General features: G+C 36.0%; 4 protein-coding genes and 1 pseudogene across 4 annotated transcripts in view; 2 read left to right on the top strand and 3 right to left on the bottom strand.

The window, feature by feature from the left end:
• The window catches only part of LOC140827344 (methylthioribose kinase-like), a 5,683-nt gene extending 155 nt beyond the window's left edge, over positions 1-5,528 (bottom strand). The window contains exons 1-6 of the mRNA XM_073189998.1: positions 5,151-5,528; positions 2,229-2,538; positions 1,702-1,876; positions 1,388-1,589; positions 492-706; positions 1-258 (exon numbers count right to left, since the gene is read on the bottom strand). The exon at positions 1-258 is cut by the window's left edge and continues 155 nt beyond it. Of these exons, the coding sequence (XP_073046099.1) occupies positions 84-258; positions 492-706; positions 1,388-1,589; positions 1,702-1,876; positions 2,229-2,538; positions 5,151-5,336 (1,263 nt within the window). The 5' untranslated portion in view covers positions 5,337-5,528 and the 3' untranslated portion in view covers positions 1-83. The remainder of the gene's footprint in view (positions 259-491; positions 707-1,387; positions 1,590-1,701; positions 1,877-2,228; positions 2,539-5,150) is intronic.
• A 14,322-nt stretch (positions 5,529-19,850) lies between these two features.
• Positions 19,851-20,303, bottom strand: LOC140803858 (uncharacterized). The gene has a single exon (XM_073159717.1). The coding sequence runs from the start codon at positions 20,301-20,303 to the stop codon at positions 19,851-19,853; it is 453 nt and encodes a 150-aa protein (XP_073015818.1).
• A 22,695-nt stretch (positions 20,304-42,998) lies between these two features.
• On the top strand, positions 42,999-43,716 carry LOC140811221 (indole-3-acetic acid-induced protein ARG7-like). The gene has a single exon (XM_073169089.1). The coding sequence runs from the start codon at positions 43,256-43,258 to the stop codon at positions 43,529-43,531; it is 276 nt and encodes a 91-aa protein (XP_073025190.1). The 5' UTR covers positions 42,999-43,255; the 3' UTR covers positions 43,532-43,716.
• A 3,505-nt stretch (positions 43,717-47,221) lies between these two features.
• Positions 47,222-47,745, top strand: LOC140811213 (auxin-responsive protein SAUR21-like). The gene has a single exon (XM_073169085.1). It carries the CDS (start codon positions 47,313-47,315, stop codon positions 47,595-47,597), a length of 285 nt encoding a protein of 94 aa, XP_073025186.1. The 5' UTR covers positions 47,222-47,312; the 3' UTR covers positions 47,598-47,745.
• Positions 47,746-70,918: 23,173 nt separating this feature from the next.
• The window catches only part of LOC140803826 (uncharacterized), an 8,189-nt pseudogene continuing 7,018 nt past the window's right edge, over positions 70,919-72,089 (bottom strand).

Raw genomic sequence — 72,089 nt, 5'->3', positions numbered from 1 at the left:
CAGAGCCTACAAGTAAAAAGTACATTAAGAGAATACTGATAAAAAAGAGTGCGTGTAAATCATTAACTATTGGACAAAAGAACTTAGCATATGTCGAGTAGCTCGATAGCTGAAACAACTTCGTTTATATTGTGGAATTGCCTCCTGTCCTTGAGCAGAGTCTTGGCAAAATTTAGAGCTTTGCGTTCACAATCTGCTCTTTTGTTGGCCTCTTTGATCGATTCAAAGTCTTCGACGTGAGCTACACCAACAATCCTCCTGTACATCAACCAGAAGCCTCTCAGGTCATTAGACTCTATAAAACCAGGCATACATAGGAAATTGGCAATAAATATCTGCGCATTCAACTGCTCAAATATTTCCAGATAACTTTAAGACATGTCCCGTTTAACATAGATGTTCTTGTGCTTTTCTGATAGATTAAGAAGTCTGAAAGCTCAAACAAAGAAGAAAAGACTACATTCATGAAAAAGGAATGGTTTTTATCTAACCGGATCATTTTGGCAGCACCGAATCCTAGAGTGTCATGGAAAAGATCGTCCATAGCTTTTTTCTTTATCAGGAGCTGGAGGTCTAGATTATTGTAAATTTCTGGGAGATATGCTTCACCAGGACCATCCTTGTGTTTATCCCAAAGTGCAGTGAACTTCGTGTCGAAGAGGTTCCAGGTCTCTGAGATTGTCTTCAAAATCCACACTTTGTACAGCTGATTTAAATCATGTAGATCAAGTTAACATCTTATTATGCTAGAGAATATGTAATGCGCACGAAATTATTCTGACAAACATCATATTTTGTGAAGGGTGCAATCGCCAAAAACTAAACCCGCATTCAAAAAGTAAACAAAAATTTCTCCGTGCTTCCCTCGCGGAAAGAGTAGTGTTTTTGTGAAGCCTTGTTTTCTGTTGGCAGAAGTGATAAGAAAGAAGTCAATGCCTACATTTTCAACAGAAGCAACCTCGCCTTATTTTAGATCAAAAGTGTGACTTATAAGAAGCAAAGTCATCTTAAAGTTACTTACATTCACTATTTTAATATTAATTACCGGCATAATGCCCATCTTCCATGGATCAGTACCAACCATAGACCAGATGTGACCAACAATACTTGATTGAAAATCATTACTCACAAGATCATCCATCCCAAAAAAGAGTCAAACAATGCTAAACGCCTAAACCCCAGGACGAAAAATGTATTTTCAGGTGTTCAAGAAACAGATGAAGGGAACAGAATAAACGTGCAAACTAATAAACCCCAAAGAATGAGAAAACGACATATGTACACAAAAATACCAAAAAACGACCTAACAGACAATACAAAATTGATATAATATCTAGAAATAAGACTGAAATATTGGTTTTGATAGGACCATAGAGACAGAACATACTTTTCGATCAGCCCCCTCGTTTGCATGTCCATCTTGTGCAAAATAAGCTAAAATCAGGTTACCAATAAATGCTCCTACATCAAACCCCATAGGTCCATAGAAAGAAAACTCGGGATCTATAACTTGAGTTGATTCAGCGGTAACCATGACAGATCCAGTATGTAGATCACCATGTATAAGAGCTTGGGTTCTTTCAGAGAATCTGAATGGGAAAGATGCCAAACAAGAAACAAACATTTTGTATCACGTCAAAAAGCAAAAGGCAGACGAATTACATGAAATACGAAGAAGCGGTATCCAATTACGCATTTTACTTGGATCTTAGCTCAGCGATTTCAAGTTTCAAAATGTTATCCCCCCGAACTGTCTCAGCATCAGCATCAAGATAAGGGGTTGTCCACCAGTTATACTCGGATATTTTGTAGGGGTCAGAAAAAACAACCTGTTCAGTATGTTTACATAACTCCACATTTCCGCAATATTTCGCAACTGTCAATGAAGTGGAAAAAATTGTCACATGATCCAAGCATTTCACCACAGTTAAATTTGTATTCACAGGGCAAATTACAGTTCTATTGAAATAATGACAAAAATCAAATGGATGAATATCAAAGCTATAAGCCATAAGTTCAAAACTCTCAGCATGAAACCTAATATATTTAGTTAAGTTGACCTTATTAGCATAAACTGTTTTTTAATGACCATTATTATGTCAGTCCTTCCATGATTGTCTAAAATAGTCATCAAAAGGAATACTTTCAAACATGGAGTAAGCAATTAAGATGCATGTATAAACATAACCATAAGACAAAATCAATTCCATGGTTGTTCCATTGCTTGCCTGCACTTTTATGATTGGTGGTGGTCAGATAATGTAAGGAAGTATAGAACAATGTTTTGGCCATATATTCAGACATGTGTTCAGCAAGTAACGGGTACTCAATCCCAGCTATCAATCCTTTTCTTAAGACTATATGTGGTGGCTCTAGGTATCGCATTCCGATCAGACACATTGTCTGGTCGAAATGATAAACTTCAGGAACATGATCAGGACACCAACGACCATGTTCTTGCAAAGTTGATGCTTCAAAATAGGCACGCTCCTTCGTCATAGGCCATGACTCCCCTATGCAACGAATATAAGGAAGAGCCTGCAGATATTTTAACCAGCTCAAACAAGATGAAATAGTTCTCAAAAGAGCCACTTGACTATGTTTTCGGTTAAGAAAAATTGATTGATATAATTGACTATGCAAACTTAATCCACACTTTCGCTTAAAAACTACGAAATAAACATTATTCAAAGGTATATACTGGTTCGAAACATGAATTTAATGTTTTGTTTAGATGGTCATGTTAGAGTAGATGCTCTGCAAGCTAACGGTTGGCTAGGAAATTTATTGACTCAAGTGTAATAAACAATCTTTATTTTAATATAATTTACTTTTTAATGGTTTCGTTATACTTTATCTGTATACCCATGCAAGCAGCATAGATAAAGTCCTTGATTATGCTTTAATACAAATGAATCGTAATTCGATGTTGAAACTCATTTGTAAACACTGCATATTCTAAATTCATTCCTAGTCGATTCAGCCGCCTAAAACATGGATAAATGCCGCTTGAGCTCGAGACTAGCATCTGTGATGTTGTGTACTGTGTTTCTTGGTAAGGGCATAGAGATGTCCAAACATACAGATGGGTAGTCATATGATGATTATACCGAACAACCCTCCCTCGGACTTTCCAAGTGGTTATCATTCATCGAGAAGGTAAGTCCGTGGTTATGATTGTACACCATTAGTCCTTACGACTCGGGACAACACTGAGGCTCTATATGCTAGGGTTGTGCTTTGACTCGTTTACCGGCTCCAGGAGAGTCATCAGGTGGCGAGGTTGTGTATAGTTGCGACACATATAGGAGCCAGTGCATTGTAGTCGGGGATTCACCGCTCACCCGCGGGTGTGGATATCCTATGTGATCTAATGTAATAATAGTGCATGGAATCTCTGGCCAGAGTATGAGATGTACGTTGGAGAAGGAGTTCTCCAATAGTACACGCGATGCCACTATTATAGTTATCACATAGTTATCGAATTAATATGCAACCCTCGATGAACCAATGGTTGCAGATTCGATCGGGATATATGAGATGAAGGGACCGTACTGTACGTTAATCATAATCGGCTGGTTCTTGCAGGCACTATCAGTGATACCTAGGGGATCATGGGGCGATGCTATTAGACGCTCTTACCATGATCCGATGGGTGCAATCAGAAATGAGTTCTGACATTTTTGATCAAGGCGTTGATGAAAAGAATGGGGCTAACTAGGGTAAGCCCGAATAAAGGATTATGTCCTGAATCACAAAGAGTTGTGAACCCACGGCTAGCTGTATCCCTGAACCATTGAGGGTCACACAAGCACTGGATCGTTTGTTCCCGTTGAGAGAATAAATTCAAGAAGTTGAATTTATATTATGATATAGTAAATTCAAGGAGTTGAATTTATGATAATTAAATTTTGAGAAAATAAATTCAAGAATTTGAATTTATGAGATAGTAAATTCAAGGAGTTGAATTTATGAATTTATAAAATTTGGAGATAATAAATTCAAAGATTTGAATTTATAAAATTTGATAATTTAATTTATTAAACTCAAATGTTGGGTTTATTAAATATTAAATTTTGGAGGTGATGAAATTCAAAGAATTGAATTTATAATACATTTAATTTATTAAACTCAAAAGTTGAGTTTATTAAAAATTAAATTAAATATGATGGAAAGTATGTTTAATGGGCTTGTAGGAGTACAAGTCCAACATACTAAATAATTAAAGTTCTTAATGGACTTTGATTTATTAATTAAACTAGTTGGACTAGCTCAATTAATTAATCAAGACCATTAATGTTAATTATGATAATCAGGTCATGAAAATTTCTTTTTAAGAAAATTTTGACCTAAAAGATAAAGCCTCCACCAATCTCCAATAGTGATTCACGTGAATGGCATGAAAATATTTTGTAGAATCTTTAATTGAATTAATTATCTAATTAATTTAGTAAATTAAAGATTAGACATAATCATAAGGATTTTGCTCCTTGTTTTACGTGAAGGAGATTACAAAATATTTTAAATAAGTTTTGGGGTCTTCCTATGGTGAGACACGAGACTTTCAAAATCCTCCAAATTTTTGGCCACTCTTTAAGAAAAGAGATCTCTCAAAATATTTTTCTCTACACAAAAGTTCTTCTAAATTTCTAGTACAATTTAGAAGATGAACAATCTATTCAGTCGTGGACCTAATTAGAAGGAAAGAAAGGAATCTCTTGAAGAAAATTCGTAGGGATTCATCAAGAGCCAGATCTGTTATACCGGATCGGTTGATGTCCAGTGATTAATTCACCAAAGGTATAACGATTCTAACACCCTATGTATGTTTTTGTTAAATCATACGAGCGCCCAAAGCAATATATATTTTTGATTGTCAAAATAAATAAAATTTTAAAACTTCCGCTGCGTTTGGGCGCGTAGAAAACCGAGATCCAACATGTCATACTTTATTAATATTTGTTTATGATATTGTTTTGAGATTATATATTTTGTTTATCTTTTATTTTAGAATTTATTATTTATATTATCATGTATATAGATGAAAAAACATATCAATGTTCAGCTTTTCAACGACACCATTTTTTTTTTGTTCGCCTCAAACATAAAAAAAATCTCAGGTCGGCTAGAACATAGCAATCACTTCCTACCTGCTTGATGACAAAAGAACCCGCTGGAGCAATAACGATGTAGACGAAGTTAAGATTTCCATCTCCCACTTCTTTGATTTCCAAATCATCGAACTGGTTGCCCAGCTTCGATGCCAGAGAAGGGGTGGCCTTCAAGTACTCCACCAATATTTTCTCGTCCAGTGGCCGAAACCCGTCGAAAGCCATGGCTTTAACTGCGGCGGCGACACCCGATCAATAACTTCGTAAGATGGCGGAATGGCATATAAAGAGCATTTTGAATGGGGGATAGCGACTTCTGTGGTAAAGCCGCCACAAAGGCGTAAAGGAATGAGATTCTTGGGTCAATCTATCAGTCTCATGCACTGCTGATACATTAAATCTAGTCATTGCTTACTATATAAAAAAAAAAAATCTGGTCATTCTTCTTCTTTAAAGGTAGGATTAAATTAAAATTTACGGACAACAAAAACAATGGTTTGGCGAGCCGTGGACATTTGAGGCCGGCAATCGTAATTGATCGCCCGACACGACATATACACCAAACATCATATGATTGAAGGAAAACTATATTTTGGTTAATTTGGTCACTTTTCGTTTTTCTATTTTAGCACCTTTTGGTTTGTGATAAATGGAATGATACGATTACTAGAGCAGTCAGGCTGCCAACCCACCAATTCTTTGGAAAAATAAAATTTTAATGTTTTTGAATTGTTGCGTAAAGACATTTATTTTTAAACATGTATTTCTAGAAACTTAAAACAAGTATTTGATATGTTTTTATATGTGTTACATTATTATTTTTATAATTAAATTTCTATTTATGTTGTTTATATTATTTGTGGTGAACAATATATCGAACGATAAAGTATAGTAAACTTTCGTAAAAACCAATGAACTAAATGGTGAAGAAAACACAGTAGAGTAAAGCTTAAAGTAAATCAAACCGAGGCCTGTACGAAGTAGAGCGTCTTTAAAACAGATTCGTCCCCTCCTGTATGTGCTTCGAGGATCATCTTGAACGTCTGTTTCCCAGGATACAACGGAACAACCAGAGTGACTTAGCACGAGGCACTACAACGACGAACTGAAAACGTACCTTCACTTTATCACCGAGATTTAACGGAGGCCATGAATTGCAAGAGAATACTTGAAAGAGATAAGATTTCATATATTTGAAATGAGGAAATGAATCCACTATTTATAATCCCCAAAATGCACACCAAGAGTCATGCAAAATTAATTAACTCAATTAATTTTCCTATTAACTCAAGTATATGAAGAGTCAAAAGTCTTCAATTAACTCAAGAATGTGGAAAGTCAAAAGACATTTCTATAAATTTGAGTCACAATTAACTCAAGAATATTGAGAGACGAAAAGACATTCTCAGATTCATGAGACATATTTTTTATTCAAATTCTAAATTTCATTCAATTTCCAACAATTTGGACATGTGATTTTTTAAACAAAATATAATAGTTGGCATCGAAATTTTAAATGATTTGTTTGATTCTGATGTTTATTATTATTATTATATAAAATTGCTAATATTTTTGTTTCAAATATGTAGTATTAGTGTTGCTTTCATATTTTATGAGATAATGCAATATTATTAAATAATATATTATAAAAGATATTAAGCAATTTAGAGAAATATTACGTATATATTTATTTTGAATTAAAATATTACTTTTTTTAGAAGTTGTTTAGCCCAAATTAATTGACCAAGGACCCAACTTGGGTGTGAGCAATTTAATTAGCCAAAATTCATGAAACCCAAGGCACAGCCCAATGGATGAAGCCCAAGTAAGATTGCAGTTGGCCCAATGAAGAAACGTAGTATCAGTTGCTGTCATTGCCCGACGTGGAAGAACGTGGAAGAACGTGGAGTGATGGGGGAAGGGAAAGCTGCTGTGCAGAATGTGACAAAAGTGAATGAAGGAAATCAGAAGGGAGCCCCGACAAAATCAACACAAAAATCTACAGCAAAGCTCTGCAGAATTCCATCAATTCTATGCTCATTTATTTCGATTTCCAACAGCCAAGTATTTGAATTTTTATGTATTCCTCCGACTTTCTTGTAAAAATGTTGATCAAAATTCATAACAGCATATTTAAGTTTGATATTGTCAATGGATTCTCTCTATAATTTCTGTAATTTTCTCAGTTTACACGTTTAGCTTTGAAGCCATTTCGAAGGAATTATAACTAACGATCGAACCGAGAATCGCAACGCTTGATAAACGAAGTCAGATTATTTCACAATTGGCACAAACACGTGCCTGGCACGCCCGCAAATTTCGTGACAAACAGAAGTTAAGGAATAGAAGTGAAGAAAAACACAATTTTTTTTAATTAATTTATACCCGAATTAAAAATTTTCATTAAATTAAACAAAAGACCAAATAATCATATTGAATAATTAAAATATATTGGTCATGAATTGGATACTCTAGCTATAAAACTCAAAATCCAATTCTGTAAACTTGTAATAAAAATATAATAATTTTATTATTTCTTTCACGAACTTGGAACGCTAAAACTACATGTTGGCTCGGTCAGTAGCCGAAGTAACCCGACCGAGTTAACCGATTTAAAAAAGAAGATGAAGAAAGAAAGACTTAAGCCAACAATATAACGGCCAAAACCCATGGCCTAAAAAATATATTATGGATGGTACAAATATTATTTAGGCCTAAATAAAAATTAATATTATTTAGGCCTAAATAAAAAGTAATATTATTTAAAAAAATATCGGTCAACCAATATTTTAAAATAAAAGCCTGAGAACCAAAGTGATTTAACCGATAATTTTTAAAATAAAAAGCCAATTTCCGAATTAAAATGCTTACTCCTAATTACAATATTGGTAACAAAGGTTGCACTTACATATTGCAATTTGGATACGATTTTTGATTTTCTATTATGCTTCTACTAAATAGAATGAGTCCCTTCTTCACCCCACAAGTGTTTGATTACTTTTTTTCATTGATTTTGTTCCACACACGATTTCAATACGTATAGTAAATATTACATTATAGATTTTTATCACTACAATTTACTTAGTTTACACACCACAACTTTTCTTGATTTCTTAATGTGAATTATGAAGAAATAGACCTCTGTGGGCCAAAGTACTTGAATTAAATACATCTGGTACCACAGGCATACTTTAGTGGTTATATTTTCACTTCAGTACTGGTGGGGACTGGGGAAATATGGTTTTTGCATCAGACAATTTCATGTGATTCTTCATGTGTTTGTGCTGACTTTGTAATAAATATATCCACTTGCCAGCTTGGTCTTGATTTCTGGACCAAGATTTCGAAGGATGTGAGAAATTTACGTTTATCTATATATATACCACACTTCCAAGCTTCAAACCAACAAGTCTAGTACTCATCAAGGCTCAAACACTTCTGATTCCAATTTCCATATAACATTTCAGAGTTTCGATCTTGCTGTATTTTCTACTTTTTCTTTGGCTCGGAAATGGCCATTCGACAAGTGCTTAGACGATCTTTATCTAGTGAGAAAAGATCGAATTCGAGAGGATCAGGTGATCATGTGCCGAAGGGACATTGCGCTGTTTATGTAGGGGAGGGTGAATATAAGCAACGGTTCGTCATTCCTGTGTCATATTTGAACCACCATTTGTTTCAAGATTTGCTGTGTCAAGCTGAAGAAGAATATGGATTTTACCATCCGATGGGTGGTCTCACCATTCCTTGCAGCGGAGAACTGTTTGTAGATGTCACCTCTCGCTTGAGCAGAATATGATGTATAATATACCAAATTTTAGAGAAGTGGGATTTTAGGCAGTTTGAGGGAGTCGTGTCTGTCTTTTTTCTACTCATCACAATCAGTATACATGATGTTGGAAAAAGATATGTATCCAGAGAAAATTTTGGAAATTAGTGATCCAATATTTGATTCAAAAGCTTTTATCCTTTTCTTAAATATTGCATAATAATTCTGTTGGAAGATTATGCAAGATCTAAAACAGACAGCCTCGTGTTCGGAAGTATATGTTTTCTTCTGTTTGGGGCTAACCGAAGAAAACCATCAATTCCCTCAAGAAAGTGGTAATTTGTTTCGTGAAAATCATAAGAAAGCAATTAAAATCTCAGAAACAAATTTAAGATGTTATTCATTGAAGAAATAGCTTGTTTAAAATCTTTGCCCTCTCTCATTGTTCTAAAGAAAGTTTAGGAGTACTATACCGCAAATTTTTAATCTAAAAAATGTGTATTATTTAAAGTAATTGCCCTCTCTCATTGTTCTACTGCAGATTTGGATCGAAAACTCCAGAAGATATATGTGAGAATCTGTATATATATCTCGAAGCTCATCTTAATTAATTCAGACATTGGTAGCCTGCAAAGACCTGTAAGCTGAACTCTAGAAAACCAAGAATGGCTTCAAGAAAATTGCCATCATTCTTCTTTAAGTTCATAAGAAAGCAAAGAAAACATCGAATTTAAAGAAAAGTAAACTGCAGCAGTGGACGTAACTACACCGATGCTTTGAAGATTTGAACTATGACAATGGAATCAGACACATCACATGATTTTTCTTTCGCAACTCATATTCATCAATAAGACCACTCAATATTTGACGAAGAGCTAACGGACACCAGAAATCGGGCTGGAGATTTCAAGCCTAAAATCGATAAATGGGGTCCAAGACCTCGTAGGGCCATTCATATATAAACGGTTTAAAAATATGATCCATCTAACATTTAGTAAATGCGGTTGAAGTAACAACAAACAAATGTGCCACCCTTCAATCAATAGAATGTATTATAGCAAGCACAAAATTGTGGTTCCAACATCCTGTTTCTTGATTAGCAGATAACAATGTAAATCTTGGTGTAGGTTTTTGCAACATGAATTATTTGAGTAGAGTCCCACAAAACTTTGTGGCTGAAGGTGGTGATGGGAAGATGATTTGAAATGACAGATGCTTCATAATAATTATGATGATTGGAAGACAAATTCAAAATCTCTCCACTCAAATATAAACTTAAAATTCCTAATTCTAACTTCGTGAACGAAAGAAAATTTTGGGAATTTACTGAGCCGATTTTTTAATTCAAAACATGTATATTGTTTGAATTCATTTCCTTGTCTGTCTCATTGTTCTAACGCAGATTTGGAACGAAAATATATGTGAAACCAAGAAGCATAAGGTGAACCAAATAAAACCAAGAATGACTTCAAGAGAATTGGTAATGATCACTCTAAGTTCATCAGAAAGCAAAGAAGACATCAAAAACAAAAAAATAATTTTTAGTTCAAGAAATAGCTTCTATAGTTGCAGTTGTCATCTCCTTAATTTCTACAAAATCAAATATCGCAGAAGGATGCTCCAAGTTTATGTCCCACTTTGCTTTGAAGATCGGAATTAAGGCACACTGCACATCGCATGACTTTTCTCTCCCAAATCACATTCATAATTTAACTAGACCTCTCAATATCCATGGAAGAGCAAACAAATTGATAAATCGGGCCCAAGACGCCATCATATAAAATCATCTTTGTTCTTAAAATTTGAGCCATTTAACGTTTAGTAAATGCTGTTTAATTAACAGCAAACAAAGGTGACACCCCCTCAAATTATAGAACTTAGACGAAACAGAGTTGTGGTTCACATGAATTTGGACCCACTTACTGTTTTATTGTCTTGATTAACAGAAGGTAAAATGAATTATTTGAGTAGGCTATGATGCTGGTGTCACGTCCCGAGACCGGGGTTAGTCGACACCGGGATTTGAAACTGAAATTAAATTCTTAGAAAAACTAGGAACATAAAATGTCTTTTCCAATTTTGAAATAAAACTACTATCCAATATAAAGCAGCAAGTCACAATAGCTTCCACATGTGAAGATATCTTGTTTCCTGAATAGACGTTCCGCTCATTTCCTAGAGGTTTCCTTAGGTTTTTCATACCCTGCAAGGTATTTGTAACATAGATTGTAGAACCAGAATCAACTCACAATGTGTTATAAATCATATCAACCATATTAGATTCATGACAGACAAATGAAATAGGAATACCTTTCTTTTCAAGTCAATCCTTAAATTTATTGCAATCCTTCTTCATATGTCCCGTCTTTTTATCGAAAAAATACTTGGATTCATTCTTGATGTCAGGTTGGGGTAGAATTATTCATTTCCCCTTTCCCTTGACTTTGGCTTGCTTCTTATACTTTCCTGTGTAGTCATAAAAATATTATCACTCGTTTCCACAAACAACCTTCCTTTCTCTTGAACACACATGGTCATTAATTCATTTATTGACAGCTTATCTTTATTCGTGTTGTAGGAAATTTTGAAGGGTACATATTGTTGTGGAAGAATGCATAAAATGTAATGCACAAGAAAAGTTTCAGACATTTCCACTTCAAGTGTCCTTAGTCGAGCCGTTATGTTCTGTATTTTCATGATGTGCTATCGCACACCTCTCACACTGGTGAGCCTTAATGAAGCCATAATTAGGGTGCTGACAAGTGCTTTATCTGAATACTGAAACTGTTCATCAATAGTCTTCAGTAATTTTTTGACATTTTTATACTGATCGACATAACCATGCATACCAGCAGAGATTTTGGTTTTTATGAACATTACGTAGAGTCGATTAGATCGCTCCCATTTTTCATAAAAATCAACATCATCTGGAATGATGCTTTCAATAATAGAAGATGGTTCGTATTTCCGTACAATATAATCAATATCCATCCATCCCAATTGAAGAAGAATTCTTTCTTTACATATTTTATATTATCGCTCTTCAGTTCGGAAATGTCACATTTCATATTAGAAAAACTCGCAGGTTGCATAACTGCATAAAAATATAATATTTAAAATTTGAGGTAATATCATGTTTTACCAATGTAAATCATATTTAAAAATCCAGTGACATAGAATTTGCACGTGGGTTAAAATTGTAATTCCATAAGATTTTTCTGTAACTTTATAATAAAACTATAAAAATAATTTTTCTTCTAATTCATGTGGGTAAATTAAGAAAAATATAATTTTGATATTTTAACATAATTAGTTATATAAATATAACAAAAATCCATGTGGGGTACAATTTATTATGTTATATAATTAATTACAATTGATGTCTATTATGTGATCTAAATCCACTTAATGCATTATTTTCTATAGTTAAGGATGTTGTGGCTATTTTTAAATTATTTACGGTTCATCACCATCCCCAAAAATATTCTTGTTTGTTATTTTCGATTTGTTCCTCGTTCTTATCTGAGATGAGTATGTAAGACGTGACTATTTGGGGAAATACTCAGTAAATGGGGGTCGATTGTGTATAACAAATATCAAGGTTATATTTATACGAATACATTATCATAATTTCAATAATAATCATGTTGAAACAAATACGAAAAAAATAAAAACATATCACTGAAAATCATCTCATTTTCATGGTTTACTGATCAGTCCCCTATATATTACTCCTCTAAGGGGTGATGCCAAATGAACGGTTATTATCTCTCACCGCATCATGGCCTAAAAAGAACGTAACTAATATCGAAATTCCTTGCCATTTCTAATTCGAATAATTACAGCGCATTTCAAATGTTTCGAACATGCTTTCAATTATTATAACAAATATCAAACAACAATTCAATGATTTTCATAACAAATAGAAACGAATATATTATGCCGATCGAATTTTCAAAGACATACGTATATCATTTTTAAAACAATAATAAACCCACTTAAGAAGAATTATAATTGTGCACATTTTATATTAGAGATAATTATCAAAAGCTCATTTACGAAGAAATATAAGTGTAAAAACATTTTTATCAAAAGTCCACTTAAGAAGAAATATAAGTGTGCCGAAAATATATATAAAAAACCCACCTACCTTTCTCTTTCTTAGATTAAACGTGAGGAACTTGCGGGAGAAACTCTGCTCGAACTCGTACAAGCACTATAACAAAAATGGCTTTCCAAGAAATATTTTAATTGTTGTAAAGTGGTGTGGAGGAAAATGGAAAGGAAGTCTCATATTTATAGATAATTTGCCACTATTAGCGACGGTTATACATTAAACCGTCGTTTGTGGCGATGGTTAAAATAGAACAGTCGCACATAGCGACGGTTTTTTATTAAACCGTCATCGATTTACGGATATTAGCGACCGTTTAAGAAAACCCCGCTAAACGCGACGATGTTTCTATTAAACCGTCGCCGATTTTATTATTGTAAACCGTCGCAATCTTTACATTAGCGACGGTTTGAATTTAAAAATTCGAATCCATTTTCCGCGGCGTGCTAAGAATATGCATGACGTGAATAATACTATTGACGACGTGCGATTAATGTACGTCGTGAATGTTTAAACATGATTTTTTTTAAAAAATGATTTTCTTTTAACAGCGTACATAAACATGCACGCAGTTAATGTCTAAAGACGATTTTTTTTTAAAAATGATTTACTTTTAACAGCGCACATAAACATGCACGCTGTTAATAATACTATTAACGGCGTGCCTTTATTGTGCGCTGTGAAAATTGCATAGGTTATTAACAGCTCACATATACCTGCACGCTATCGTTTATATAATTTATTAACAGCACACATAAATGCGTGATGCGGATATTACTATCCGCAGCGTGATCCGCAGCGTGCTTTTAATGCACGCCGTTAATAATATCAAGTGCAACACTATTAACAGCGCACATATGGGTGCACGCCGTGAAAAGTAGTATTCGCAGCGTGCTTTTAATGCACACTGTTGATGACGTGCTGCGGAAAATCATTTTTCTTGTAGTGAAGACTTGGTTCAAAATCTGTTCGCGACTTGGAGAAGGATCCCTGCTTTAAAAATGGACAATACAAGGCAGAACCTTACTCAAATTGCTTGCTGGAAATCGCACAAAGGTTTCTCCAAAGAATCGAACAAACGGCCGAAGTTTCTGGACAAATTTGACTCGTTTGGTTGCTGCAAATCAAAAGTATGCTGCTGGAATTTCGAACAAGCTGAAGGGACTTCGGATAGTGGTAGCACTTGAGCAGCAATTTCAGCTCAAAATTTGGGGCAAAATATGGGTAGGATGGAGGTAACCGAAGCTCGAGAATAACAGCTAAATGGACAGATTTGTGCTTTTTTTGGTGTGGTTTCTTTCAACTCTTGGGGGGTATTTATAGGTTAGAAGCAGAGAGGATTACACACAATTTTCAGCCATGTTTATGGACTCTTTACTGGCCTTAAGCACCATTAAAAAGGATTGTTACAGGTTGACCATGTGCTGTTCAAATACAGCTTTGAATTCATGGCTTGAATGAGATTTCATTGCTTGGTTGAATCTGTATGTTTATAAAATTTTCAAATTTCATGGCTTGACATAGTAAGTCCTTCATGGATTTGCATAGGCGAGTTCGGGTCTTCACATGTAAACTTTGAAGTAGAAGTTTCGCATGTTCATTTTCCTCAATTTTATAACCCTATAGAAGTGAGTAAGACAAATAGAGTATTTAGTGAAACATCCACTACACGTTTTTCTTAAAAAATATTAATTTTTTTTCCTCCATGTAATTTCGGCCGATTCTATATATATATATATATATATATATATATATATATATATATATATATATATATACATATTTTTAAATTAACTTTGCACTATTTTTAAAATAAAACAACCAACTATATTTGAAAATTTAAAGGAAAGAATTTGAAACATAAAATCATCAACCGTTTTACCAAACCTAAACTTAGCAATATTTAAAAATAAAGCTAACTCTAACAATATCTAAAAAAACCACTCAAAATCGTAATAAAAGTCGTAAAAATCTTTAAAATAAACTTAAATCATAAATCCGGAAAACTAGCGTTGGTCCTCGGGTTATGTGCACCTTCAGTCCAGTTCGATCAACCATTAATTCCCTCAACCTCAATATCATGTTCATCTGCATCGATCACACCTAGTGAGTCTATTGACTCAGCCACCCATAATCATAATAACGAGTAATACGTGTACAATCACATGCAACAATGAAAATACTTTTACAAAACATAACATTGCATGAACATTCATAAACATAAACATTTTCCTTTTTATCATAACCATATTCCATTTCATCATATACATATACGTTTTCCTTTTATTGAATTCAGATCGTTAATTTTGACTTTCATTTCATCATAAGGTCGATGGATCCATCTACATGTAACCACAGTACTGGGCGAAGGGGACATCAGCGACACTCTCACTCGTCAACTGAGCCTTGGCCTATCATCATCATCATATGGAAATACGATCGTCGGGTTCCCTCTGGGGCCTTCTCCCATAAATGTGCTCTCTCTAGGGCCTTCTCCCTCACGATATCCCTGTTCATATCATCTTCACATCATAACAGTCACAATTACTTCACCTCCTCTTGTTTTTATCACTTATAAAAATCATGCATAAAAATATCATTTTCTTTTAAAACCAAGCATGCAACATATATTTTAGCATCAACATTTTATCATAAAATTCTTTAAACATTTAAAATAATCATTTTATCAAATATTACAGCATTCGGGGCACTGCCATGAAGTTTACTATTTTTCAAGTGTAAAATGACCTTTTTACCCCTAAACATAATTTTTTTGATTTTGACGTTTTCTTACTTTCGTTGACACTAGACCATCCCAAATAATTATTTAAGCTTAAATAAATTTTTGATATTTTTATTTAGCTTAAATTCAAGGCTTTTTATTTATTTCGTAATTATTAATTCGTAATGCGTTTTAATCCCAAATTAATTTCAATATTTATTAATAAATTCTCAAATTTTAAACATAGGCTTTTTATACCTAAATTACCCTCGTGAACCATGATTCGACCCCCGTGGAACATGATTTGAACCCTTAGCCGTTAAAACAAAAAATTCAAACCCTAACCCCTTTCCCTTGAACCGTCTCATGTTTCCCATGAGCCGCACCCATGCCACCCCGAGCCAGCCCCTTCCCAGAACACCCATGGACCCTAGTAAACCCACTGGACTAAACCTAACTCGGTGCAGCCCTTTGTACAACGAACCCGAGCCGCGCGAACCTAGTAGCAACAAACTAGGACTCTTCGTAAATCCAGCTAGGACCCTTGGCCCGATCACCACCCGAGCCCTTACCCTCGTGACCCTCACTGGACCACCCTAAAACCTATCCTAGCCTAGCCTGACAACCCTGGCCGAGCCATGATCCCTGCGCACAGCTGCACTCTCGACTTGCATGGGAAGGAGTCCTATCACGCAAGGACTACTTCCTAGCCGTTGTGCACGAGTCCTAGCATGGCTAGGACTCTTCTGTACACCCAACCACGTCTGGCCTCAACCCTGGTCAAGCCCTGCCGAGCCATGAGCCGTGGTTCCCCTTCACCGAGCCCTAGTGCATCAACATGCTTCGATTCGATCAAGCACAGTTCTTGTTATTGTGCAGCCTATAAACCGTGGTCTAGGGACGTTTAAACACCATTAAATCTTCCCTTTTGATGTCCCTATGATGGCAACCCCTTCATGCAATAATACATCAAGTTTTGGAACATAAAATCATACCTTATTCATACATGAATGCATAAAAACGAAAATATTCAATAAGAAATCATGTTTTTAATGCAAACAATAATCAAACACATATTGGGGCGTGATAGATGAGAAAAGAAAGATTTATGGCGTGCCTTTGCGTAATTTACGCTCGAAAAAGAATCGACGATGTGAAGAACGGCTACGAACAACCTTGGCTGAATTTATCTTGCAAAAACCGATGCTTCCCTATGCTTGAAACTCGTCTGTGCACGTGTATGAGGGGAGGAAAAGAGTTTGTGTGGTTAGGGGAAGTGGGGCTTGTGATTAAGGGTTTGGGGTAGGGGTTTACTAGCTTATTTATTGATAATTAAACTTCATTGCAAGTTTAGGCCCATTAACATGGTTAAATAGGCCCAAAAAGCCCATTAGTGCATATATAAAATATTTCATTTAGGAAAATTCGTGAAATTATTAGCCGAGTTGTAAAAAAGTTCATATTTTTTTTGAAAACCGAATACCGATAAAATTACGCTCGGCGTATAAAATAACCTCAAAACTCCTTAATCTTAAAAATATCATAAAGCATCAACCTTTTTATTTGAAATAATAAAAAACAATCATTTAATAAAAATATTTTCTATTTTTCAGCCCTCGGTCTCCGTTCTTCGATCGCATCTGGAATAAATTTTAAAAATAAAGTTTTATGCATTCAAGAAAAAAACAACTTCATAACCATATAAACATGTCAAACATAATTAATTTAAGTAATTAAAATCATGTAATTAGCCATTTTTCATTTTCCCTAGATTTGCGTACAGTTGGATTACGTCGTTTTATTTTTGACCTTGCATTTAGTATGTTGATATGGTCGGTCATCGATGAGGATTTCGCCATCCGAAGAGTATAAAAGCCTTCTCTTTAGAAAAATCTTGTTGTGTAATGATTTGACCTCGTACATCTTTGTCAGAGTATCCAGATAATTTTTTCCATTTTTATCTCAGAGATACTTGACAGTACTTCATCTGCTATAGCCAAATGTAAATTGACAACAACATTATCATTCATCTCATTTAACTTTTTATCGTTCATCATTTCCACTGTCTATCTCCAATAGTCGCCAAGAAATTATCCTTTCTTAAAACTGCTTATATCTTTATTTTCCACAGCATAAAATTGCTTTAATTGAACTTTGTTATCTCGTACCTACCCGCCATTATGTTTACAAAAATTTAGTAGTCTAGAAAAAATAATCCCGCCTTAATAAAATAAATCTTTAATAAACTTTTCTGATGTGGAAGATCAATATAAGCTGCAAATTCGACAGTTTACTTTCATCTGCAATTTCAAGAAAACATGCAAGTCAAGACTTGTTATGCCAAGCTGAAGAAGAAGAATATGGATTTTGCCACCCAATCGCTGGCCTCACCATTCCTTGCAGTGAAGATTTGTTCGTTGATGTTACCTCTGTCAATTAATGTGCCAACTGTTATATTCAAATGCATTATCTTGTAGTTAGTATGAATTCTTGGGCAGCGCTCTGAAAAGTATTACACAGAGATGTGAAAGGAGATTTCATGTTGTTTGTTTAGAAATTTGTAAGCTAGTTTGCTAGTTTGAGGGATTCATGAATTTCTGTCACGCCCCGCGATCGGGGTTAGTCGACATCGGTGTTGTTTATCAATCACACAATCGAAAACAACCAGCCTCGTAGCACAGTATAAACCAAAAACCAGTTTATCTCATAAATCGCAAAAAATACCAATGTCTTTACAACTGAAAAGAATTAAATGCGGAAACGTCTTACAACTGAAATTACGAAAATTCGAAATCCAAATACTACAATTCTCGAATTATATCACAAGCCCCAGAATTGTTCTGATTCTTCTTCCTCAATCTGCTCTTCGGATTTATCTGGGGAGGGGAGTAAGGGGTGAGTATTTGGGAATACTCAGCAAGTGGGGGCCGTTCGAGCACAATATAACAACATGCATAAAATTTCGAAATCACATGACTTAGATAACATCATTCATATCACATGCACAACATTTTACCAGACCCTGAGATTCCTCAACTTTCTATGGTTTACTAATATCAGTCCCTAATTTTAACTTCTCTAAGGGGGCGAGGCCGAATCGGTTATATCCCCACCGTATGAGGGTCATATCATGGTTGGGATTCCCTCCCATATACAGTCGAATCCTCACAGTGTCCAAAACCACATGACAACCAACACAAGAATGGAGTAGAAGAAGAAGATGTACTCGACCGTATTTTCACAAAAATGAAGAAACATGTATAACAAATTTTAATTTTAAAACAAGCCCACTTACCTTAGATCTTGTAGAAAAAAACGTGAGAAAGAGAGGGTTCCTTGCACTGGAATTTTCGAACCCTAGCTTCGGGTTTGGACTGCAGCAGCGCTTCGCTTCTTCGCACACTGAGAGAGCAAGCCCTCGAAAATCCTAAGAAAACTAGGAGAGAAACTCGAAAATTTGAAGTAGAGAATGGTGTGATTTTCGAGTTATAGGGCCCTCCTATTATAGGGTTGGCTGCTATCCTGATCGTGTATCATCCTTGCGTTTGAATTCTGAATCAAATCTGAATCTAAGATACTTATAAATCTTTTATCCCTGATCCAGGAAAATATTTCGAAACCTAGATATCCTTCCCTTGGATAATTTTGAAATATGCCTTGTCCAGCCTGAAAAATTTCCAATTTTTCGTCTAATTTTAAATATTCGGTAGACTTTTTATTTCCCAATTTAATAAAATTGTCTTTCTTAAATCCCAAAAATTTCCCTACCTAAATCCGAAATTTAGTGGTATTTTCCAAAAATAAGATTTTGATTTTTTTCCTAAAATCCTGGTAGTTAAACTTTTAAATTTTTCCCAAGCCTGTATTTTATACCGTGTAGACTCTTCCCTATATCTAACTATTTTCGAAAATCCTATGATATATTCTTCAAGATTTTGAGATCCAAAATTGAGTTATCTTCTTGCTTAAATCTTAATCCAGGTATAATTTTGTATATCTCCAATATTCTGTATATCTCCAACCTTGATAAGAAAATATTTCATCTTAATTAATGGGATGAGCATCCAAGATGGTACAATCCTAGTACAATTTAAATCACTAAAATATGATCACGGTCATATAAAATTATGGGTTTTACATCCCTCGCTCCTTAAGGGAAGTTTCGTCCTCGAAACTCGGGTCGGCTTGGTCTATGAAGAGGTATGGGTACTGGTTCCTCATCCTCTCTTCTAACTCCCACGTGGCTTCTCTTTCAGTGTGGTTAGACCATTGCACCTTGACGTAGGGAATGACTCGTCGCCTTAATACTTGGTCCTTGATATCCACAATTCTGATGGGAACTTCTTCGTACCTCAGTTCTTCTCCCAAGTTACTTTCGGTCATGAGTGGTTTCACTTCCAACACGTGGCTTGGATCTGAGATGTATTTCCGTAGTTGGGACACGTGAAAAACATTATGAATTCTAGACTTGTTTGGCGGTAGTGCCAATCTGTATGCCAGTGTGCCCACTTTTTCCAAAATTTCAAAGGGTCCCACATAACGGAGGTTCAGCTTCCCAGCTTTACTGAACCGAACAACTCCTTTCATAGGCGAGACTTTACGTAGGCCTTATCGCCGACGTCGAACTCCACTGGTCTTCTTTTCAGATCTGCCCAGCTCTTTTGTCTGTCTTGAGCTGCCTTGAGTTTCTCTCGGACAACTGTAACCTTGTCTACTGTTATCTGCACGAGCTCGGGCCCTACTACTGACTTTTCCCCCACTTCATCCCAATATAAGGGTGATCGGCATTTCCTCCCATACAGAGCTTCGTATGGAGCCATCCCAGTACTGCTGTGATAGCTGTTATATAAGCAAACTCGATCAATGGTAGATGATTGCTCCAATTGCTACTGAATTCTAGGGCGCATGCCCGCAGCATTTCTTCCAGGGTTTGAATTGTTCTCTCGGTTTGGCTATCGGTTTGAGGGTGATAGGCCGTGCTAAGAGTAAATTTTGTTCCAATGGCCCCTTGGAAGCTCTTCCAGAAACGTGCGACGAACCTTGGGTCTCTGTCGGACAGGATGCTCACTGGTACTCCATGAAGTCGTACAATATTGTCCATGTACAGTGTAGCCAACTTGTCCAGATTGTAGTTCATACGAACGGGTAGGAAGTGTGCAGATTTTGTAAGTCTATCCACAATTACACATATTCCGTCCTGACCTTGTCTCGACTTCGGCAACCCTACCCAAAAGTCCATGGAGATATGCTCCTATTTCCATTCAGGTATCTCCAAAGGTTGGAACAGTCCTCCAGGTCGCTGGTACTCTGCTTTGACCTGCTGACAAAATTGGCATTTAGCGACAAATTCTGCCACGTCTCTTTTCATTCCGTTCCACCAAAAATTTTCCTTAAGGTCTCGTTACATTTTTGTACTCCCTGGGTGGACTGAAAATTTGGACTTGTGTGCTTCTGATAGTATTTTTTGGCGAAGTTTATCGCTGTCTGGTATCCACAGTCGTCCTTTCATCCATAGGACTCCCTTGTCATCAATTTGTAGATCTTGAGACTTTCCGCTTTCGAATTGCTCCTTAAGTTTCTTTAACTCGGGGTCTCGGTCTGGATTTAACTTGACGGTCTCTTGCAGACATGGCCGAGCGGAGAGTGAAGCTAGAGTGATCTTGCCTCCATTTTTACGACTCAGAGAATCGGCCACCTTGTTCACTTTACCTGGGTGGTAACTTATAGTCAAGTCGTAATCCTTCAGTAGTTTGATCCACCGCCTTTGCCTCATGTTTAGTTCTTTTTGGGTGAACAAGTACTTGAGGCTCTGGTGATCTGTGAAAATTTCACACTTGGTGCCATAGAGATAGTGCCTCCAAATTTTCAAAGCAAAGACAACTGCTGCTAACTCCAGATCATGCGTAGGGTAGTTCTGCTCGTGCGGTTTCAACTGCCTTGTTGCGTAGGCGATCACTCTTCCCTCTTGCATGAGTACGCATCCCAGACCTTCCTTAGAAGCGTCACTGTATATGGTGAATTCCTTATCTTCAGGGTAAGATTAGTACTGGCGTGGATGCGAGCTTTTCTTTTAACGCCTGGAAACTTTTCTCGCAACCTTCGTCCCAGAAGAACTTGGAATTATTCTGAGTGAGTTTAGTCAGTGGTATGGCAATTGAAGAAAAACCCTCGACGAACTTCCTGTAATAACCTGCCAGTCCAAGAAAGCTCCTGATGTCTGTGGCGTTCTTCGGCTTTGGCCATTCTGTAATTGCCTCGATTTTCTTGGGGCCCACTAATACTCCTGCTTTATAGATCACATGTCCTAAAAAGGATACATTCTTCAGCCAGAACTCACATTTCTTGAAATTAGCATAGAGTTCCTTCTCTCTCAGAGTCTGTAGTGTAATGCGGAGATGCTCTTTGTGATTTTTCGCGTGGGAAGAATAGACGAGGATGTCGTTAATAAACACTACTATGTATCGGTCCAGGAATGGTTTGAACACTCTGTTCATAAGGTCCATGAAGGCTGCAGGTGCATTGGTCAGCCCAAAAGGCATCATTGTGAACTCATAATGCCCATATCTTGTTCGAAAAGCTGTTTTGGGGATATCTTCAGCCCTGATCTTCAGTTGGTGGTATCCAGTCCTCAGATCCAGTTTAGAAAAGACCGCAGCTCGCTTAAGTTGATCAAATAGGTCGTCTATCCTCGGGAGAGGGTACCTGTTCCTGATAGTGATCTTGTTCAGTTCTCTATAGTCGATGCACAATCTCATACTCCAATCTTTCTTCTTTACAAAGAGTAGTGGTGCTCCCCATGGGGACACGCTAGGTCGAACTTGCTTTTTTGTCCAGCAATTGATGGAGTTGCTCTTTTAACTCATTGAGTTCAGCTGGCGCCATCCTGTAAGGTGCTTTAGAAATCGGTGCTGCACCAGGAACCAGATTAATTTCGAACTCAACTTCGCGGTCCGGGACTATCCCTGGGAGTTATTCTGAAAAAAAATCCGGGAACTCACATACTATTGGGATTTCTTCAATCTTCAGCTCTGCTTCTCCTTGCACTTCGCTAACCATTGCTAGGTAGATATCTTCTGCGGACTTCATGGCTTTCCATGCTTGGGAAGCGGAAAGGAGTGATTTTCATTTCTTGGATTTACCATGAAACACGACTTCTTCCTGACCTGGGGTTCGGAGTTTGACTCCTTTTCCTTTACAATCTACTATTGCATTGTTTCTTGCTAACCAATCCATCCCTAGGATGATGTCGAAATCGACCATGATCAACTGTATCAAATCGGCGCGAAAATTCTGATTGCTGATACTGATTTTACAATCTCTGTAAATTTCATGGGTTTCAATGGCCCTACTTGTAGGTGTGGCTATTTGAAAGGGCTCATTTAGTTTCTCGGGCTTACATCCTAACTTCTTAGCAAATCTCTTAGACATAATAGAATGCGTAGCACCACAGTCAAATAACACATAAGCAGGTACTTGCTGAATGAATATGGTACCTAACACGACATCGCTTGCATCGTCTGTCTTGTCCTGCGTCATGGCAAACACCCTGGCATTAGGCTTATTCTCCTTTGGTTTGTAGGGGTTAGCTCCCTCATTCGACCCAGTTCCTTTATTGGGCCCGGCTGCTTGATTGGCGACAATAGGACATTCAGAAATTCAGTGCCCTGGTTTCCCACATCCGAAGCACGCGCCACTGGCCCTTCGACATTCCCCGGGGTGTCTGAAACCGCATTTTGGGCACGGTTTGTGTCCTTGGTAGTTAGTGGCTGCTGAGGGTTGCCCTGAAAAAGGTCCTCCTGATTGATTGGGTTTCCTGAACTTCTGACCACTCTGAGAAGAGTGACCGATATGCGGATGCTTGTTCTTATTCGCTCCCTCTCTTCTACGGATATCGGTTTCAGCTTGGATAGCTGCGCCCATAAGATCTGCAAAATTGGCGGGCTGATAAACTGCTAAGGCCGACTGGATTCGGCTGTTCAATCCCTTCTTGAAACGGTGCAGCTTCAAAACTTCGTCCGCCATGATTGCCGGAGCATACGATCAAAGGACATTAAACTGAGATGTGTGCTCCACTACTGACATATCTGGAGCTTGAGTGAGATTTTCAAACTCACTTAACTTCTGCAATCTGACTTCTGCTGGATAGTACTGTTTCAGAAATGTTTCTCGGAAGTTTCGCCATGTGATTGGTCCAGCAGCGGTCATGGCTGGCGAGACTGCTTCCTACCATTTAGCTGCTCTGTCTTCCAGAAAATGCACAATCACATCAACCTTGAGTGCCTCGGAAACTTCCAATAGCCTTAACTGAGTCTCGATACTCTTTAGCCAACTCTAGCCAACTTCAGGATCAGCGTCCCCTCTGAATATCGGACATCCGTTCTTTCGGAGGGACTCATAATGAAATTTGATTCCGTTCGGTGGTGGTGGTGGAGGTGGTTGATTGGCGTTCGGGTTTCCCAACCCTTGCAGTGTTGTGGCCACTATGGTGGTTATGGCCATAAGATCAACTTGGCTTATGCCCACTCTGGGAGGTGGATTTCCGCCAGTATTTGGATCTTCGTTATTGTCGTTGCGGTGGTTGGCGTACCGCGGGTTGCGATTGTTTCGTGGAGATCTTCCGGCCATTTCCTACAAGTGTACAAGTTTCTAAGGGTTTGTCGCATTTATAAGGAAGACATGAGTCATAAATGATGCAGAATCAAGATTGAGATCACTGGATAATAAGCAAATATTTTATTGATACCAAATTTCAAAGTGACCATACAACAACCGAAACGCAGAATCAAAGGTACTGAAAGTAAAGCTGAATCAAATGTCTAGTACGAAAACAAAGTGCAACATATGAAAAAAAATTCCTAGGACTAGATATCATAGGTGTCTATTCTATCTTTCCATTTCCCATGGCCACGTTGGGTGGGGCTTCTTCCTCCTTGGGATCCTCCTCCGGCACCTCCAGGTCTAACAGTCTGTAAGCTGCAGTTGGAGAGTTTGATTATCTGATTTCAACTCAGCAATCTCTTCACGGTGGAACAAAATTTTTCCTATAGCGTCATTCAACTCGTTTCTTGCATGTATACAGTTTGCCTTATTTTTCTCGATGAGCTCTTTCTTCTTCACTTTACCTTTTTCCACCTCCTTGGACAGCCTTTGATTACTCTCGGACAACTGCATAATCATATTCCATGATTCTTCAATTTTTTTGTCCTTTAGTCGTGCTTGACGTGCTTCAGACAACTCCATGGTGCGTCGATCCACTTCTTCCTTAGCCCGCTTGGCTTGCCGAGTGCTATGTCTAAAGAGTCTCGAAGCTCGGAATTATGCTCCTTAGTGAACTCGAACATTTGAAAGATCTCATCAATCCTCTTCTCTGCTGCCTCCAGCTTGGTAGTCAAGTTTTCCGCTTGTTGCCTCCTCTCGAAGTTATTAGCTCTCAGCCTTCGGATAGTCTTATCCTTGTTTCCTAGGGCCAATTCCTTTAAACGTATAGCCGCCTGAGTGCGCGTACGAGGTCGGTGATTGTCCAACTGGATCATCTCCCTATTAGTAATCGAGGATACTTTCTTACGAGCAGTGACACGCATACGAGCCATATCCTGGAAACAATAAAAAGAAAATGCTCAGAATATCATAAATAAGACAAAATAAAAATATCAGGGTCATATAGAGTCAAGTATATAAAAATAATTAAAATTTTCGAAAATTTCCAAAAATGGAAAGTTTTGAGATAGACATATGGATTTGAAGCATATGTCGAGAGGATTCCAGAACAGTTGAAGGAATCGAATTCGGAGTTTCCTACGAAAAATTATAGGGGTTACGAATCTTTCCTAAAACGGCAAAAATGAGGTTTCTGTGGCTTAAATGAATGAATTTCGCGGTTTCGACCCCTACCTCACGATGAAGTGGTGAAAATCACTCGTTGGGCCGTTTCGGAGGGGATAACGTCAGCCTCGTGTTAAAATTCCACCGAATTTTTTTTTCGTCGGTTTTGTTTTTTTTTCGAAAATCGATTTTTCCCACTCGGATTATGAACCTGACGGCTCTGATACCACTTAAATGTCAAGCCCCGCGACCGGGGTTAGTCGACATCGGCGTTGTTTATCAATCACACAATCGAAAACAACCAGCCTCGTAGCACAGTATAAACCGAAAACCAGTTTATCTCATAAATCGCAAAAAAATACCAATGTCTTTACAACTGAAAATAATTAAATGCGGAAACATCTTACAACTGAAATTACGAAAATTCAAAATCCAAATACTACAATTCTCGAATTATATCACCAGCCCCAGATTTGTTCTGATTCTTCTTCCTCAACGTGCTCTTCGGATTTATCTGGGGAGGGGATTAAGGGTTGAGTATTTGGGAATACTCAGCAAGTGGGGGTCGTTCGAGCACAATATAACAACATGCATAAAATTTCGAAATCACATGACTTACATAACATCATTCATATCACATGCACAACATTTACCAGACACTGAGATTCCTCAACTTTCTATGGTTTACTGATATCAGTCCCTAATTTTTACTCCTCTAAGGGGATGAGGCCAAATCGGTTATATCCCCACCGTATGAGGGTCATATCATGGTTGGGATTATCTCCCATATATAGTCGAATCCTCATAGTGTCCAAAACCACATGACAACCAACACAAGAATGGAGTAGAAGAAGAAGGTGTACTCGACCGTATTTTCATAAAAACGAAGAAACATGTATAATGAATTTTAATCTTTAAAACAAGCCCACTAATTACCTTAGATCTTGTAGAAAAAAACGTGAGAAAGAGAGGGTTCCTTGCACTGGAATTTTCGAACCATAGCTTCGGGTTTGGACTGCAGCAGCGCTTCGCTTCTTCGCACACTGAGAGACCAAGCCCTCGAAAATCCTAAGAAATCTAGGAGAGAAACTCGAAAATTTGGAGTAGAGAATGGTGTGATTTTCGATTTATATGGTCCTCCTATTTATAGGGGTTGGCTGCTATCCTGATCGTGTATCATCCTTGCGTTTGAATTCTGAATCAAATCTGAATCTAAGATACTTATAAATCTTTTATCCCTGATCATGGATAATATTTCGAAACCTAGATATCCTTCCCTTGGATAATTTTGAATTATGCCTTGTCCAACCTGAAAAATTTCGAATTTTGTGTCTAATTTTCAATATTCGGTAGACTTTTTATTTCCTAATATAATAAAATTATCTTTCTTAAATCCCAAATAAATTCAGTGGTTTCAAAAATAAGTTTTGATTTTTTTCCTAAAATCCTGATAGTTAAACTTTTAAATTTTTTTAAGTCTGTATTTTATACCGGGCAGACTCTTCCCTATAACTAACTATTTTCGAAAATCCTGTGATATATTCTTCAAGATTTTGAGATCCAAGATTGAGTTATCTTCTTGCTTAAATCTTTATCCAGGCATAATTTTGTATATCTCGAATATTCTGTATATCTCCAACCTTGATAAGAAAATATTTCATCTTAATTAATGGGATGAGCATCCAAGATGGTACAATCCTAGTACAATTTAAATCACTAAAATATGATCACGGTCATATAAAATTATGGGTTACAATTTCTCCTTTTTTTTCTCACTGAAATCTGTGTACCTGGTGTTAGAAAAAAAATGTGTATCCTCCTAAAACGAGGTTACAATGTGAAAATATGAACAGTTATGGCTGCAAGAAAACTTATGGAAATCAGTGGGCTAATACTTGATTCAAAAGCTTTTATCTTGTTCTAATTCGTTGCATGCTAGTTCTGTTGGTAGACTCTGTAAGATCTGCAACACATAGTTTCATTTTCGGAATTGCAATCTATTTCATGTAGATCATCAGAAAGCAAAGAAAATTCCAAGAAAAAATTTAAAATGGTTTTTCATTCAAGAAGTTACTTGTGTAGGTATGCTTAATATTTCTCAACCCAGATTTTAATGTTTTCCTATTCGGTGACAAAGATCTGTAGCCCATAAAGATCTGTATGGCGAACCAAAGAAACCAAAAATGGCTTCAAGAATTTATCTCTTAATTTCATCAGAAAGCAAAAAAAACATAAAATGCATTCAAGAAATTGCTTGTTTAGTTTTAATTGTTATTATTTCCCAACTCTTTACGAACTTAAATATGGCACAAGGCTGTTCCAAGTTTATGGCCAACTCCACTCAAATTCCTTTATCTGCAAATTTCAATGGAGCTACACGGTTTTTCATTCCTAAATCATATTCATTAATTGAGATTTCAAGCCTCAAATTGATTTATGGGGCCCAAAACATCATATGGCCATGCATATATAAACTCCTCTTTGGTTTAAAAATATGAGCCATCTAAAATTTAGTAAATGCTGTTGAATTAGCAGCAAACAAAGGTGCCACACCCTATCAATAGAACTTAATATACCAAGCATCTATGTGTGGTTCCAACTTCCTGTTTCTTGGTTAGCAGATAACACTGTAAATCTTGGTGGGGTGACTTAGAAATATCCAGAGTTCCAAGAAATACCTGAGAGGTGTAGGTTGTTGCAACATATTGGGTCCTACAAAACTTTGTGGCTGAAAGTGGGGGGAAGATGATTTTGAAATGACAGATGTTTCATCATAATTTTGATGATTTGAAGACAAATTCATGTGATTCTTCATGTGCTCATGTTAGCCTTAATTTCCACCAGCTACCCTATTCCCACCAGTTATTTTTCTGGACCACTATCAAGATTTTAAAGCATAATAAATGGCAATGATATTCATCTATATGTATTCCTCAATTCCAAGCTTAATTCAAACAAACAAACTAATTACTCCTCAAACATTTCTGATTCCAGTTTCCAAAAAACCTTCTTGCATTTCCTGCTCTTGCGTCAGCTAAAAAGAGTTTAATACTAGAAATGGCCATTCGACAAATGCTTAAACGATCTCTATCAAGTGAGAAAAGATCGAATTCGATAGGATCTACTAATGTTCCGAAAGGATATTGTGCTGTTTACGTGGGAAAGAGTGAATATAAGCAACGATTCGTCATTCCTGTATCATTTTTGAACCATCATTCATTTCAAGATTTGTTATTCCATGCTGAAGAAGAATACGGATTTTGTCATCCGATGGGTGGCCTCACCATTCCTTGCAGTGAAGAATTGTTTGTTGATGTCACCTCTTTGCTTGAGAAGAACATGATTTATTATTGACTAGATTTTTAGTCCTTTAGCATAGAAAATTATATAATAGTTAGCTAGTTTGATGTTTACAGTATTCTTATCCATTGAAATTGGAAAACTTCGGTATTTAATGTGACAATTATAATTTTATTCAAACGCATTATCTTGTTCCGCAGCATATATTCTTTTTCCAGCTCTCTGTAAGGTTTTACACACACTATCTTAGCTTGAAGTCTTAACCTTAATTTAAGGAACAGATTTAAGTAAACAGATCCGGTTCATTTTGAATATTTTGCTTGAAATGCATGATTTTTAACTACTTTGAATCATGTAGATGCAATCTATAATGTGACATGAGACAATGAGATGCTGAATGAACTTCCTTTTTAAGGGGGAAAAAACTGGACTGTTAGGATAACCCCAATATATATAAATAAAACTTATAGCACAAAGGAGCTCATCTATTAATGAAGGGTGGATTAGAATAGATCTCCCTAATGATTGCATGTACTGATGCAATCTTTTTATCCACATTTGATTTTATTTCAGATTTCATATGTCCGAAACATTAATATATAATTTACAGTTCATCAGACATTATCCATCTTAATGTATATATGGTAGAAAAATAAAGACTTCATAAACTTAGTATCCATCATGTTCTCTTTTCACATGGCGGCCGCCAGAGGGATTAGCAGACAGACAACATCTTTAATAAATGTAGTTTTTGTGTTATTCTAAGATTCGTAGAAGACCAGAATTAGACAGATTATAGGATTTCAAAGAAAGTCAAGCTGATTTCTTTGAGGACCCTTTGGCTGTTTGTTGCTGAAATTGGTAGGGAACACTGTCTCAGACATGGCTTGTGATTCGAGGTAGACAAAATCATGTTCGTCTTCATGTTCTTGTGTTTCTCAAATTTTCTAGCCACAACTGATCTACTCGACTCTCCGCCTCTTGATTCGAACTACTTTCTTAAAATCCACCTATTGTTGGAAATTTGAATAAAAATTATATGTCATGAATGTGGGAGTGCCTTTTGGTTCTCCACATTCTTGAGTTGGTTGTGGCTCATTATTGTGGAGTGTCTTTTGACTTTCCACATTCTTGAGTTACTTGAAAACTTGTGGCTCTTCATATTCTTGAGTTAATGGGAAGATTAATTGAGTTAATTAATCTTGCATGACTCTTGGTATGCTTTTTGGGGGCTTATAAATAGTGTGCTCATTTCCCCATTTCAAGTACATGAAAATCTTTTCTCTCAAGTATTCTCTTGCATTTCATATTGTTAGCTTTTCTTTTGGCCTCCGTTAAATCTCGGTGATAAAGTAAAGGTACGCTTTCAGTTCGTCGTAGTAGTGTCTCGTGCTAAGTCACTGCTGGTTGTTCCGTTGTATCCTGGGAAAGAGACGTCCAAGTTCATCCTCGAAGCACATCCCGGAGGGGACGAATCTGTTTTAAGGACACTGTATGTCACGCCCCGAGACCGGGGTTAGTCGACACCGGCGTTGTTCAACAATCATATAATCGTCAAACAACAAGCCTCGTAGTTCAGTATAAACCAAAACCAGTCTATTTCATAAATAACTCAAAATAATCTTGTCTTACAGTGATAAATTCCAAAACGAAATAAAATGTGCGGAAGCAGTGTACAACTTGAATCGAAACTTAGGAAGAACATAAGCGAGAAATCTTCATATCTCAAGACTTCCTCACCAACTCCAAAGCATGTCTTATTTCATCCTCGTCTACTTGATCTTCATTCTTATCTGGGGAGAAATGTAAGGGGTGAGTGTTTGGGAAACACTCAGCAAGTGGGGGCCGATCGATTACCACAAATACATATAAATATAATTTAAAACCCATATTGCAAACTGATTTTTCAAAACATAGTATCTTATATCAGATCAGAATCGGAATCGAAGTGCGAAACAAAGATTATCAGACAATTCAGAACAGAACGAATCAGAACAAATGAAAATACTGTTATTCATCTCGTTATCCATGGTCAAATTGTCCCCAATATGTTAGTCCTCTAAGGGGTGAGGCCAAAACACAGTTTTATACCCACTGATGGGGGCCGAAACACAGTTTTATACCCACTGATGGGGGCCGGAACACAGTTTTATACCCACTGATGAGGGCCGAAACACAGTTTTATACCCACTGATGGGGGCCATATATAATTTACAATCGTCGTTCCATATCCCACTCGAATCATAACAGTGCACCACAAAATCAGATGTATCAAACAACATTTATCGGAATTTTTGAATGAACTCAGCAGAATCAAAGAACATTGGAAATAGAAGAACATATCGTACATCGATCGAGATTTTATAAAATATATAATAGCATTTTCCGAAGATGATTTGACACACATAGACGCATGTCATGAAATACTTATACAAAGTTTAAGTTACAAAGAAATACATATCAAAAGCCCACTTAACTGATTTCGTTTGGGTTAAGGCGCTAGAAGGACATGCTAAAAGAACTTCGTTCGAACAAGGTTGCGGTAGAGCTTCGACTAGGCTGCTGCAAAATGCTAAATTTCGAATTCTTGAAATTATGGGGAGGGAGTTTGCTTCTTATATAGGCTTGAATAATCAACTATAAAGGTAAACCCGGATCACTCCAAGAATGTCGCTGATTGCTTAATCAACGTGATGATTGCACTTTTCTCTCCCGAATGAACGTGGCCTCTTCTTGATTCAAGATACACACCCGAGATTCATGCTGTAATGGTGAGTGATTTTGGCTCCCTTAAGTGCAAATGGAGAGTGATTTTGGGCTGCATGAATCTCCTCCAAGATTGGTGTCCTTCCATATTGCACGGTCTTCACATTTGATACCACTTAAATGTCATTACTCATGGTCATTAACCTCCTTTTAATAACACCTATTCATGGCCATTAGCATCATATTTAAAATGCCTATTAATGATCATTAACCTCTTCTTAATTATCATTATTTTTCTTTTAATATAGCTAGTTTAATGGTTCATTTGTTGTGGTTTAGTTTAGTCATTAAGAATAGTGATAAAAGGTCAATAATGAGGGAAAAAATGATTATACGAATTTCCAAGATTATGATTGCATGGAACACGAATAATGTTGTGCCAAAAATGAGCTGAAATTTCCTATGACATATATCGATTTTCTCGTTGCAAGATTTCGGGTTTTCACACTGTATTTTCATACAGGCCTCGGTTTGTTTTATTTTAAGCATTGTGCTACTGTTTTGTTCATACTACTAGTTCGTTGGTTTTAGTATACCTTTCTGTTTATTCCATACATTTTGTATAACAATCTTAAAACAGATTACTCATTACGTGTTGTTTCAGATATGGCTACTGAAACCAACGTGCAAAGGGAAACTGGTCATGTTGTCCCTCCTCAAGTTGTCCCTCATGGTACCCCACGTGCTGCAGCGGTTACTGTTCCAGCAAGTCACGGTGAAAAACCTGAGAAGTTTACTGGTGTGGACTTCAAAAGGTGGCAGCAGAAGATGCTGTTTTACTTGACGATGCTGAACCTGGCTAGATTCCTCACGGAGGATGCTCCTAAACTCAACGAGGGTGAGGGAGATGTTGAATCTGTTAGTGCGGTTGAGGCATGGAATCATTCTGATTTCTTGTGCCGAAACTATGTACTAAACGGATTGGCAGATTCGCTCTACAACGTGTTTTGCGAAAAGAAAACGGCTAAAGAGCTGTGGGAATCCCTTGACAGAAAGTACAAAACCGAGGATGCCGGGGCCAAGAAGTTTCTTGTTGGTCGCTTTCTGGACTTTAAAATGGTGGATTCAAAGCCGGTTATCAGCCAAGTTCAAGAACTCCAAGTGATTCTTCACGAGATTCACGGTGAGGGGATGACTTTGAGCGAATCATTCCAAGTGGCTGCTATTGTTGAGAAGCTACCACCAGCTTGGAAGGATTTCAAAAACTACTTGAAGCACAAGCGGAATGAATGAATGTGGAAGAACTCATTGTTCGACTTCGCATCGAGGAAGACAACAAGAGTTCGGAAAGACGATTATTTTCTCCTGTTGCCGCTAAGGCAAATGTTGTCGAGCATGGCCAAAGCTCGAAAAAGAGAACATTTTCCTCCTCCAGCAAAAGGTTGAACATGGGACCAAAGGAGGCGTGTCAAAGAAAAGGTTCTATGGAAAATGCTACAACTGTGATGGTATGGGTCACAAGGCATCTGAATGTAAGAAGCCGAAGAGAAACCGAGAGGCGAATGTGGTAGAGAACATTGCTCATGAGGTTTCGAACATGAATCTCTGTGCTGTAATATCAGAGGTTAATCTGGTGGGTTCAAACACCAGGGAGTGGTGGATCGACACTGGTGCCACTCGCCATGTTTGCTCCGACAAGGAGATGTTTGCTACTCTTGAGGAATCTGAGAATGGGGAAAAGTTATTCATGGGAAATTCCGCCACTTCTGAAATCAAAGGTCAAGGGAAAGTTGTTCTGAAGATGACATCTGGAAAAGAACTGACTCTAAACAATGTGTTGTATGTACCGGACATTCGCAAGAACTTGGTGTCCGGGTCGCTTCTTAACAAGCATGGTTTCCGCATTGTCTTCGAGTCAGATAAGGTGGTTTTGTCAAAGACTGGAATGTTTGTTGGCAAAGGTTATGTTTGTAATGGTTTATTCAAACTAAATGTAATGGCTATTAAGCCCGTGATGAATAAAGTTAACACTTTTGCTTACTTGCTTGAGTCTTCTTGTTTATGGCATGGTAGACTTGGACACGTTAATTATGATACAATTCGTAGATTAATTAACATGAAAAGCATTCCTGCATTTCAAATGGATAAACAACACAAATGTGAAACTTGTGTTGAGGCAAAACTAACGAGATCATCTTTTCGAACTATTGAAAGAAATAGTGAACCACTTGATATAATTCACAGTGATGTATGTGATTTAAAAGGTGTACAAACTCGTGGTGGAAATAAATACTTCATTACTTTTGTTGACGATAGCACAAAATTTTGTTATGTGTATCTCCTCAAAAGTAAGGATGAAGCTATTGACAAATTTGTCCAATATAAGAGAGAAGTTGAAAATCAACTTAGCAAGAAAACTAAGGTGCTAAGAAGTGATCGTGGAGGTGAATATGAATCACCATTTGCTGAGTTTTGTGCTCAACATGGTATCAAACACGAAAGAACTGCACCTTATTCTCCTCAGCAAAATGGCATTGCAGAGAGAAAGAATCGCACTTTAAAAGAAATGATGAATGCGTTGCTATTAAGTTCTGGTTTACCACAGAACATGACCTTTTAAATAAGGTGCCCCGGAAGAAGCTAGATAAAAGCCCATACGAGTTATGGAAAGGTAGAAGTCCTTCTTACCAATACTTGCGAGTGTGGGGGTGTCTTGCCAAGGTAGCAGTACCCACTCCAAAGAAAGTAAAGATAGGACCAAAAACTGTGGATTGCATTTTCATTGGATATGCATAAAACAGTAGTGCGTATCGTTTTCTTGTACATGAATCTCAAATACCTGATATTCACAAGAATACGATAATGGAATCAAGAAATGCTTCGTTCTTTGAACACATGTTTCCATATAAATCTAAGGAAGAACCAAGTTCATCCAAAAGATTGTATGAAACAATTGATGAAGAACAAGAGCTTGATCAAGACATTGAACCTAGACGTAACAAGAGAGCTAGGACTGAGAAATCCTTTGATCCGGATTTCATCACTTTCATGATGGAAAGTGAACCTCAAAGCTTCAAGGAAGCAATTAGTTCATCTGAGGGAGCTCTATGGAAAGAGACTATCAATTCCGAAATGGAATCCATTTTACAAAACCATACGTGGGAATTAGTAAATCTTCCTCCGGGAAGCAAACCACTAGGCTGTAAATGGGTTTTCAAAAGAAAAATGAAATCAGATGGAACCATAGATAAGTATAAAGCCAGATTGGTAATTAAAGGTTACCATCAACGTGAAGGGCTTGATTACTTCGACACATATTCTCCTGTATCGAGAATAACATCTATTCGAGTGATACTTGCGATTGCCGCCTTGCGGAATCTTGAAGTACACCAAATGGACGTAAGGACTGCTTTTCTAAATGGGGATTTAGAAGAGGAAATTTACATGGAACAACCTGAGGGATTTTCTGCGAATGGGCAAGAAAATAAGGTATGTAAACTGGTGAAGTCTCTGTATGGCTTAAAACAAGCACCAAAGCAATGACACGAAAAATTTGATAAAACCATGATGGAAAGTGGATTTAAATTCAGTGAATGTGACAAATGTGTATACATAAAAAACACTGAAAATGGATATATCATTTTATGTCTTTACGTAGATGACATACTTATCATTGGTAGTAATGATAAGATGATCAAATCCACCAATAAGTTATTGAATTCAAGATTTGACATGAAAGATTTGGGCTTAGCCGATGTAATCCTTGGAATTAAAATCCATAGAACATCAGAAGGGATAATCCTAAGTCAATCACATTATGTTGACAAAATACTTGAGAAGTTCAATAATGATGACTCTGCATTGGCTAGAACACCGATAGATACCAGTCAACATCTATCAAAGAATAGAGGTGAAAGTATGTCTCAATTAGAATACTCTCGAGTCATTGGAAGTCTGATGTACTTGATGAGTTGTACAAGACCAGACATAGCCTATGCAGTGAGCAAATTGAGTAGATTCACGAGTAATCCAGGAGTTGAACACTGGAAAGCAATTATCAGATTGCTAAGATACTTAAGGTACACTCGTGATCATGGGCTGCACTATACAAGATATCCTGCTGTTATTGAAGGATACAGTGATGCTAATTGGATATCTGATATGAAAGATTCAAAATCTACAAGTGGATTCGTATTCACTTTAGGAGATGCAGCAATTGCGTGGAAATCTTCTAAACAAACTGTAATAGCCAGATCCACGATGGAATCTGAGTTTATAGCTCTTGACAAGTGTGGTGAAGAGGCTGAATGGCTGCGTCATTTTTTAGAAGATGTTCCAGAATGGGAAAAACCTGTGCCGGCTATATGCATACATTGTGATAGCCAATCTGCGATTGTAAGGGCACAAAATAATATGTATAATGGTAAGTCTAGGCATATACGTCGTAGACATAATACCATTAGACAACTACTCTCAACTGGAGTTATCTCTGTAGACTATGTAAAGTCAAAGGATAATATAGCGGATCCGCTAACCAAAGGGTTAAACAGAGAGTTAGTTGCGAAAATGTCAAGGGGAATGGGGCTCAAGCCTATAGAATAAATTGGTGCGAAGGAAAACCCAACCTACGCTGACTGGAGATCCCAAGAACTAGGTTCAATGGGACAACCTAATCGCATTAATTTGGAGAATCACTGTGGGGGTTATCCCTAGTCCATTCCTATTATGAAACAGTGAATGTTGAGGATAAGCTTACGGCTTTTAATGATTCTGATGAGAAGAATATAGAATCACCTATGTGAGAGAGAAGTGGGGCCGCTTCGAAGGAATTGCAAGGCTCAATTCTAGACCCTCTCGCAGAACCAGGCGTATGTTCATGGCCAAAACGAACACAATCATGAGAACTGAATAGTATCAGGGAGAGTCTTGTGTGAAATATATCTTAATTTACATAAACGGCAGAACAGTTCAAGGACATCATGTCTACTGGTCAGCTAGTAAAGCAAATATATTTCATGAGGGAAGGTTCAAAGGATAACACCTACCTATCCTATGCAGGATTCAACTGTAGAACTTTGTCACCGAGATTTATATCAATTTTCATTCATGTGGGGGATTGTTGGAAATTTGAATAAAAATTATATGTCATGAATGTGGGAGTGCCTTTTGGTTCTCCACATTCTTGAGTTGGTTGTGACTCATTATTGTGGAGTGTCTTTTGACTTTCCACATTCTTGAGTTACTTGAAAACTTGTGGCTCTTCATATTCTTGAGTTAATGGGAAGATTAATTGAGTTAATTAATCTTGCATGACTCTTGGTATGCTTTTTGGGGGCTTATAAATAGTGTGCTCATTTCCCCATTTCAAGTACATGAAAATCTTTTCTCTCAAGTATTCTCTTGCATTTCATATTATTAGCTTTTCTTTTGGCCTCCGTTAAATCTCGGTGATAAAGTAAAGGTACGCTTTCAGTTCGTCGTAGTAGTGTCTCGTGCTAAGTCACTGCTGGTTGTTCCGTTGTATCCTGGGAAAGAGACGTCCAAGTTCATCCTCGAAGCACATCCCGGAGGGGACGAATCTGTTTTAAGGACACCGTATTTTCATACAGGCCTCGGTTTGTTTTATTTTAAGCATTGTGCTACTGTTTTGTTCATACTACTAGTTCGTTGGTTTTAGTATACCTTTCTGTTTATTCCATACATTTTGTATAACACCTATATGTACCAATAGATTCTGAGACCTAAACACATCAACAGATCGATCATAAAAAAACCTCAGCTTTCTCAAATCCAAGAAACTTGCCCTCACTTGCTTTTTCATATCAGTGGCCATTCCAAAAGTCCTTAGGCCAGCTTTAGGGATTCTAGACTGCTTATCCCGTTATCCGTTCAAATCAATGTAAATGTTATTGGAAAATTATTTGCAATTATAAATACACAAGAAATTTTGGTAATTGATGCGCCAACTTTTTATTCAAATGCATCATTATCTTGTTCTAGTTGTTATTATGAATTATTTGTCCAACACTTTCCTAGCTTTCAAACACACATGTGAGAGAAATTTAATGATTGCTTATTTTTCTATTTATAAGGAGAGATTGAAAGAAATTTCTAGTTAATTATATATTCCATGAATTTATAAGGACAATTTTAGAATGAGAACATACTTTTTCTTTGTTAAAAACATCTTTTAATTCCAATGCAGTTCACCTCGTGCTACCTCGATAGACCATGAGAAATATGCAGATTTAATTTCTCCCTGATGAATATACTCAATAATGCAAAATTTTTTTTTTATCTAGATTAAAATTTATTTAAGATTTCATTTAAGTCCAAGAAATAAAATACATTTTAGAGTCCACCAAACGCTATCTATCTTAACATATGGTAGAAAATAAAGACTTAATTAATAATGGAGTAGTTCACTCATTAAATCAAGTCTGTCATGTCCTCATTTCACATGGTCCTGCCTGAGTTCATAAATGACTATAATTAAACCGATAAATTTTAAGCTCCGCAAGTGACAAGAATTAGACAGACCCGAAGAAAATTTAAGTGATTTGTTTGAGGACCCTTTGATTGTTTGTTGCCCAAATTGGTAGGGAACGATGTCTCCAACTTGATTTGGTGATCGATGCAAGACAAAATCATGTTAGGCTTCATGTGCTTGTGTTTCTCAAATTTTTCTGGCCACTACTGATCTATATACCATCCACCGCTCGATTCGAACTAATATCTCGAAAGACAACGCATCTTCACAGACCAAGAACTACGAGAGATGTCTATATATATACAACACTTCACCCACGTTAAACACATCAGCAAATCATCCGAAAACCAACCTTTTCTCAGGTTCAAGAAACTTTCCCTCCCTTCTTGCTCTGTAATAAAAATGGCCATTCTCAAAATCCTTCGACGTTCTTTATCAGCTGAAAGAAGATCCAGTTCCACAAGATCAACTGATGTTCCTAAGGGACATGTTGCTGTCTATGTTGGGGAGACCGAAAACAAGCAGCGATTTGTCATTCCAATATCATACTTGAACGACCATGCATTTCAAGATTTGTTAAATCATGCCAAAGAAGAATTTGGATTCCGTCATCCAATGGGTGGACTGACCATTCCCTGCAGTGAAGATATGTTTACGGAAATCATCTTTTGCTTGGGAAGAGAATGATCGTACATGGTTTTTAATCTTTTAGAGGAAAAGAAATTACACTTGTATACTAGTTAGATAGATAGACACTTCAAAGAGGCGTGAAATTTCCTTAGTGTTCTCAAAAAATTTCAACCAAACTCGCTGTTGAACAGTACTTATTCACATAAGACTCTGCCAGATCTCCAATATAGGCGTGAGAGGATTGCGTGATTGTGGATATTTATGACCGAAAGCATATGCTAACAACCCATGTTTTGGCTGCAAACATGCTTTCAAGAATGAACATATGTAACAAACACAAAATTTTAGATGGCTTGAGAATCCAAAAAACAATTGTACAAAGTATATTTTATTTTAAAAATAAATATCATGAGATGCATCAACAATTCTAACGTGGTCACATGAATCAAAATTCGACTATTACAGACACTTGTTTGTAAATTACTCGATTATAGCACATCTTATCAAAGCAAGCAACAAGCAATAACGAATGTCATGAACGAAGTCACTGTCAAAATGAAATACACAATAAGATGACTACGAATATAAGTAAGATCGTCCAAGGACTAAGGTTCCATACCTCAAACCTGTGAAAGAAATTTTATAAACTAAGGTTGAATAATGAAGAAACGATAATGATGGACGAGTACACATCTAAGCCAGCAAAATCGAATACAGCTGCTTGAAAAAATATTTGAACGTCGTGCATTCCGCAATGCAAGGTGCATAGTCGGTCAGGTTGGTGTGCACCATGTTGCTACTGGTTGAGAAACGTTTGTAATACGGACTTGGCAAAATGGAGTGTACACCCCATTCTTTAATCTTTCGAAATTCTCGACTTTTCAACCATTTTCTGAATATTTCTGAAAAAGTTTAAGCAAATTAATTTAAACAAGGCCTCATAGACTAGGATTTAATTTATGTAAAAATTATTAAAAGCAACATAATAAAACAATCTTAAAACCACTTAAATTAAATATAAACTGATTTTAGCAAATAAATAATCACTTATAAAATTGTTTAGCACTTGCAACGTGTTCTTTACTCACGAAATATACTGAAACGAGGGAATCAACTAGAGACATTATGTAGTTTGTTTGGTCGGTTATACAGAAACGAGCCTTTTCACTCCATAACAATGTCCCGTGTACAATTGGCTAGTGTCACGCCCCGAAACTCGGGATTGACACCGGCGTCGCTTATCCATCACAAAATCGAAAAACGACCAGCCTCGTAGCACAGTATAAACCGAAACCAGTTTATTTCATAAATTCGTAAAAACAACCATTGTCTTTACAACTGAATAAATTGAATAAATTGCGGAAGCGTTTACAATTAAAATAAACCTACTAAAATTCTTAAATCCTTGCAGCATAATTCTCGATGTTTAAATAATTTCACTATCCCCAAAATTGATCCGACTCTTCATGCTCAACTTGTTCCTCTGATTTCTCTTCGGATTTATCTGGGAATGTGTAAGGGGTGAGTATTTGGGGAAATACTCAGCAAGTGGGGGCCGTTCGAGTACACAACAACATGCATAACATTTTCGAAATACATACACACGCACACCATGCATACTTTGACTCGTACCACATTCATATCATTGACCTGACACTGAGATTCCTCTACTTTCAATGGTTTACTGATATCAGTCCCTAATTTTTACTCCTCTAAGGGGACGAGGCCGTATAGCGGTTATCTCCCCCACCGCGTCAGGGTACGTATGGTTGGGATTCCCACCCATATCAAGTTGAATTCTCACAGTGTCAAAACATTTACATCATGCCAAAAACATCGTAACCAGAAGGGTGTAGAAGAAGAATTGTACTCGACCGAAATTTCGAAAATACGAAAATAAATGCACCGAAAATACACAGTTTAAAACAAGCCCACTTACCTTAAACTTCTTGAAGAAAAAACGTGAAAACTCTGGTGGCTGGACTGCGGCAGCGCTTCGCTGTGCTCGAAAATCCTGAGAAACTAGGGGGAATTCTCGAAAATTTGAGAGTAAAATGGTGTGATTTTCGAGACACTGAGCCCTCCTATTTATAGGGGTTGGCTGCTATCCTGATCGTGTACCAAATCGCGTTTGATTCTGAATCAAATCTTTATCTAAAATCGTGATCAAATCTACATTTATTCTCTATCCTAAATTTCGAAATATATATATATATATCCCAAGGTAATTTTCGAAATTATGCCTTGCCCAGTCTGTAAAATTTCGACTTTTTTGTCTAATTCCCAATATTCGGTAGATTTTTGACTTCCTAAAATAATAAAAATTATATTTCTTAAATCCCATAAATTTGCTTACTTAAATCCGAAATTATTGGTATTTTTCCACAAATAAGATTTTGATTATTTTTCCTAAAATCCTGGTAGTTGAACTTTTTTCCCAGTCTGTAATTATCGCGTAGACTTCTAATGATTTTCGAAAATCCCTAATAATCCTTCCAATATTTCGAAAATCCCACGATAAAATCCTCAAGATTTGATTGGGTTATCTTCTTGCTTAAATCTTTATCCAGGTGTATCAAATCTTAGATCTATATCCGGTAAAATTCTGCATATCTCAAAATCTGAAAAATAATATACACGGTATTATTTAAATTCTTGAGAAAAATTTATTGTACACGGTAGAATTATCCAATCTAAAAATTACAACCACTATCACGATAAAATCGAGATCTCGGATTTTACAGCTAGCCACCCAGCTTGACTTTCAAACACTTTATAAAAACTTAGTGATTCCCAAAGTAGTGTGTTCGTCTACATAAAAAGAGTCGCGTACAGCTGAATTTTCATTATCATGGTTAAGAATTTCGTTTCCATCAAAGCTGAGAAATATAATTTCTGTATTAAATTTATTTCCCAAGATCAATTTTTCTTTGTTAATATTATTTTGAATATTTAATTATGATTTTGTCTTTCTAGAATGTGATAATTAATGTGATGATTATGCTAAGATTTTTGTGATATGAAATCTTTGTTTAAAAAGATTTTGTTTCTAACAAAACTCTTACTTACCATATTGTCTAGGTTTCCTTGTTGATAAACCCTAGGCTATAAATAAGAAGATTCATCTAATGCATGATAAGTGATTTACGTAGAAACACATACATATTATTACATCTTTGCACGCCATAAACTTTAGATAAAACAATCTATAAGGTTGCTGCTTATCGAAGAAGTACTGAATCCACATGTTGTCGTGATTGTTGGACACATCTGCAGACAACAACTGTGAAGGAGTTGACCGGAGATTTGTTTTTGTTGTTCTAGTTTTGACATCATGTTTTGCTTCCTTATATATTGTTTTGATGTGGTTCTTAGTTTTAGGAAGCGTTTGATTTTCTCAACGTATTGAGGACATTGGTTTTTGATTAAAATCAATAACGTTAGATTTTGTGTAAACTCGTTGGTTTTCTAGTGATTATTTTTGCTATAATGCACCATGGAAGTATTTATACTTGTGCAAAATTTATTTCATTTCATCGTATTTACTCAAAGTTAATTTGTGTTACAAAATTAAATATTCTGCTGCATGTTGTCTAAAATGTTGTAACATTTAGCATAACACTTAATTCTGAAAAACACAGATTTACGGTCACATTCGATCGTACTTGTTTTGCTGTTAAACAAAATACACCACATACCTTACAAATAAAATCTGCAAAAGAAATCTACACTTCCTTTTGTTCTCTCAATTTCGTTTTTGGGTTTGGAATACCTTTTCACGGCTTTAATATATTTATTATACGATGTTTGAACAAATCACTTAAATTTTCTTTGGATCCCTTTCATCTGTCTAATTCTAGTCACCTAAGAACCTTATATTTATCTCAATTAATAAAAAAAAAACTAGATTTATTAACGATGTTGACTGTCTTCTAATCCCACAGACAGAGGCATGTGAAATGAGAACATGACATATGCTTGAAATGAGTGAACTACTTTATTTTTCTACCATATATTGAAATGGATAATGTTTGCTGAACTGTAAATTGTATTTTATTCTTGCCCACGTTAATGAAATCTAAAATAAATCTTAATTCTTGTTATAAAAAATGCATCAATTAAGCTTAATTGTTCCTTGTATTCGAGTTGTTTCTATCTGAAAGTTTAGTTGATATATGGGATGGGGTTATGTTATTTCAAGCAAATCAATTGAAGCACTCCCAAGAAAAATTTTAATCTGTATCATTGGCTAATTTATTTCGGCAGGGCCCTTCCAGTTCTTGTCGTAAGAGACGGTAGGGAACAATGAGTCCAACATGATTTATGATCATTCATGGAAGACAAAACCATGTTATTCTTCATATGCTTATGTTTCTCAAATTTTGCCAGCCACAACTCATCCACTTGCCTCTCGACCACTCAAATCGAACTATTTTCTCGAAAGATTTGACATTTAAATATTCATCTATCTATCTATATATACAACACATTTCCCAGTTCAAAACCATCAACAATCGTCAAAAAACTAATCTTCCTCAGTTTCCATTTGCTTCATAAAATAAGAGCATTCCTTTCTGTGTGTACAATAACAATGGCTATTAGACAAATCCTTAGACGTTCTTTGTCAAGTGAAAGAAGATCAAATTCGGTTGATGTTCCAAAGGGACATTGTGCTGTTTATGTAGGGGAGACTGAAAATAAGCAACGTTTTGTGATTCCACTATCATATTTGAACAACCCTTTATTTCAAGATTTGTTAAACCAAGCCGAAGAAGAATTCGGGTTCTATCATCCAATGGGCAAACTCACCATTCCTTGCAGCGAGGATTTATTTCTTGATCTCACTTCTAGATTGAGCAGAATATGATAATATGGAGTACTATACTACATTTTAGAGAGTAGAATTTTGTATGCTTCTCTCTTGTCGATTTTCGATCTGTGTATATATACAATTGCAGATGATAAATCCTTGAAACAAAAATACCATATGAAATATTTATTACATCACAATTTTTGCTTATACTCAAAAGCAATATTACTTTTACTTGTATTCTTTGATAGAAGAATGCACGATCTCTGATATAACACCAACTTTTTTCGCAACTTAAGCCAATAAAATCTCAGAATTATCACAATCATGATAATTGGATCTGATTCAATCCTCTTGTAATAAAGAGCTGAAAAAATATCCTAATTTCTAAGATTTAGTTCACTCAATAAACCGAGCATATGCAACCGTTATCCATATGATCCACAAGATAATGAGGAAATTTTTAACGGCCGCAAATTCTGATAAAACCAGAATGGTTGATACCAAAATTTCTCAGAATATGATAATGGTATTAGCAGATATGCAAAAGTTGTGTAATTCCTCCAATTTCAATTATATCTGATAAAAAAGTTCTTGGTTGTTGACATTATCCAGATCTACGCGTTCTTTTTTTTAGAGAATTATTTAGTTTCTCTCCAAAACTATTTCCTTAACGGGAAGAGAATAGTGAAAGTGATAACGCGATATCTGGGGACCATGACCCATATTTATAGATAATATTTATCAATATCTTCTGATATTTCTGTTTTAGTCCATCATAAAAATAGAAATTACATTTATGTCTTTACACATTAAAGGCCCACAACCCATTAGATACATTAAAGCCCAATAACCCGAAACATTAATTGATCACTTTATTTTAGGCTTAACTTAATAAACAACTCATAACACATAATTATTCACATATAAGCACATATAAATAAATGGATCCAACAATTTATCTTGTTTTTTTATACCTCATCCTTTGTGATAAAAGGGATACACATACGATGAATGGGAAAAATTTATGAGCCTATTTTCAATAAACAAAATGTAATGCTTGAGGTTATCGTCTCATCCTTTTGATTATTATGGCAACCAAACATAACCCGAAAGTATATCTATATCAAATACCCTGCTAGAGGGACTAATAGCAGACAACTGCATAATTTTGGTGGGAAAACTTTAGTTTTGCGGATATCAACTTTAGATAAATTTAATTTGAATTTCTGACTAAAATTAAGCAGATTGAAAGAAAATAAAGAAAATTGTAGTTTGTTGCTGAAATTGTAGGGAACAATGTCTCCGACATTGACTAGTGGTGATTAATGGAAGACAAAGTCATGTTGTTCCTCATGTGGCTTTGTTTTATCAAATTTATACAGCAACAACTGATCCACTCGCATCTCGACCACTCCATAAAAACTACTTTCTTGAACTGCATTTAATGGAAGACAAATTCATGTCATTCTTCTCGTGCTCTTCTTTATCTTTGATTTTCGCCACTTCCCGGCTTCTGTGGAGCACAATCAAGTATAAATGGAACTTGAATTTGTCTATATATATATATTGAAGAGTGAATATAAGCAGAGATTTGTCATACCCGTATCATATTTGAAACATCCTTCATTTCAAAATTTGCTATGCCAAGCTGAAGAAGAGTACGGATTTTACCACCCAATAGGTGGCCTCACCATTCCTTGCTGTGAAGATTTGTTTGTTGATGTCATCTTTCCCTTGAGCAGAACATGATGTATTCACTACAAAAAAAGGGGACTAACGACGGTTCAAAAGGCCGCTAAAACCGTCGCTAAAAAGGTGATGCGACGGTTCTAGCGACTGTTTGGCGGTCCGTAACCGGAGGTCGCGTCGCCTTCATATAGACTAGATTTTAGTCCTGTAGAATAGAAACTTGTGTACTATTTAGCTAGTTCCAGGGATATTCTTCCCTTTTTCTCCGACCACATTCAGAGGTCTTGTATTGGGAAAAGATTCAAAATTATAAATACAAGAAAACTTCGGTAATTAGCGTTCCAACTATTTTATTCAAATGCATTGTCTTGTTTTAGTTGGTATAAAAACTTGTGCGGCACTCTGAGAGGTATTATTACGCATAGACGTGAAAGGAGATTACATGACAGTTTGCTACAAATTTAGTTCTGTTGGTAGACTCTGCAAGATCTAAAATACATAGTTTCATATTCGAAATTGCAATCTATTACATGAAGATCATCAGAAAACAAAGAAAATTCCAAAAACAATTTAAAATGTTTTTACATTCAAGAAGTAACTTATGTAGGTGTGTTTAAAATCTCTCAACTAAGTAAAAACTTAAAGCTGTTGTAACTTATACGTCTAATCTCATATGCTCTGTGATTTTACTGTTTTCCTAATCGGTGAGTATGTCAAGATAAAACAGCAACCGGAACAAGTGTGCGGTGTGTCTTCTTGGCTTGTCACATCCCCTATTTATACATGTCAATATCAGCCGTACGAAAGGCCAAAGGGTGGTTGGGGCATACGAAGCACCAAAAGTTGGGGCAGACGAAAGCTCTCAAGAGAATGTAAAATGTCTCAACCAGAAACAAAAAACAAAACAAAAGATGGCATAGACTGGCTAGGCGATTTTTGACTTGATCGGTCCAACATTCGACGCACCCAAATCGCGTTCATATGCAAGTAAAGCATTTTCCAGTTCAAATCGGGCCCATTCTGGCGTACGCAAGAGAACCTCTTGACCAATCATTGTTACACTTGCATAAATTATAGCATAATATAAACTTATCTATACCACTTTATTTTTCCGATGTAGGAAAAATTCATTCTTCCAAATTTTCATACACTCACGTGAAAAGCCCATAAACCTCAAAACCCAATAACTTTAATCCAACAAAAATTTCCCTAAATCTCTGAGATATATATGTGAGAATTGACAATTATATCTGGAGGCTTATCTTAATTCATTCAGACTGTACTGATAGTCCGTAAAGATCTGTACTTTGAACCAAACAATTCAAGGAATGGCTTCACGAAAATTGGTATTAATCTCTTAATTTAATCAGAAAGCAAAAAAAATAAAATAAAATAAAATTCAATTCAAGAAATGGCTTGTTTAGTCTTGGTCGTAATTTCCCTTACTCTCTACGAAAGGAAATATTGCACATGGCTGTTCCAAGTTTATGGCCCACGCTACTCAAATTCCTTTATCTGCAAATTTCAGTGGAGGTACATGATTTTTCTTTCACATTTATCAATCAAGACCTCTAAAAATTCGTTGAAGAGCAAACAAAAAGCAAAAATCACCGTCGAGATTTCGAACTTAAATCGATTTATGGGGCCCAAGACTTCGTATAGAACTTATTAAATCAAGCATATAATTATGGTTCCATCTTCCTGTTTCTTGATTAGCAGACAACAATGTAAATCTTGGCGGTGTAACTTGAAAAATATTCAGAGTTCCAAGAAATACTTGAGAGGTGTAGGTTCTTGCAACATGAATTATTTGAGTGGGGTCGTATAAAACTTTGCAGCTGAAGGTGGGGAAGATGATTTTGAAATGACTCATAATTACGATGATTTGAAGACAAATTCATGTGATTCTTCATGTGCTCATGTTAGCTTTAACTTACGTCAGCTACCGTAATCTCTGGAACATTATCAAGACTTTAAAGGATAATAAATGGTCATGATATTCATCTATATATATATATTCCTCACTTCCAAACTTCAAATCAAGCACTCCTCAAACACTTCAAATTCCAGTTTCCAAAAAAAAAATTCACAGATTCTTCTTGTATTTCCTGCTCTTGCTTCAGCTAAAAGCAATTTAATATAAGAAATGGGCATTAGACAAATGCTTAAACGATCTTTATCAAGTGAGAAAAGATCGAATTCAACAGGATCATTTGATGTTCCGAAAGGACATTGTGCTGTTTATGTTGGGGAGAGTGAATATAAGCAACGATTCATCGTTCCTGTATCGTATTTGAATCATCCTTCATTTCAAGATTTTTTATGCCAAGCAGAAGAAGAATTCGGGTTTTGCCATCCAATGGGTGGACTCACCATTCCTTGCAGGGAAGATTTGTTCGTCGATGTCACCTCTCGCTTGAGAAGAACATGATGTACTTTCAATTAAGTTTTAGTCTTTTAGAGTAGAAACTTTATATCAGTGTTGGTTTGAGGGAAGCTAATCTTATAATCTGCTTATACCAGTGTATATATCATCGGGAAAAGATTCGAAATTATGAATACGAGAAAAATTTTGGTCATTAATGTGCCAACTTTTATTCAAATTTCTTGTTCTTGTTTTTTTTTTACTTTTTAGTATGAGTTCTTTGCCCAGCACTCTGTAAGGTCTCACGCAAAGAATATCATTTGAAGTCATAGCTTTAATTCTAGGAACATACCTAAGTGTTTGGTCTGGTACAATTTGGACATTTGGCTCGAAATGCAAACATCGATGTTTAACAACTTTGATCAGACTCTATAAATAGGAAGCCCAAGTGTGTAGCACAAATGAGCTCATCTAAAGAAGGGTTGATTAGAATCAGCCCCCTAACGAATATACTTGCTGCAATTTATAAATCCACAGTAAAATTTATTTTAGATTTCGTATATGTCCAAAACAATAGCATACGTTTTACAGTTCATCAAACATGTCCATCTTAACTTATGGTAGAAAGTAAAGACTTAATAATGGACTAGTTCACTTATTGTATCAAGAATTTTGTCATGTTCTCATTTCACATGGTTCTGCCGGAGGGATTAGCAGACAGACAATATCGTTAAAAATTGTAGTTTTTCAGATAACTCTAAGGTCCGTAGGTGACTAGAATTAGACAAGAAAATTGTAGCAATTTGTTCAAGGACCCTTTGACAGTGTGTTACTGAAATTGGTGGGGAACAATGTCACGGCCTGACCCCTCGATCCACCAGTGCCGAGAATCTAGAGGTGTCTCCCGTAACACTTTTTCCCGCAGGTTCAAGAGGTGGCTCTCATGCATGTACCAACTTTCCCTCGCATAACACTTATTTCCCTCGCCTGCACAATGGATCCCTATAGCAACTACTTCGTATTTGTCATTGCTTTACAAAAATGATAAACTCAAGTTGCAATATAAGTTCATTGTAAGCTCATTATAAATTCGTTTTAAATATTTAATTTTTAAAATGTGGGACAAGATGTATCATAATCTCCATGTGCTTGTGTTTCTCAAAATTTTTTGGCCACAACTGATCTATTCGCCTCTCCACCACTTGATACGAACTAACATCTTGAAATAAATTTATATATACAAAACATTATTCAAGCAAACACATCGACAAATCATCAGAAAACTAAACTTTCTCAGCTTTAAAAAAGTTTCCCCTACTTGCATTATCATAAAAATGCCTATTCGAATAATTCTTCAACGTTCATCATCGACCGAAAGAAGATCCAATTCCACGGGATCAAGTGATGTTCCTATGGGACATTTTGTTGTATATGTTGGGGAGACTGAAACAAGCAACAATTTTTCATTCTGATATCCTACTTGAACGACCCTTCATTTCAAGATTTGTTAAATCAAGCCGAAAAAGAATTTGGGTTTTGTCATCCACGGGGTGGACTCACCTCACCATTCCCTGCAGAGAAGATTTATTTATGGATCTCATCTTCTGCTTGGGAAGAGTACGATCAGACATGGTTTTTAATCTTATGGAGTAATAGAAATTTGTATACTAGTTAGGATATTTTCTCTTTTAAGTCTTCATAACCAGTGTATTGTTACCGGACAAGACAAAGGTTTACCATTCGAAAATATAAATGGAAGAATTTTTTTATTATATTCTGTAAGTTTTCCAGTTCAATAAATGACGAAAAATTTTATAACACCATTCAATTGATAGTGAAATTAATACCGATATTGGTCGCCAAACAAATTTTGAGGAAAATCTAAAAACATGCAATTTGATCCATACCCAAGACGTTTGAGTAACTTCGCTTGAAAGATATGATAGGACGATCCTACGTAGGCCAAACATTGATTATATCGGTTGGCTCTAAACAGCAAACAATTTCTGGGGAAGGATTGTCGGCAAATAGAAAATGCATTAACCTATGGTGACTTATTTTGTGAAAATGACGGGTCTTATTTTGCAGGTTGCTGAAGAAACGAAATTGCATACGAAATTAATAAATGCACGCGGTTTCACAGTCAAAATTTTGATTATAAATAGAGACACAATTCGATTATTTCATTCATCCCTTCTTCGAGTTTTCTTTCATCTTATAAACATTTGAGTGCTTAGTTCTATAATATTTGTGAGGTGTTTTGTTCTCCTGTATTAAGAGAGTGTGTGTTCTCTTTGGAAACACAATGAGTGAGTTGTACACCACAAAATATTATAGTGGAATTCTTTTCATCTTGCCCGTGGTTTTTACCCTAATAATTTTTAGGGGTTTTCCACGTAAATCTCGGTGTCCAGTTTATTCTTTATTTTCGGGTTTTATTATCTCAAATTCCGCACGTGAGATCAACAAGGATGTCAGCCATCATATGTTTATAAATTCATCTTTATCAAGTCATTTAACATTTAGTAAATGATGTTTAGTTTATAGCAGACAAAGGTTCCATAGCTCAAACTACAGAATGTATACGGAACAAACATAAAATCGCGGATCACGTTTTACACTAACTTACAGTACTATTGCCAGACAGATTACGAATAACCTTTGGTGGTGTGTAGCTTATTGCAACATGAATTATTTGAGTAGGGTCCTCCAAGACTTTGAGGCTGAAATGACAGATGCTTCATAATAATTTATGACGATTGGAAGACAAATTCATGTGATTCTTCAAGTGCTCTTGTTAGCTTTAATTTCCGCCAGCTACCGTACTTCCACCTGCGTGTTTTTCTGGACCACTATCAAGATTTAAAAGGATAATAAATGACAATGATAACCGATAATAATAGTGCAACTGTGAGGCCCAAACCCTTGAGCCCAATTATAACCTCGGCCCAACTTTGTCTTAGGTATATAAAACTTATAACCCTTCACCTTTCTCATTCTACACTACTTTAAAAAAATTAATTCTCTCAAAACACTCTCGCTCTACAAAAAATGTGAAAAATTTCCATCTGGGAGGGGATTCAAGTTCTCTTAGAGTCAACCTTAATTTCAATACTAGCAAAAGATTGTAACTGGAACGTGTATTTTTTTTATACGTTATAATATATATCTTCATGGTATTTTAAGTTTAAGTATATGATGTATTACATGACGATTTTTTTCAATAAATAACTTTGGTGATGTCATGATCTTGTTTGTGACTTTGTCTAGTAGGGTAAAACTAGACACTTATTATCCAGTTTAGGGAGTTAAGTCAGACATTCATGATCCAATCTGGGGAGTTAAGCCAGATATTATGATCTAATATGGGGAGTTAAGTTGATAAATATGATCCTCTATGGGGAATTAAGCAAGATATTTGACATTTATTGTTTTCTGTTTTATATCTACTTGTGAATAAGTTTTAAATATATGATCTAGTAATAAGTAAAATATTATAATGTTTTTTTTTTAAAACTTGAAGATATGCTCCCTCCAATTACTGATATATCATTTACCCCTTACATTTCATTTCAGATGAGAATGAGATAGAAGAGCAAGAATCGGCTGAATTTTGGGGATGGTGATTTGGCTAGAAAATTTATAATTCTTTGTGTAGTGTTGACATTTATTTGAATATTGGATTTGTTCTTTTTGTCATTGGTTTGTAAGACAATGAATTTGTTGAATAAATTTATTTTAGAATAAAAATGTTGTTAAGGCTTAGTGTTCTTGGTCTATTTAATTATTGCATTTCAAGAACATTGCTGATGTTCATGCCATGCATCCCGAGGCATGACATTTTAGTGTATCAGAGCTCAAGGTTCACGATCTGGATGAGAAATTAAAGTTTACTGTAGTGCCCAAATTCAGTACACGTATAACCCATGCATTTATTTAATTAGTTAATCATTTAATTAATTTTAAATGAGTCTTAGCCATGCATAATTTATGAAAATGTATTATTTTAAATTATTCATGTTTATGGCGATGCACGTTAAAATGTTTTTCGAGTTTCATGTTTCAGGCGATTATTCGAGGCGGGATAGAGGAAGAGACCGGTGACGATTGTTGGAAATTTTATGCGGTATTTTATTTTAAGTCAGGAATGGGGCATTTTAAATAATTTATTAAGTTGTAGCATTTTTTTTAAACTTGAATCACTTGTTTAGTAATTTGAGAGTTTAAAACTTTAAAATTAACCTTTTGGTGTGTGTTATTTTAAAGTAGGAGTTTGTTTAAAATTTAGTGTGTTTTTATTCTAATTAGGGGATTATATTTAAAAAGGTTGTAGAGATAGTATTCTCTTTAATTTGTTAATTGAGTAACATTTTAACTAGCATTTAAATTAGCATATAATTAGTATGTTAATTATTTAATTAAGCCAAATTTCAATCCCCTAATCTAGCCAAACACACACACACTACAAGGTTTGCTCACACTTTTACACACACTCCTCACGTGAAACACACAACACACACACACACACTTTTATTTTCAGATTTTAAAAGAAAGACCTAGGGTGGTTCTTGGCACCAAAGCAGCCGTCCCCTTCTCCCCTAAACTTCCAGCAATTTTCGGGTGTCTTTCTTCAAAGATTTTAGCGCCACAATCGTCCCGGATTGAGCCTCGCACTGTCTCCGCTTCGGTATCGTCGTATCGGTATTTTTAATATCAAAAGGCACGTATATTCTGTTCTTGATGCATCGATCATGTCATAATATGTGTGCGTTGTTATTTATGCGTAAAACCATGTGTATGATGTGTAGGAGTTTGAGCAATCATGTTTAAATCGTTTTTGAAACCCTCTTTAGATCTGAAATTTACGTTTTTACTGTTCTGGTTGAAACTGCGATTTTTCAGTCGTGATTTTGAGAAAACTTTCAACTACAAAATTGTATAACTTTTCGATGCCTTCGATTTGATATAAAATTCGAGTCTTTTGGATGAAAATTGAGTGAGTTATGGCGTTTTTTGTGGGACTGCTCAAACTGCGACTTTTACGAAAATTGTGTTCTTGAAGTTATTTGTTGCAGGATTCGTTGGAAATCGACGGGTGATTGTTGCTGCGTCTAGGGATGATCGGTATGATGTTGGGTCGTTATTTATCGTTTCGTTCGGTGTTGATAGGCACTAGAATGCACAAGAAGTCGTAGGAACCAACTGGTGTCAATTGCCGCGTTTCCTCAAATTGTATGTATCGTAGGGGAACGTCGTGGTTTGGGTGTTCGTACGAGTTTAGATCGATGCTATGGTGTCTTAGGATGGTCTCAAGGTGTTTAATTCCGTTCCATTAGTCGTTCGATTGGGAGAATAGATATTGTGTAAGTTTTCCTCGCAGGTTCAGAAAATCGAGGCCACACGGACCCTTACACAAGGTCCGTGCCTTTGTTTCTCCTCGGTGTTTTTTTCCAGAGTCTACACGGACCCTCACACGCACCCTGTCACGGGGTCCGTGCCCACCCTTCCTTTCGAGCCTTCTCACCCGAGTCTACACGGACCCCTACACGGAGGTAGGCACGGGGTCCGTGTACTTCTATTTTAGGAAAAATTTTATACTATGCTTGAAGGTTCGATGTCTTGGTTTAGTACAAATGGGGTAAAAGGTCGAGTCATAGGAATTGTAGAACGTTCTAAGGGATTAAACGAACTCGTGAGTAAGCTTGATTATTATGTCTAAGTACATCAGTTCAGCATTCGAATTCATGTTAGTATGTGCAGCAACGGCCCGGATCGAAGTCCAACGAATCCCTCAACGCAAAGTAAGTATGTACGACGTGCAAGAAAATATTTTAAGATTTTGAGGTATGCTAAATGTCTTGTGACCAAATTATGTTTAGGATTGGAAAGCGTTAAATTATGAACGGGGACCAATCCGCCCGTTAAATTATGAACGGGTTAGATCAAGGTTGGAAAGCGTTAAATTATGAACGTGGACCAACCAGTCCATTAAATTATGAATGGGGATCTTATGTATGTGGCGGTGGATACGTCCCTGTCAGCCCAGTACTGTGGTGTGTCTGATCAGGCGTTTATTATGTATGGGTCACTTGCTTTGAAACATCCTCTACGCAAAATGATGAAGTTATGTATGTTCAAGTATGCAGTATGTTATGAAAGTTTATGTTGTTGGCACGTCTAGTTATGTACGTACGTATGCTCAAGTTTATTATGCAAGCTCAAGTTTCAAGTTATGTACGTTCTATTTTTAAGATGCATGCGATTTTATTATGTATTACTCGTTATCCCAGTTTATACGTTTTGAGTCTTTAGACTCACTAGACTTGATCGATGCATGTGAGTACGTTGATGAGGAGACCGGAGGTAGCGACCAAGGGGCAGGCTTGGACTGAGTGGGAGGCTAAACCCGAGGACCGCCAAGTTTATGTTCTTAAGCACAATTTTAAAATACTCTGATTTTATGATTTAGACGTGAGATGTTTTGAGACAGATTTTCTTTTAGCAAATTTTAGTTTGTGATGTTGATTTCAAATATTATTTTGATGAATGATGAATGACGACCGTATGAATTTTATATTAAATGAAAATTTTTAATTTTTCCGCAAATTTTGAGTATGAAAAGTACGGTACGTTACAGTTGGTATCAGAGTCAGGTTCTTGTAAAGGGTTATGCCTACTGCCAGTCGCAAAAAGCCCTCAAAGTCACACCTCAAGTCTGTAAGTTTTAACATTTCATAGATTTATGTTATGTAGTATGCATTATGTCAGGATTTTCAGCATGTCCATACTTTTTCGTTCAGTTACGTGCATCTTATGTTCTTTATATTATGTTCATGCATGGTGGGTTTACGTGTTGGGCAATTTATTGGAACAGTATGCCTCCTAGACGTATGATTAACCAGGAAACTAGGGAGGAGGACAGAGAGCCTCGAGACGAGGGAAGAACCAATCCTCCACCACCACCACCAGACATGCAGGCTCAGATGCTTGCTGGTATGACGCAGTTCTTCGCGCAGTTCGCGGGGGAACCAAGCTGCAGCGAATGCAGGAGCAAGGCCCAGACCAGAGGCAGTGTATGAGAGGTTTCAAAAGATGAACCCTAAGGAGTTTTCGGGATCTACTGACCCGATGGTGGCAGAGGGATGGATTAAATCCATCAAAGTGATCTTTGATTTCATGGAGCTACAGGATGCAGACCGAGTCCGTTGTGCCATTTTCCTTTTATCAGGCGACGCCAGACGTTGGTGGGATAGTGCGTCGGTGGCAGTTAATTTGCCGACTTTTTCTTGGACTGGATTTAAGGAAGCGTTCTTCTCCAAGTACTTCACTGAGGAAGTACGCTCCCGCCTGACCAGGGAGTTTATGACACTGAGGCAGGGAGACGGCAGTGTGGCAGATTTCGTCTGGAAGTTTGAGAGGGGGTGTTACTTCGTACCCCTAATTGCGAATGATGCCCAAGCAAAACTGAAGCATTTTATGGATGGACTGCGGCCGATCTTGCGCCGTGATGTGAGGGTAGCTGGCCCTACTTCTTATGCAGTTGCCGTTTCTAGAGCTCTGGCGGCAGAGCAAGACCAGCGGGATATTGAGGCGGACAGGCAGGGCAAGAGGCCCTATCAGGCTCCATCGCAGCCACACCAGCAGCAGCAAAATCAGCGACCCCATTTCAAGAAAGCGTATCAGGGGCCGCCAGGGAAGAAACCGTATCATGGACCACCAAAAGGCAAGGGTCCAATTCAGCAGCAGGGGGCGCCACAGAGGCCCGTCATTTTCCCATTGTGCCCCAAGTGCAATCGCCAGCATCCAAGGCAGTGTTTGTATTGGTCGGGCAAGTGTTTCAAGTATGGAGCTAGTGACCACATGCTTAAGGAGTGCCCGCAGTGGAAACAGCCAACTCAGGGCAGAGTATTCGCTATGCATGCACAGGAGGCGGATCCAGACACCACTTTACTAATTGGTAAACCTTTCTACCTAAGCTCAGTATTTCGTTGCCTTGCATGTGCAATTTTATTTGGGATTATTAGCGTGCTAGTAAATTTTGTGTGCCTTGGGATATTGAGTTCTATTACGCGTTAGGTTAATGATAGTATTATTGGGGATATAAGTTGTGTTGTGCTAACGCATCTCAGGAAACATTTTTATTAAGAGGTTATCCACAACTGCACTGATAGACTCAGGAGCCACTCACTCCTTCATATCGGAGACTTTTGCTAATCATTTGGACCTCAAGTCCATTGGCCTAGACGTGAACTTTTCAGTGACAATCCCGTCAGGGAAAGAGCTGTTGGCTACCAGAGTGATCAAAGATATTGATCTAGAACTGCATGGCCACCTAGTATATGCAGATTTAATCCTATTGCCGATGCCAGAATTAGACATTATCTTGGGCATGGACTGGCTGACTAAGAACAGAGTTCTGATAGATTTTCAGAAAAGATCAGTGTTGGTCAGACCGTTGGGCATTACGAGTTCTTGGTTATGCCATTTGGATTGACAAATGCACCAGCTATTTTCATGAATCTCATGAACCGAGTATTTCAGTCATTCCTTGATCAGTTCGTCATAGTATTCATTGACAACATCCTGATATACTCGAAGAGCCATGAGGAGCACAGCCAGCACTTGAGGACAGTTTTACAGACCTTACAGAGCCGCAAGTTGTTTGCAAAGTTTAGTAAGTGCGAGTTTTGGTTGCAGAAAGTCGCATTTTTGGGGCATATAGTATCTAGCAGTGGTATTGAGGTGGACCCAGCGAAAGTAGCAGCTGTCAAGGAATGGATTGAGCCAAAGAATGATTCTGAAATCCGCAGCTTTTTGGGTTTAGCGGGCTACTACCGTAAGTTTATTCAAGGGTTTTCGTCCATAGCAGTGCCGCTCACATCCCTGACAAAGAAAAATGCCAAGTTTGTGTGGAGCGATGAATGTCAGAAGAGCTTCGATACATTGAAGCAAGCTCTTATTTCAGCGCCAATGCTAGCCATGCCATCCGGGCAAGGAGACTTTGTGTTATATACCGATGCATCTAAGCTCGGGTTAGGCGCAGTATTGATGCAGCAAGGTCGGGTCATAGCTTATGCCTCCAGGCAGTTGAAAGTGCACGAGAAGAACTACCCGACGCACGATCTTGAGTTAGCCGCCGTTGTCTTCGCACTGAAAATTTGGAGACACTATCTATACGGCGAGAAATGCCAGATTTTCACCGACCACAAGAGTCTCAAATATTTCTTCACGCAGAAAGAGCTGAATATGAGACAGAGACGGTGGTTAGAACTTGTGAAAGATTACGACTGCGAAATTAGCTACCATCCGGGAAAGGCTAATGTTGTCGCAGACGCTTTGAGCAGAAAAGTGGCAGTTGTCGCTCAGTTGTCAGTTCAGAGACCGCTTCAGTCTGAGATTCAGAAGTTTGGTCTAGAGATTTATCGGGAGGGCAGAGCTCCTAGGCTTCTAATCTGACAGTCAAGTCCGATTTGCTAGACCGTATCCGGACAGGACAGTCTTCAGACGAGCAGCTACAGAAATGGAGACTAAAAGATGAGGCCAAGGGCAGTGTTCTTTATACCGTGTCAGACGGGATTGTGAGGTACAGAGGTAGAATGTGGGTGCCTAGTGGTGAATCGATCAGACAGGATATTTTGATAGAGGCACACGCATCTCCGTATTCTATCCATCCGGGAGGTACCAAGATGTATAAGGATCTCCAGATTTTGTATTGGTGGCCAGTGATGAAGAAAGACATCTGCCAATTTGTGTCAGAATGCCTCACTTGCCAGCAAGTAAAAGCTGAACATCAGAGGCTAGCAGGATTGGTTAAGCCACTCCCTATTTCCGAGTGGAAATGGGAGAATATCACTATGGACTTCGTCGTTGGATTGCCTAGATCAGTCAGAGGTTTTAATTATATTTGGGTTATAGTGGACCGACTCACTAAGTCAGCGCATTTTCTACCAGTGAAGACGACTTACTCCATGACGCAGTATGCAGAGCTTTATATCCGGGAGATAGTCCGTTTGCATGGGTTTCCAGTTTCTATTGTGTCCGACAGGGACCTGAAGTTTACATCGTCCTTCTGGAAGAGCTTACATGCAGCCATAGGGACAAAGTTGCTTTTCAGTACAGCATTTCACCCGCAGACGGATGGCCAGTCTGAGCGAGTGATACAAATTTTGGAGGATTTGCTGAGAGCCTGTATGATTGATTTTCAGGGAACTTGGGAGTCTAAGCTACCTCTAGTGGAGTTCACCTACAACAACAGCTTCCAAGCATCTATTGGTATGGCTCCCTATGAGGCGTTGTATGGGAGGAAGTGTAGATCACCGGTTCATTGAGATGAAGTTGGTGAGAGAGCAGAACTTGGTCCAGAGATAGTTCAGCAGACTGCAGACGTGGTGGTCAAGATTCGTGACAGAATGAAGACTGCCCAAAGCCGTCAGAAGAGCTATGCTGATAAGAGGAGGAGAGAACTCGAGTTTGCCGTTGGTGATCACGTATTCGTCAAGATAGCACCTATGAAGGGTGTTATGAGATTTGGGAAAAGAGGCAAGCTCAGTTCGAGGTTTATTGGACCGTTTGAGATTCTTGACAGAGTTGGGACATTAGCTTATCGTGTAGCCCTTCCGTCGAATATGGCCGGAGTGCACAATGTCTTCCATGTCTCGATGCTGAGGAAATATCTGGCGAATCCATCGCACATTCTGAGTTATGAGCCGTTGCAGTTGGCTCCAGACCTATCTTATGAGGAGAAACCGATCCAAATCCTAGACAGGCAAGAGCGTAGGCTCGAGAACAAAGTGACTAAGCTAGTCAAAGTTTGGTGGCTAAACCAATCAGTGGAAGAAGCCACTTGGGAGTCAGAGGCCGACATGAGACTTCGCTACCCGGAGTTGTTCGGTAAGACTTAATTTCGAGGACGAAATTTTTATAAGTGGAGGAGGAACTGTAGTGCCCAAATTCAGTACACGTATAACCCATGCATTTATTTAATTAGTTAATCATTTAATTAATTTTAAATGAGTTTTAGCCATGCATATGTTTATGGCGATGCACGTTAAAATGTCTTTCGAGTTTCATGTTTCAGGCGATTATTCGAGGCGGGATAGAGGAAGAGACCGGTGACGATCGTTGGAAATTTTATGCGGTATTTTATTTTAAGTCAGGAATGGGGCATTTTAAATAATTTATTAAGTTGTAGCATTTTTTTTAAACTTGAATCACTTGTTTAGTAATTTGAGAGTTTAAAACTTTTAAAATTAACCTTTTGGTGTGTGTTATTTTAAAGTAGGAGTTTGTTTAAAATTTAGTGTGTTTTTATTCTAATTAGGGGATTATATTTAAAAAGGTTGTAGAGATAGTATTCTCTTTAATTTGTTAATTGAGTAACATTTTAACTAGCATTTAAATTAGCATATAATTAGTATGTTAATTATTTAATTAAGCCAAATTTCAATCCCCTAATCTAGCCAAACACACACACACACTACAAGGTTTGCTCACACTTTTACACACACTCCTCACGTGAAACACACAACACACACACACACACTTTTATTTTCAGATTTTAAAAGAAAGACCTAGGGTGGTTCTTGGCACCAAAGCAGCCGTCCCCTTCTCCCCTAAACTTCCAGCAATTTTCGGGTGTCTTTCTTCAAAGATTTTAGCGCCACAATCGTCCCGGATTGAGCCTCGCACTGTCTCCGCTTCGGTATCGTCGTATCGGTATTTTTAATATCAAAAGGCACGTATATTCTGTTCTTGATGCATCGATCATGTCATAATATGTGTGCGTTGTTATTTATGCGTAAAACCATGTGTATGATGTGTAGGAGTTTGAGCAATCATGTTTAAATCGCTTTTGAAACCCTCTTTAGATCTGAAATTTACGTTTTTACTGTTCTGGTTGAAACTGCGATTTTTCAGTCGTGATTTTGAGAAAACTTTCAACTACAAAATTGTATAACTTTTCGATGCCTTCGATTTGATATAAAATTCGAGTTTTTTGGATGAAAATTGAGTGAGTTATGGCGTTTTTTGTGGGACTGCTCAAACTGCGACTTTTACGAAAATTGTGTTCTTGAAGTTATTTGTTGCAGGATTTGTTGGAAATCGACGGGTGATTGTTGCTGCGTCTAGGGATGATCGGTATGATGTTGGGTCGTTATTTATCGTTTCGTTCGGTGTTGATAGGCACTAGAATGCACAAGAAGTCGTAGGAACCAACTGGTGTCAATTGCCGCGTTTCCTCAAATTGTATGTATCGTAGGGGAACGTCGTGGTTTGGGTGTTCGTACGAGTTTAGATCGATGCTATGGTGTCTTAGGATGATCTCAAGGTGTTTAATTCCGTTCCATTAGTCGTTCGATTGGGAGAATAGATATTGTGTAAGTTTTCCTCGCAGGTTCAGAAAATCGAGGCCACACGGACCCCTACACGGACCCTTACACGGGGTCCGTGCCTTTGTTTCTCCTCGGTGTTTTTTTCCAGAGTCTACACGGATCCTGTCACGGGGTCCGTGCCCACCCTTCCTTTCGAGCCTTCTCACCCGAGTCTACACGGACCCCTACACGGAGGTAGGCACGGGGTCAGTGTCCTTCTATTTTGGGAAAAATTTTATACTATGCTTGGAGGTTCGATGTCTCGGTTTAGTACAAATGGGGTACAAGGTCGAGTCCTAGGAATTGTAGAACGTTCTGAGGGATTAAACGAACTCGTGAGTAAGCTTGATTATTATGTCTAAGTACATCAGGTAAGCATTCGAATTCATGTTAGTATGTGCAGCAACGGCCCCGATCGAAGTCCAACGAATCCCTCAACGCCAAGTAAGTATGTACGACGTGCAAGAAAATATTTTAAGATTTTGAGGTATGCTAAATGTCTTGTGACCAAATTATGTTTAGGATTGGAAAGCGTTAAATTATGAACGGGGACCAATCCGCCCGTTAAATTATGAACGGTTTAGATCGAGGTTGGAAAGCGTTAAATTATGAACGTGGACCAACCAGCCCGTTAAATTATGAACGGAGATCTTATGTATGTGGCAGTGGATACGTCCCTGTCAGCCCAGTATTGTGGTGTGTCTGATCAGGCGTTTATTATGTATGGGTCACTTGCTTTGAAACATCATCTACACAAAATGATGAAGTTATGTATGTTCAAGTATGCAGTATGTTATGAAAGTTTATGTTGTTGGCACGTCTAGTTATGTACGTACGTATGTTCAAGTTTATTATGCAAGCTCAAGTTTCAAGTTATGTACGTTCTATTTTTAAGATGCATGCGATTTTATTATGTAGTACTCGTTATCCCAGTTTATACGTGTTGAGTCTTTAGACTCACTAGACTTGATCGATGCAGGTGAGTACGTTGATGAGGAGACCGGAGGTGACGACCAAGGGGCAGGCTTGGACTGAGTGGGAGGCTAAACCCGAGGACCGCCAAGTTTATGTTCTTAAGCAAAATATTAAAATACTCTGATTTTATGATTTAGACGTGAGATGTTTTGAGACAGCTTTTCTTTTAGCAAATTTTAGTTTGTGATGTTGATTTCAAATATTATTTTGATGAATGATGAATGACGACCGTATGAATTTTATATTAAATAAAAATTTTTAATTTTTCCGCAAATTTTGAGTATGAAAAGTACAGTACGTTACATTTACCTTGAGAAAATTGAATTTTGATTCAGTAATTCGAAGTAAGATTGGTATTAAATTTTATTAATTTAAGATTGTAACTAGTAATGATAAGAATAGTCAAAATTTGAATAGATGGTGATAGGATAACCGAGCCTAGGATTCGGTGGTCAATATCATTGGAATTAAGGGAGTCGGACATGTCCCCTTATTGTTCCAAATTCTGTTGAGAACATAAGCATGAGAAATGTACTTGTGGCACCAGGTAGATATCTTTGGAAGTTAGGATAATAATTTCTTATCTTTTTTTGTTTAGTCTTAAATATAACCTTGACATTATCTAGGAATTTAAAATAACAAACTCAATTATTAAATTTCTGGCTGGATATCAAATTGTCGTAATTCGAAGGGAATGAGAGAAGAGCAATTAAATAGGATTTACTATGTAGATAAGAATATCCCAACAAAAATAATTAAAAGATTTACAATAATGAATAAAATTAATGATAATAATAATGAAAATAAATATAGTAAATCACGAATTACGATTTTGATTGTAGGATATGATTTTTAAATGTTTATTAGGATGTGAGATTTTAGTAGTTTAGGATAGAATCGAATTTTCACCAAATCTCACCGAATCCATCCAATTTATCAAGAGTGATTTAAATTTAAAAATCAAATCAAATCTTTGAAGATAAAGTGTTGTCATTATTCAAATTTCAAAGTTGGATTAATCCTACCCGATTTACGAGAGAAATATGTAATTATATTTATATATTAACTAAAAGATAAATATAAATTAAAATGGATGTCAAGAAATCGAATCTAATCAAATTCTTGAGATTGATTAAACTAGATTGAAAACCATTAAACTATGGGAATAAGGATTAATTAAAAATAATTAAAAAGAAATATTTAATAATTTAATGGATTAAGAAGATATATATCTGGCCCATCCCACATTCTGGAGGTAGAATCCTGAATCCTTGGTGAGTGAAAGGAACCTAAATGGAAATCTAGTGTATGAAGAAGTCCCAATCCAAATCGTGGACACGAAAGATCAAGTCTTGAGGCGAAGAACCACCCCTTATGTCAAGGTCCAATGGTCAAACCATACAGCACAAGAAGTAACATGGGAGCTAGAGGAAAGGATGCGCCAACTCTACCATACCTCTTCTTATAAGAAGGGAGGGATGTGAGGCCCAAGCCCTTGAGCCCAATTATAACCTCGGCCCAACTTTGTCCTAGGTATTTAAAACTTTTAACCTTTCACCTTTCTCATTCTACTCTACGGTAACAAAATTAATTCTCTCAAAACACTCTCTCCCTCTCTACAAAAAACGTGAAAAAGTTCCATCTGGGAGGGGATTCAAGTTCTCTTAGAGACAACCTTAATTTCAATACTAGCAAAAGATTATAAGTGGAACGTGTATTTTCTTTATACGTTATAATATATATCTCCATGATATTTTAAGTTTAAGTATATGATGTATTACATGACGATTGTTTTCAATAAATAATTTTGGTGATGTCTTGATCTTGTTTGTGTCTTTGTCTAGTAGGGTAAAACTAAACATTCATGATCCAATCTGAGGAGTTAAGCCAGATAAATATGATCCTCTCTGGGGAATTAAGCCAGATATTTGACGTTTATTGTTTTCTGTTTTAGTTCTACTCGTGAATAAGTTTTAAATATATGATCTAGTAATAAGTAAAATATTATAATGTTTTTTTATAAAAACTTGAAGATATGCTATATCCAATTACTGAGTGACAACCATATCACTCACCCTTTACATTTCATTTCAGATGAGAATGAGATAGAAGAGCAAGAATCGGCTGAATTTTGGGGATGGTGATTTGGCTAAAAAATTTATAATTCTTTGTGTAGTGTTGACATTTATTTGAATAAGTTGAACACTAGATTTGTTCTTTTTGTCATTGGTTTGTAAGACAATGAAATTGTTGAATAAATTTATTTTAGAATAAAAATGTTGTTAAGGATTAGTGTTCTTGGTCTATTTAATTATTGCATTTCAAGAACATTGCCGATGTTCATGCCATGCATCCCGGGGCGTGACAGCAACTCAAATCTTTTGAACCGTACAACAGCTCAAACACCATGTTTCGATTGATCTATCAAGTAAGAACAATTATTGCACCCAATGGATGAGATATTTATATGAGAGTTGAAAGTTAAAATTTGCAATTCAAAAAACTTTCATTAAAAAAACAATAAAATACAATTTTCATTTCAACAAATGTGTTAGGTTTGGCTCAACTTTCCTCCGGTCCATTACCATAGCCCATCCTCTTCCAACCATTTTTTCGTCTAGGCTGTTGTGTTTAAATAAGCATCTCTTCCTTTTCACTTGATTGAGGGCCGCCTCAGAACGTTTCTTCTTCTCCAGATTGTTGGAGCTGCCGACTTGAGAGAAGAGAAAGCTTGAGACTTGAGAGAAAAAATATTGCTTCGTGCGCGTCTTCCTTCGGTGACTGAGTGTCTTCGGTGTTCTCTTTGCTTTGTGCTACTCTGTATGTTTCTCTCTCGTTTTCACGTTATTGAAGGGGCTGAATCTGGATCTCTATTTTATCTTGATCCATGTGGGTATAAACCTTATCTCAAATTTTATTCCTTTATCTTATATTTTCTTCCCAAATTTCGAAATGATGTCTCAAAATTTTCAAAATTCACTTGTTTATAACAAATATATTTAAATTCTTTGATCTTGGCCTATTTATTTATCTCAAAATCAGTGTATATATATATATATATATATATATATATATATATATATATATATATATATATATATAATATCATCTTAAATTTCGAGCTCCATAGATATTACACACACTATTTAATAATTCTACACAACTTTCGATAGTCATGATAATCTTAAATAATAAAAAATCTTGGATAACCTAGTACAACTTTCATAAAAAAAAAATATCCAAGTTTAGAATTTGTGGGTTTTACAATAGTCAAGATGTCTAAAATTTTTAAATTAAATGACCTCTTAAGTTTGACGATAAATCGCCACTAAAAAAATTTAATAATAAGAAACCAAGAACTATAGTATGAAAGTAACAAAATAAGTTTTCAGCCACAAAAATTTTTAAACTCATATATTGTTCTTTGATAGCGTATAATCTTATCTGCTATATTTGCAGTCGATATATTTTTGAATTGAAATCCAAGACATTAAATTCTCAAGTCAACAATGTTTATCACATTAACATGTTGAGACATATAATGCGTTCAACTGATTGTTCATGAATCATATCTGACATTAATCGCCTAAAACTAATCATTATGTCCCTTTTGATTAGATCTTCAACTGATATTTTGCATATGTTAAATCCCAATTTACATCATATTATACCGTTAAAAATTAAAAGAAAATCAAAATAAATATTTGAAAAGATTGAATCGTATTATAATAACAAGCTCAACAAAAATTTATAATTGACTTTTAAGAAGTAAATCATGAAAAATAAATGAACTATTTGCTTTTTCAACACAACTGCAATTTGTATAAATAGCATATATAGAAAATGAATTAATTCACATATAATATATTTCTTATATGATTTCGTATAGATAATGAATGAATGACCCACCCTCAAAATTAAATTAAAAAAAATTATAATACCATCACCTTGAGAAAATTTTATCGTCAACATGCATGTATATAATACAAGACATTAATTATTCATATAATTTCAATTCAATTTAAAAAATTACGTCTACAAGAAAAATAATTTTCCGATTTGAGATCTTAATAAACCACTTTAATGTTGGATACTATTTGTTAATTACATGAAGATGAAAATATATGACCTTTATCAGAATCTGGAGTGACTCAGATCATGTTAAATTTTAATTACTCTAGTTATAATTCCAGCATATGTTATTACAAAAGGCCATAGATAGGGAAATCGAGTGTGTGGTATTCAAATTTTATTCTCGTGTTAATTTATGCTCAAAAGTACAAAGTAATTGTATTTATATTTTTAGATACATTCACTTGAAATTTATTAACTATCTCAGTTTGAATGCACATACATAACTAATTTCGATGTTATTTTGACCACAAAATTGAATAGTTCTTTCAGGAACTCCAATTCAGGATTTTCAACGTCAATTTTTTCACAATATTTTATAAAGTGTTTTTATACACAACTTATTGTGATTTTGAGTTTATAAAATACTAGTCTTTAGCAAATGTTCTTATTCGAAAAGTTCATCATTTGCATTTGTAGTCGGTTATATTTCAAATACAGGAACAGAGACAAATTATAGGACAAATCATGTGAAGCTCATTTTCTAAATCTTCTTTGACGATGACAAATGTCACATATGTATTTAACATTTCTGGAAACTACCGTTGCACAATATATATCGAATGGTACAGTACAGAAATGTTTTATCAATAAAACCAGCGAGCAATATAGTGAAGAAAAACAGTAGAGCAAAGCTTAAAGTAAACCAAACCGAGGCCTGTGCGAAAAACAGTGTCCTTAAAACAGATTTGTCCTCTCATGTTTGTGCTTCGAGGATCGTCTTGGACGTCTGTTTTCCAAGATACAACGGAACAACCAGCAGTGACTTAGCACGAGACACTACTACGGTGAACTGAAAACGTATATTTACTTTATCACCGAGATTTTAAAGCCCGCCAAATGAAAAGATAACAATATGAAATGCAAGAGAATACTTGAAAGAGAAAATATTTTCATGTACATGAAATGAGGAAATGAACACACTATTTATAAGCCTCAAAATGCATACCAAGAGTCATGTAAGATTAATTAACCCAATTAATCTTCTCATTAACTCAAGAATATGAAGAGCCAAAACTCTTCAATTAACTCAAAAATGTGGAGAGCCAAAAGACTAATCAATGGCTTTATGGTACCGACAAATAAAGTAAAGATCAACCATTTAGGCATGCATTGGTAACTGGCTAAAACTTACTCGAGTAAAAATGATGATATCGAAACTTTAGTAATAAATGGAGTGCTAGAGAGTGTGTGCGGATTTATGCCTCTTGACTGACTAACTCTTAGAGACCGTGTACACAAAAAAGTCAAGTTCAAATTCTGTAAGAATTACTGGAATCCAAGCCATTTATGTTCTTTTGTTTTAAATTTGAAGTCAATTATATATATATACTAGTTTTTCACCCGTGCGATGCACGGACAATTATTTTATTTAATTGATTATTAAAATTAGTATGTATGATAATTTGTTTATTTTCTCTTTAACGTGACTTTTTATCAAAGTGAAATGTTTATTATTTTCATATGTATATAGATCTTAACAATGAACCACTGAATTAAAGAGTCATTTTTGTATTTCGGCTGAAAATTAATATCACGCTTGTATTAAATAATGAATGACATAATGTGTCTATCAATTATATTGTTTTCACATATAAATTTATGTATGATGTAGAAAACAATACTTGTAACAAAATAAAATGATAAACATGATACAAACTTTTAATGTGGTTTTAATTTCAATAAATAATTTAAATTAAAATATAAATAAACTAAATGGATTATAGATCATACAATTCGAAAACAAAAAAAAATTACAAATTTTGAAAAACTTCTTTAAATACAACATTTGTCGTTAAATTTTTTGGGTTGTTATCATTATGACATATCAAAATTTTTACACTCTTATGATTCGTAACTCTAGATACAGCAACGTACAATTGATCATGACTAAAAACAGGGTTCTTAAATAAAAGTCCTACATATGACAATGATTGCCTATGACTTTTGTTAATTTTCATTGCATATGATACATTCAAAAAATACTGAACTGTCTTCGTTGAAATTTTAAAGGAAGTCTTATATCAGAAGGCGTCAATGACATTCTTGAAATAAGCACTTTATGACCTGCATTACTTCCAGTAAGAATTTTTCCTTCCAAAACATGGTTTTCGAGCATTGTCACGATCAATCTAGTGTCATTGCATAATCTAAAAGATTGATCTATGTTGGAAAAAAATTACTTTATTTAATTAAAAGAAATCATTATATTTGTAATAACACTTAACGTGTATATTGATGTTGCAATCAGCATCTTGACTGAACCATGAAAACTAAATTGTTGAGATACTTTGGCTCTCAATCCATATTTTTTGTTTAAATATTTACAACAAAAATAATTAAAATAAATGAAACTAATTCTAAAAGAAACATTTATAATGATAACTCACAAGATAAATGTATTCAAGTATTAAAAAAAATTGGTATTTAATATAAATTTATTTAACAGTGATATTAACAATAGCCTACTATACAACTCCATAATCAATTTTGTCCTTGAAGTAATTTACCAAACAAAATTTATGTGTTGAGTATATATTAACAATAGCCTACTATACAACTCCATAATCAATTTTTGGCCTTGAAGTAATTTATCAAACAAAATTTACAACCCCCAAGGGGTGCAGGGTAACATGGGCGCCTGCAAAGCTGGCGCTGTGCTGGCGCCCAGCTGGATGCAGGCGCACAGCTTGCATAACATTACATAACAAAACAACGTTTCGCGACGGTTTTTAAACATCCGTCGCCAAACGCGACGGTTTATCACAAACTGTCGGCGACGGTTTATGATAAACCGTCGCGATTGGCGACAGATATTTAAAAACCGTCGCTAAACGTCCAATTTTTTTTTGAAAAAAAAACTGACACAAAGACGTTCAAAGAATTGAACTCCCCACATCAACGCCCACTCACAATGGAGAGGGGTGTTAAATGGGTGTTATAACACCCATTTAACACCCCACTGTGGGTGCTCTTATGGAAGTGATTTTGTATCCATACTGTAGATAAATTGATATCAAACAACAGAATGCAAAATTTTCAAGATGTGCAGGGTGTTTCATTGTACGGTAAAATTTGTAAATCTACCTTTTCTATCGGCATTTTGTATTCATCTTTAATATTTTTGTTTGAACTTCAAACAGTGGCACAATTGCATAAAAAAGGTTTCTGTAGGCTGTTAAAGATTTATAGGACACCAACCGAAACCGGATTTTATATCCAACAGCTTCAGTGTTTGATTTTTGATTTATAGGACACCAACCGAAACCGGATTTTATATCCAACAGCTTCAGTGTTTGATTTTTCAAACACAAGATTTACCTTCAAACACCATGCACATCTTGAAAATTTTGCATTCTGTTGTTTGATCTCAATTTATCTACAATATGGATACAAAATCACTTCCATAAAAGCACCCACAATGGGGTGTTAAATGGGTGTTAACATCCCTCTCCATTGTGAGTGGCCGTTGGAGTGGGGAGTTCAATTCTTTGAACGCCCCTGTGTCAGTTTTTTTTTTGAAAAAAATTGGTCAATTAGCGACGGTTTTTAAAATCTGTCGCCAATAGCGACGGTTTATTATAAACCGTCGCTAGTAGCGACAGTTTATTACAACTGTCGCTATTGGCGCCGGATTTTAACAAAACCGCCGCTAAACGTGACGCCCAGCTGGCTACAGGAGCCCATGTTACCCTGCACCCTTGGGTGCAGGGTAACAACCCTCTATATATATATATATATATATATATATATATATATATATATATATATATATATATATATATATATATATATATATATATATATAATTGAAGAGAACCTCCTCTTCAAAAAGATTCAATTCTTGGCCTCCGCTATGAACTTCGCAATGTCAAGCAATGCAACCTCGAACACCTCAATCAATACAATACAAAATTATCAAAAAGTACCAAAACCAAAAAGTGCCAAACAACCCACAATTAGGTCAATGATCTCCTTACTTAGCATTGCTCGGGTTCCATAACATAGCTCTGGGATCCTCCCACATTCATGAGACATAATTTTTATTAAAACTTTAAATTTGATTCAAATTTCCAATAATCCCTCACATGAATGAAAATTGATACAAATCTTGGTGACAAAGTTCTACAGTTGAATCCTGCATAGGATAGGTAGGTGTTACCCTTTGAACCTTCCCTCATTAAATATATTTTCTTTGCTAGCTGACCAGTAGACATGATGTCCTTGAACTGTTCTGTCGTTTATGTAAATTAAGATATACTTCACACAAGACTCTCCATGGTACTATTCATTTCTCATGATTGTGTTCGTTTTGGTCATAAACACACGCCTGGTTCTGCGAGAGGGTGTAGAATTGAGCCTTACAATTCTTTCGAAACTGCCTCACTTCTCTCTCACATAGGTGATTCTATATTCTTCTCATCAGAATCATTAAAAGTCATAAGCTCATCCTCAACATTCACTGATTCATAAGGAATGGACTAGGGATTGTTGCGACTTTGATTGTTGCACTCCCAAGAGCAGGTTGTCCACACAAGTAGTATAATTCGGTGAGTCCGAATATCGTATCCACAGGGAAACTAAGGTAATTACAAGTCCACTACAATGTCTTTTTGTTTTTGTATTTGTTTTTATTTCTTTTTAATTTTAATTGTTTGAATCTTTAATGGGTAAATTTTAATTGTTCAAATTTTAATTTAAGTAGTTGAGATTAAAGGATCCACTCTTTGTATTTTAATAAAGTTAACATTAACGAACAATATTGAAATCCACTTAATAAAATGGTTCCAATATATTAAATAATCATATTTATATTATGTTATAAATTATTATCTTATAAGTATATAATATATACCAAAACTTATAAATGTGGTCAAGTATTTATTGTGCTATATATATTTGTAAACACTAAATCAAGGTTCCCACTTTAAATGGTTGGTAAAACCAAACAAACATTTAAATGGTACCAATAAATTAATACTATGATATATTCATATATAATAAATCAAGGAATCGAAGTTAAATGGTTGGTAAAACCAAACTAGCATTTAAATGGTTCCAAGAATTTAATATTATAATATATTTATATATAATAAATCAATGCATCCACTTTAAATAGTTGGTAATACCAAACTAACATTTAAATGGTTCCAAGAATTTAGTGTAACATATAGCAACAATAAATCAAAACTCCCACTTATAAGTAGGGTATAAAAATGCTTAAAGAAATAAATATAACATAAACAATAAATAATGATTAAATAATATAAAATATAGATTCTTATCTTTTAATAACCTTAATATCATGCCAAGAGTTTCACATTATCATCTCAACTTTAGGAAGTTAGCTATTCATTATTCAAAGTGTAAAACTTTGAATATGAAATTAACATACTAATTATATTTAAATGAAGAAATAAAAGAAAAATATAGAGAGAAATATTATGAACTCAAAGATTTGTTCATAGAATGAGGGATATCTCAATACATTACAATGCACCCTATTTATATCCAAATTTGGGGAGACAACCACAAATAAAAGATTATTTTTTACACATAAGTCTTCATTGGTGTTCCAAGAAATTAATATTATATTACACATCACTTTTGAAAATCTTCTTCTCCGAATTTGCTTCTTCACATAAAAAGAAACATGTGGATAATTGAGTTGTCTAGTTGTGGTATTTTTTTCAAACAATTTGACCAAGTAATTTGAGAGATATGATCAAAATACTAGAACATGGTAAAACTGCCACTCCTTTGGTAACTTTATTTGTTGCTTAATTTGATTCCAATTGTGAGAGGATTTTTATCTCATGCTTGTCAACAATATTGTAGATATTATAATCAACTTTCTACAGGTCCAAGAATCATCTTAATCCCATTTGCAACGCCAAGGTTATTCTTGCTTTATCGTACCTGTAAAAAATAGTAAAAACTTATAATTACACAACAACTTATATTTTATACAATTTATTATAAAACATATAATATTTAAACATTTAATAAAACAAAAACTCTATATTTATATTATAAAACATTTAATTAATATACAATTTTTTATCTTTATCACACTCCCCAACCAGCTTATTGCTAATCCCTAGCAATTTAAGCGTTAATAACAATACAAAACATATTGATTAATTTAAATAGAAATGTAATCAAAACTATCTAAGTGTTTAAATTAAATTTGAAAACAGTCAAAGTTATATCAAGATCATCATAATTATAATTTATGAAATAATTTGAGATGATCAATTCAATGGTTATTTCAGGTAGTTAAATATACACGTCCTTAAAAAATTCCTAGTAAGAGTCTCAACTCCATATCCTCACATGTTAATAAATGTTTCAATTTATGGCAACGATTTCTCTCATGGAGTTGGAATACAGATAAATGCTCAGGAAAATGGTTTACAGAATGCAGACAGACAAACGAGCCAAACTAATCAAAAGATAGAAAATCCATTGATTTAAAATCTAGTTGTTCTTATTATATATTTTTTTCTGATATTTTTTTTTTCATGACATTATGGAATCTGACTAAGTTTATGCTTCTTGACCACATATTTATTTAATTTGTACAATAAATTTCTCTCTTTTTTTATGAGAGATATATGGGTCGTAGCATATAACTTAAAAATTACATAGATTTTCAATATCTTTCTTTTTGTATTTTTCTCCTTTTTTTCTTTTTTTTTCAAGAAATATCATTTTTTTTTCAAAATAAGAACTCGAGATCTAAACAATAGATAATCTCTTTCATGATCAATAAAGGCTCGAAAGCTGTTTTCTCAGTCCTCTCCACTCACTCAAAAAATATTTGTGAGTTTAAAATTTTAGTCACTCTTCTAAGGTATAACTTGAGCCATATATTTTAATACCTGATTTTATCACAATGATTAATCACTCAAAAAGATTTCATAAATCATATTTTTATATTGATCAGAATATTAAAATTGATCTTTTTTCAAATAAAAGTTTAAACATTCTTAAATAGATTAATGCATGTTCTAATTTAAATCTTTCAATATGTAATATATGACATTTTTGCAAAATTACTAAGATTCAAACAATAAAC

This window comes from Primulina eburnea, chromosome 1, assembly GCF_022965805.1.
Source record: "Primulina eburnea isolate SZY01 chromosome 1, ASM2296580v1, whole genome shotgun sequence".
Taxonomy (NCBI): Eukaryota; Viridiplantae; Streptophyta; class Magnoliopsida; order Lamiales; family Gesneriaceae; genus Primulina; species Primulina eburnea.
Note: the sequence above shows the minus strand (reverse complement) of the source record. Positions and strands in the feature narration are given on the sequence as shown.

Excerpts from the sequence above, each read along its gene's own strand:
- LOC140811221 (XM_073169089.1), top strand. The coding sequence starts at position 43,256 with ATGGCTATTAGACAAATCCTTAGACGTTCTTTGTCAAGTGAAAGAAGA.
- LOC140803858 (XM_073159717.1), bottom strand. The coding sequence starts at position 20,303 with ATGAAAGGAGTTGTTCGGTTCAGTAAAGCTGGGAAGCTGAACCTCCGT.
- LOC140811213 (XM_073169085.1), top strand. The coding sequence starts at position 47,313 with ATGGGCATTAGACAAATGCTTAAACGATCTTTATCAAGTGAGAAAAGA.